This window comes from Haemaphysalis longicornis, unplaced genomic scaffold (genome assembly GCF_048455015.1).
Source record: "Haemaphysalis longicornis isolate Haplotype H1 unplaced genomic scaffold, Haemaphysalis longicornis Haplotype H1 scaffold_3, whole genome shotgun sequence".
NCBI lineage: Eukaryota > Metazoa > Arthropoda > Arachnida > Ixodida > Ixodidae > Haemaphysalis > Haemaphysalis longicornis.
The window spans coordinates 110,073,754-110,145,842 of record NW_027526335.1 but is presented as its reverse complement, the minus strand read 5'-3'; the positions used below and the strand labels follow the sequence as shown (position 1 = coordinate 110,145,842).

At 47.0% G+C, this 72,089-nt stretch overlaps 1 long non-coding RNA gene across 1 annotated transcript; it reads right to left on the bottom strand.

Moving 5' to 3' along the window:
• Positions 1-39,766: 39,766 nt before the first annotated feature.
• LOC144173384 (uncharacterized) lies at positions 39,767-61,212 on the bottom strand. The gene is made up of 3 exons (XR_013323245.1): positions 60,997-61,212; positions 50,926-51,034; positions 39,767-39,958 (listed from the first exon to the last, which is right to left on the bottom strand). It is a non-coding gene; the product is annotated as an uncharacterized LOC144173384 (long non-coding RNA).
• Positions 61,213-72,089: the final 10,877 nt, after the last annotated feature.

Below are 72,089 nucleotides of genomic sequence, written 5' to 3'. Positions count from 1 at the left end.
AACTCACGTCGTTGGTAGCCCAATGGGTCAGACGGCTGACACTACCTCTGTCTGGTCTACCAGACACAGCCACGAATCATGGCGGTGCCTGTGTGATTTTTTCCGATTGTAAATGCTATGCGCACGGACGCGGACGGACACGTTGCGGTCCTAACGTGCTCCGCACATAAAACATTCAGAGTTTAAGAAGGGGAACAAGTCAAAATTTCGAACCTAATTTCAGCAAGGCACATTCACGCATCGGGAAGGTAGAGTCATTGTGGAGTTTCACTTTGGGCAGTATAGGCGCTTCGTACCCACACACACTACAGTAGCCGACCGTTGTTTTGGACTCCAAAAATTTGGACTCGCTGGATATTCCGGACCTTCCCGAGGAACTGCCAGTTGTCCCTTAGGAGTAATGTATAGGAACGCCAGATATTTCCGAGAAAATAAAGCAAAAAGTTGGATATTCCGGAGAGAATATTTTGCGACAGAGCCATGATGCGACTTCAGGACGACGCCATTTGGAATCCTAAGCCACCTGGCGAGCTTCGGATTGGATAGGGATTGCCTTGATTCCGCGTCGGGTCAAAAAGGTTTGGTCTTGGAGACTATAATGTGGCGTGTAGTCTGCAACGGAAACAATCTCGAAAGCCGAAAAGGGGTCATGCGTGGCCAGGTCTTTTTTTTTAGGCACCACTTCTATTTAGCCACGAGGTAATGTTGATTTATAACATCTTCATCAGGTTTGTTCTGAACCATGCATTCGCTGCTTCTTCAGTCCTATTTAAATGAAATAAAGTTCATTTCTGCGAGCAGCGGAGTTTTCCGATTGCTCTTTTATTCGGACAATTTTTCGTTTCCCTCCAGGTCCGAAAAATCGGTCTGCTACTGTACTCTCGAAAGAACCCTCCTGTTGAGATGTGGCTACATTCTCATAAATTTTCTGCACCATTGCCTGCGAACTGTCGGTTGTGTAATCAACCTGAAACTGTGGACCACTGTCTTGTGCTTTGTAGAGACGCAGTCTTCTTCTGAGACATTCTACAACGGAAACTGAAGGACATAGATATACCTCCGCGTATTATTCGATTTCTTCCGGCGGACAGAAACAGTGAGTGCACTTATGGTTATCGGGCTGTTCAGCTTCTGGAAGTATCTCATGATGGATCGTCAAGCGGATCCTCCTAGTTCATCCAATTCCCTATCCCAGCACGTTACGAGCGGTACAACCAAAGTTGTGTTGTTGTGGTTCCTTTTTTCGCAGTACCTTCCCACATGGGAGATGGGCCCGCCAACAGGAGCTTTACCAGGCTAATGTACCCGCTTCAGAAAATTCCAAAAAGCTGAGGATTGGAAACAAAAAATTGGCCGCGTATCCGCTCCTTTCGATGCTAATGTCGACAGAAGACGATAGTGTTTGTCGACATTTGCCAATTACACGCCTCCCTTCGCTTTCCCGCTGCCTTCTCATGGTGTTACTCTTGCGTAGCGCTCCTCCCAAGGTAAACACGCTAAAGGCTTACTCAAGTCAATTTAAATTTACCGCGTTACACTGCTCCAGGCCGGGTGCCTCGATGCCAGCGCTAGCGTGCAGCGGAAACGCGCGTGAATCGAGGCGCCCTACTTCAACGTTTATAGAACCTCATTGACTTAGTTCACGTGCGTTCCAAGCAGAACGTAGAACCTATCTAGTGAAACATCTCGTAACTGTTGCCGCTTGATTTCTTAAAATACCGCCAGAAGCTGTGGTTTATTGATTCTAGGGTTTATCGCGTCGACGCAGCGCACGCGATAAGGTGCGCCGTAGTGGAGGGCTCCGGATTAATTTTGACCACCTGGGGATCTTTATCGTGCGCCGAAATCTCGCACACACGGGCGTTTTTGCTTTTCGCCTCCATCAGAAAAGCGGCCGCCGCGGCCGGGAATCTAACCCGCGTCCTCGTGCTCAGGAGCACAACGCCTTAGCCATTGCGCCATCGCAGCGGGTCGGAAGCTATAGTGGCGCGGGCGATAGCAGGCGACAGTGCGAATTTGTTTCCTGCAGTGGATGTAGCATTTCATTTCGCAAAAATCAAGCATGTATGACTTTGTTATCCCTTGTGTATTAATCTTCAGTCTTATATTTGCGTAATGTCTTGTTCTTGTTCAGCAATGTTGACACGTATGAACACGTAAACCGGAATTAGAGATTTGGATTTGTCAGTGAGTATATAAAACTATTGCGCAGTCTTCGTTTCTCTTCGGCCGGGTGGCTGAATCGAGTCACAAACAGACATACACACTGTCGGGCGCTTCGACGCTCCAACTGGCGCGGGCCGTGGGACGAGCAGCGCACAAATGAAACGCACGTGTCGCGCGGCGCCTTGAAACGCCGCGCATTCCGAGAAAGTCCGCGCCTGCTCGCACCAGATGTCTTAACCGCCACCACATGGGATGACCACCGACGAAGACGACTGGCTTTTCTTTTTTCCCCCGGCCGTCAGCGGCAGGAGGAAGTGAAGATGAGACAAGAGAGACGCGGTCCGGGCGCAGGAGGGCTCGGCGCGTCGTCTTCGAGCTCCGCCTGAGCACTGTTTTTTAGCCGCCCGCCGGGCTGTAAATGAATGCACAGTTTTTGTATCGGAAGCTGAGTCTGTCGGTTGAGGATACCCGGGGTCAGATCCTCAGCGCTACTGTGGCTTGGAGGAGAAGCCCCGGGTAAAAGAACATCACGAAGATAACTGGCGCAGTCGACAGGATCTTCAACAGCGACGACTCAGCCAGCCGGCGGGCGAGACGGGCCCCTCGACGGATAGAGCTCGCGGAGAAATCGCGGCCTGCTGACCGAGATCGGCGGGAGCAGCGAGCTCGCCAGCCAGGTGGAGAAGCGGCTTGACCGGCGCTCAACGGATTTCTCAACGGATACGGAGGCAATTTCTGCGGGCTGCTGAGTGGCGGAGAAACGAAGATTGACCAGCGGTCAGCGGATGCAGCAGCAGCCTGCTGAACGGGAACGGCTGGAGGAGTAAGCGAGCTGGCCACACCAGAAGGCGGTGCCTTCTAGTGCCACGTGTGGACGCCTCTGCGGAAGGAGCCGGATCACCCCTCCAGCCCCGAGAACGAGAACGCGGCCCGCGCCGTGTGGATACGGATAGCCACCTCGACGGATCCAGCCCATCACCACACGCACCGAACTATGCAGGTCAGTGCTTCACTTGATCCTGGGTGCGTGGCTCACCGTGACATGTAGGGGTGCTTCATTAGCAGCCCTGAGATAATGGGGGGCGGTTAGCTAGGCGTGGTGAGACGGAGCTGAGTGTGAGGGCTGACGAGGCAGCAAGCGTCAGGATTACGTCAGCCATGTCGTTCGCTGAGCAGAAGGCGCTATTGCAGGGGAAGTTGAGAATCGCTGAGGCAGAGTTAGCGGCGGAACGTTCCAAGAGTGAACGCTTTAAGAGAGCTAACAATGTTTCTGCCTCACCGATTGCTCAACGAGTAATGTTCAGCATTGAGGGAGACCATGGACTGGGGTGCGCCAGTACGCCGAAAGATGTGCTGGGTGGAACCCATTCACTGGGCGCGCGTAGTCCTCCTGTTTCGCGGGATCCGCCACGATCAGAGTCACTCAGGACAGACGAAGAGAGGATAGTGGCGCTCGTTCCTTCGTGGGCGCTCAGATTTCCTGCAACCGGAGAGCAGGATAGTGAAGCATCCCGCGTAGAACACTTTACCGAAATGGAGATGAAGGTGAACGAGGGTGTTACGCGCGAGGCTGCATTGGGAGATTACAGGCTGTCGAAGGTGAATAAGAGTGCGCGCATGCCCGTGACAAAGCTGGTAGCAAGAGAAACAGCCTCAGCTGCATCGCATGTTCCCGTTCATGTGACTGATGAGCCCCTCTCTAATCATTGCGCCACACAACGGTGTGTGGTAGAGAACGGCGCTTCGCGCGCACGCGGTGATTTAGTGGCGGCCGAACGTGAGGGTTCGCACAGAAAGGAGCGGAAGAACTTTGCAGTTCTCAGATCGGCCGTTATGAAGGGGCTGGGGCTGGCTTCAGGTGAGCGTGAGCCCGTCGATGCAGCGTGCGGAGACGCCGAACACTTCGGGAGCGTGGCCGAGCGGCCAGTAGCTTTGCAGGATGCAGCAGCACGGGAATCGCGCGAGGAATCGGATGCGATTAGTGTCGCGCAAAGTGCATCTTGTGCTTCTGGAGATACCCAAATGTCGAGTCGCGAAAATGCGATTGCCATGGGAAGCTCCAGCGACTTGAGAGAGGAAAGTGGATATCAGGGCATGGCCGCTCATGTAATGCAGCCCAAGGCAGTTGCAGATAGGTCTGTAGGAGTGGCTGAAGAGATAGCCTCTCTAGTATTTCATGTCAGCGTTGACGTAGCCGCTAAGCAGCCCTCTCCTGCTTACGCTGACCAGCGGTGCGTAGTGGAGCACGGCGCTCCGAGCGAAGAAGCGGCCGATCCCGAGAGTTTGCCCAGAAAGAGGCGAAAGCGACAGGCAGCTTCACCTGAGTGCAGCTTGGCTGCAACGCATGCTGACGAGCCAGCAGCGGTCCCTTCTCGAGCGAGAAAGCGAGGAGGAGAGGGGTTCCCGATACTGTTGCGTCAGTCAGCTTCACATGAGCGCAGCGTGGCTGCAACGCATGCTGACGAGCCGGCAGCGGTCCCTACTCGAGCGAGAAAGTGAGGAGGAGAGGGGCCCCTGATACTGTTGTGTGTCGGGGTGCGCCGCATGTCAAGGGTGTATTCGGACGACGACGGCCGGTGCGTACCGCCTTATAAAGGCCGCTCGCTCTGAATGAGCTAGATGAGGTTGTGGCTATTTTGTCATAATGACCTGCAGCCAGCGTCAAGGTGCACTGGCCGTGCTGATTGTTGTGTCGTCAACTGAAGGAACGATAGTGCACGTGCCAAAAGTGTGTGTGGTGTGTGTATCGTGTCTGAAACATTCCTGAAGTTATGTTTCACAGTGGCGGTGGAGGTGTCGGGCGCTTCGACGCACCAACTGGCGCGGGCCGTGGGACGAGCAGCGCACAAATGAAACGCACGTGTCACGCGGCGCCTTGAAACGCCGCGCATTCCGAGAAAGTCCGCGCCTGCTCGCACCAGATGTCTTAACCGCCACCACATGGGATGACCACAGACGAAGACGACTGGCTTTTCTTTCTTTCCCCGGCCGTCAGCGGGAGGAGGAAGGGAAGATGAGACAAGAGAGACGCCGTCCGGGCGCAGGAGAGCTCGGCCCGTCGTCTTCGAGCTCCGCCTGAGCACTGTTTTTTAGCCGCCCGCCAGGCTGTAAATGAATGCACAGTTTTTGTATCGGAAGCTGAGTCTATCGGTTGAGGATACCCGGTGTCACATCCTCAGCGCTACTGCGGCTTGGAGGAGAAGCCCCGGGGAAAAGAACACTAACGAAGATAACTCAGACCGACCAAAATTTCTGCGTTTAAGTATCCAAATAAAGACTGTCGTGTTTATAAAAGTTGTAAAATAGTGCGTGCCGCGGGATACCTGAAAGTGATGGCACGTAAGTACAACAGGTGCCCGCCAGCCACGCAGAACCTTGATTCTAAAGAGGCTGAGGCATGTAAGAGTCTGCTTGCTGGCGTACCTTGCGGCGCAATGCCAAGCAATGAAAGCGGAGAAACATACGCAAACGGCTTGTTGTAGCAGTTCGAAGATCCGGTCGAAGTAATACGTGCCAAAAGGCAAATAAACAAAAGTGAAGAAACAAATGCAAAGGCACCATCGTTTTCTGCGCATTTATTGTTACGCAAAAAGCGTCTTTTATGAAACTGCAACTAAGTTGTTTTCCTGATATGGATGGGCAGTGCTGTACTTTCATTTTTTCTTTTTTGTTGTTCCCCGTGTTGCCCTTCATACAGTGTGTGACCGGAACTGAGTGGAAAACACTTGAAACTCACTGATATTCCGTACCACTTTGTGCTGTGACTGGTAGCTGTGAGTTGTGAAATTTCAACAGCATGGCGCATAGTTTTTTTTTTCATTTCCTTTATTTCCCATCCTTGTGTCAACATGTGTGTTCTGTAAAGCCGTCACCTCCTCCGGAAATTTTTCTCTTTGTTATAAATGTAACCGGTTGGTGTATTTGTTTTGGTTATTCAACCCCACCTCCTCCAACACACACACACACACACTGCAATGCCCGAAGGCGCTCTGGCTACAACATTACGAAAGAAAGAAAATGAAGAGAAATAGAATGCAGCAATAAAGAAGTCGTTAATAAGCATCGCCATGCTTTCACCTTCAAAGTACATAAGCAAACTAAAGCTCAGCGAGGAATGTTCTTGAGCCGAAGCCCCATTCAATACAATACCCAGATACTCATGTCCGCAAAAGTTGTCTGACGTTACGAACAAAAAAAGCGAGAACTCTACCTGGGCTGCCCTGTCAACAGAGCATGACGTAAGGCGTCGGAGAGCCCTCAGTGTCATTCAGTGGCATAGTCAAAATTCACTTCCAAAGTGGGAGAGAGAGAACTCGTTAAATCCAGCAAGTTTAAAAATTTAATAAACTCCGCATATAAAAGAACCGATAAAGAGGACACAGGAGGCGAAAAGAAGGAATACAAGCCCGCCGAAGAGCTAACAACTGGATTATTTCGGGGAAAACGGCACATTTATATGCGTTTCTCGCGTACGCGCAAACTTTGGCCAACGTGAAAAATGAACTTACGAAGACAAGAACTGGTATTCTCTGTCCGTTAAGACCACCAAAAAATCGCTGACACATGTCTGCTTATTCTTTCTTATTCAAAATGCAGCGAGCAGCTTGCGCCCACGTCTTCATTTTCCCCGACCTACAGTACTACCGAGGTCAAACTTTAGTCGGGGAAAATGAAGGCGGTAGCGCGAGCCTCACGAGGCATGTGTAAGGGAGAAGTCGCGTGCCGCCCGCTTCGCTGGCAGACGGTTCTCGAGACGTGGCACAAGTCACGCCCTGCGTGGCAAGGACACGTGGGCTACAGTCGCTGCTTGATCGAAGTTGCGTTTGACCAAGTATCGGGTGTCTGACTTATTGCTTTACGTTTACGTACATCTGTGTGAACGCATAGGCTTTTGCCATGTCTATTTTTTCTCCCGGCCAGGGGTCTTCTCCTTGGTTGGCTAGTCTCTCGGCGCAGGACTTACCCCTGGACGCCTTCCTGGGGAATGGTATGACGGCCGTTCCTGTGGCTATGGTCCCTACGAATGGCGGAGTGATCCGGCTTAAAATTATCAAAACTCTTCAGAGGGACCTGCAAGGGGCGAGTGAGCACTTCATGAACGGGAAGGAGGTGAGACCATATGGGAAGGGCGGAATCGTCTGCAAATCTTCGGATAAGGCCTGCTTAATCGATCTTCTGAAGTGCTCGACCTTCGCATCGTTCCCGGTGAGTCCTTTTGTCCCCTCCCACCTTGCTTGCACAAAAGTAATAGTCCGAGGTGTAGACACGGAGATTTCGCCCAGCGAGCTCCTTGAGCAGTTTCGGGATGCCGGGGTAATCTCGGTGTACCGTTGCTCCCGTGTAGTGGAGAGTACCACTATTCCAACAGAATCGGCGATCGCAACCTTCGCTGGTACATCGTGCCCATCGGAAATCAAAGTCTGGTCTCTCATTTACAGGGTAGAACCGTTGTCCCCCCGACATCGTGAATGCCGGAACTGCTGGCGCTTTGGACACAGCGCAGGGTCATACAAGTCAGCATCCCGCTGCTGCAATTGTGGGGGCGAGCATTTGACTAGCCAATGTACCGCAGACGACTTCTCCTGTTGCCTTTGTGGAGCGTCTCACACCGCTGATTATTCCAACCTCCCAGTCCAACCTCCCAGAGTCGCGATCCAAGGAACCTAAAAAGGGCCAAGGGGACATTAAACTAAAAGAAAGCATCTTGGAGGCAGCCATGACTGCCATTCACTCTCCATAATGTCGATCCGAGTACTCCAGTGGAACTGCCGTTCTATAGTTGCGGCACTGACAGATCTTAAATGTCTCATAAATAATCACTGCCCAGATATTATTCTCCTTCAAAAATGGTGGCTGTCTAGAGGCAAACCATTTACTTTACCCAATTATCACGTGTTTTGCTTAGATAGGAACACGCGAGGAGGTGGTGTACTTATTCTAATAGCTACAAAGATTTGCCACAAAACCAAGCTGTCCTTCAAGTTTTTGTCACCGGTTAGTGAACTCATGGTGGTAGATACAAGTCTGCCAGGTTGCCTTTCCTTCTCTGTACAGAATGCCTATTTTCCAACGGAGTGTACACCACAGGACCGCTGGATCTCGCCCTTTCCTCCTGTAATCAAGACGTCAATTGTTGCCGGAGATTTTAATTCACATCATGTGAGCTGGGGCTTCAAGACCGACACTTCTGGTTGGCGTTTATTAGACTGGACAGAGGAAAATAATTTAGTATGTCTTAACTCGGGTAGTGCGACTTTTTTACGGAATCAAGCACGCTCAGTCTTAGACTTAACATTTGTAAAGGGTGCGTTCGTTTCTAGTTGGTGTACAGTAGATGGTCCTACAAGTAGCGACCACGTTCCGATAATTTTTGATATTGCGGTTTCCCAAAGCACACCTAACCGTGTGGTGCGGACCTTGGTCAACTATGAACTCATGAAAAAGAAGTTGAGTTCGTCCCTTGCATCTCTGCCCAGTGATTCTATGGAGCTTAGGGCCCTAAATGTCACAGCATTAATGAAAAGTACACTAAAAAATTCAGGGTTTGTTGTTTCGTCAACCAAGAGAGACGTTATAAGCCCGTGGTGGAATAATGATTGCACGAGAGATTATTGGCGCAGAAAAGCAGCGTGGCAAAATTTTATTCATAATCGAGCCCCAATAATTGGACCAATGTCAAGTATTATTCCGCAATCTTTCGCCGAACCATCTCAACGGCTAAGCAAGACTATTATTCGCAACGGTTCTCCGCCCTTTCCCAAACGAAACACCGGTGTATTCTTTTTGCTTTTTTGCGTAACAGCAAGAGCACTGACGACAGAAGCAACGGTGTATACATTGTGGAAACGCCGGAAGAAAGCTCAGAGTCACTCGAAAAAGTCGCCCAGGCCTTGCAAACAAGGTTTACGGCTACTCTCCCACACATGATAATTGAAAATACCCCAGTGTTAGACTTTACCTCTGTCACGATGGAGGAAATGGCGGATATAGTTATGCGCCTCCCGCCAGCTTCCCCGGGACCCGATGGCATCTCGACTACAGCGATAAAGCTTCTCTTTGAGGAATCTCCTCACGATCTATTAAACATTATCAACACGTCATTGGAGAAAGCATGGGTGCCCGAAGATTGGAAAATTGCAAAATTTGTACCACTACTAAAAAAAACCCAGTCTTGGCTTTCTCCCGGACAAAATTCGCCCATTTGCTTTGACCAGTAACTTAGTCAAATTGATCGAAAGAATTTTATACGGCCGTTTACTTTGATTCCTATCCAGGGAAAATTTACTGAGTGCACATCAGATTGGCTTCCGTCCAGGCTGCACCATTTGGTCCGCCCATGTGAACCTGGAGAGTCGTATCCAGTTTTCCCGTAGAAACAAACAAATCTGCACGCTTGTCACACTGGACATTGCGAAAGCATACGACAGTGTTGAATACAGGGTCCTTATAGCTAAACTTAAAGAATGCGGGATACCCAATTACATTATTTCATGGATTCAGCAGTTTCTATCTGGCCGCAAGTTCTTTTGTTAAAAAAAATGGTTTTAAGACTTCCACACTACATCAGACAAGGGGCGTTCCACAAGGGTCAGTGCTTTATCCGGTTTTGTTTAACATACTGATGAGATCCATTACTACCAGCAATGAAGTCTGCGGTTACGTTTACGCGGACAATATAGCATTTTTCGCAGCAGCACGGGACATACTTGAGCTTTATCAGGCGGCACAAAATTATTTGGACTCTCGAAAGGTGGCTGTCAAGTCTGAATTTGTCGATTAACCTTGCCAAGTGCGCGGTCCTGGTATTCCCCGTATCAGTGCCTGTTACCCTCTGCCTTAGATACCGGGAGGATTTTATTACGCAAGTGACAACTTTAAAATATTTGGGTATTATTTATGAGAGTAAGCTTGATTGGCGGCATCATATAAAGCACATTACGACGAAGGGAGAACGGGCACTTGGCCTGTTGCGAAGAATTAGCATCCGGAATTTTGGGATGAGAAGAGATACCTTAATATTCATTTAACGCGGGTACGTGCGCCCTACCTTAGAATGTGGCTGTGCTCTCTTTTCAGGATCTCCAATGTACAAACTCAATCCGCTTATACTGCTAGAGCAGCGTGCCCTGAGATTGTGTCTCGGCCTTCCGAAATACACAGCTAATAACATCCTGTACTTAGAGTCCCGGCTGCCTGCACTAGAGTCTCGGTTTAAGCTTTTAAAGGAGCCATGAAGACAAAATACAAGTTGGGTTTATTAGAAAGACGGCTTAGTCCCGATAACAATAATACCAATATCATCGCAATCTTCGAACAAATAACGGAGATATTAAAGAAAACGTGTGAAGCAGTCGCGACCCCCTAGCCAATTTCCCGCAACTTTTCTCTGACGTCACGGTACCTTGTTTGTGCGATTGGCGGCCGCCTAACTGACCTGTCGCGACGAGACATGACTGGACGTCTGTAATGTGGTCTCTAGTTCCATTTGACCGCATCACTTGAATGCTAACGTGCAGTTAACGCACTCAAAATTATGTTTTATTGTTGGCCCGTATGACGTCATTCTTGCTCATAACACGTCACTGTGGCGCGAAATTTGAAAGTTTTTAAATACTTTTTGCTTCTTTTTCGTTAAAAATCATATTTTGCGGCTGTAATGGAGCTGAGTGAGATACTGAATCCTAGTTCTTTCAAATTAAACAAAGTTGTATTTTCTCTTCATGGCTCCTTTAACTGCTCTGACGATGCTTAGGATTTTCGAATCGCCCTCAGCAGAGATTTGTCGGTGATGGTGGCTCGACCGGCTTTATTTTTTAACTCGTGGTGGCCCCACCAATACCGCCCTCAATGTGTGTATGCCCAGACATTACTTTCACCTCTTAATATTAACATTCCGTCCGTTATGCAGATGTCCTGGGAAGCTCTCCCTGTTCCCCTAACCTTTAATAACATTTTTCCTAACAATGCGAAAAGGCTGCCTACACGTCTACTAACGGGTTTGTTGAACGACTATCTGTCTAGCTTGGATATATACGTGGTTGTAGCGACTGATGCGTCTCAACTTGAGGAGAGAGCGGGTGTGGGGATTTTTCAGTCTACAACTCAACTGGTCGCTATCGATTCGGCTACCGGACTTCACCCCAATCTTCTATGCTGAGTTTATGGCAATCGTCATAGCATTAAAAAACTTACCTCCCCGGATATTAAATGTCGTAATTGTGTCTGATTCATTAACTGTTTGCTCCGCTTTGATATCCCCCAAAAATTCTGCTCTTCTTCGCACATTTGGTTTTTTAGTTCCTTCCCACTTAAGAGAAACCCGCTTGATATGGGTGCCTGGGCATAAGGGTTTATATCTGAATGAAGAAGCAGACTCTTTAGCGAGGTCATCACTAGACGGCCCTCCGATCGACATCTGTCCATTTCCCTCCATACTGGCCGGAGCACGGATCTGCCGGCATCAACATCTGGCGAGGAGGCAGGAGGATGCCATCACCTCCCTCGATGATTACGCCCATTTGGCATATGCGTGGGTTTCCCGATGTTGCGAATCTCGCCAATGCCAGGTTACTTTAACTAGCTTACGTTGTAGAGTTCCGCAGCTCAACTTCTATATGCACCGCACTGGGCTCACCTCCTCTCGTCATTGTGTTCTTTGTGATGAACCCGAAACCCTAGAGAATTTTTTCTTACATTGCCGCGGCTTCTCTTCAATGAGAAGAAAATACCTCGTGGAGCCAATTCACCGCCTTTCAATGCCGGTCTTACTGTCGTTTGGTGACATTTCGCTTGGGTTTCCCCACAGGAATTTGGTTACAGCCGTCCACACCTACGTCTCAGAGACTAGGCGCCTACCCTGTTAGCCGCTCTTCTTGTACACAGACGAAATAAGAGCTTATTGCAAATTCCCGCATAGCCTTTTCTTGCATAGTGCACACTTTTTTTCTATAAATTCGTGTATTTGCTGTGCAATTATTCTGATCAAATTTTTTTTTTCTCCAAAGTTTAGTCTCTTAAATCGGGCACATTAGCCCCAATATATCTCCCTATCCTGGCCAATCCCCCAAGCGGGTATGCGCCACAAAAAAAAAGGAACAACAACAACAACAACAATAACAAAAAATAAGGAGACATCTGTGAGCGATCCTTAGGTGGTCTTCATTAGTTTTTATCTGCGTAAGCTCATTTCTTCGCGTAGGTTAAAGTGTGCGTGTAAGCGAGAAACACGTATAAATGTGTTGTTTTTTTTTTCGAAATGGACCAGTTGTTATTCCTGCGTCATGTTTCTGTCCCTTGTTTTAGTGTCCAGCGACCTTTTTTTCTGGTTCTATTTATGCACACTATAAAGCAACTTTCCCAGCCTTTCGCTCTCTTGCATAAACTCCATTTAACTCCTACATATACCGATGCAAGGGGGGTGGCGGGTTAGGGGGGGAATCGTCTGGGTAGAAATCTCTTTTTCATTTCTTTTCTGCGAAGACATTCCCGAGCGCCTGGCAACCTACGGGGAGGCACATTTCAGAACCGCGTACGTTTGCCGCATTTTTACAGAAATAAAATAAATCGACGGTTATCTTCCTTTTTGGTAAATGGTAGAGTCAACGACCGCCCTCTTCCTTAGCTCTTGCCAGTTGTGTCATTTACACAACCACTCGACAACGGCTGAACGGCACGGTGCATTGCCATTGACCCGATTTAACGTCGTGACGGAGAAACGAAAGCATCAGAGACACCCAGCTTGTGATCAAACAAAAAGGACACAAAGATTCGTCTGCGAAGGCCGGCAAGTGTTCTTCTCGGCGTTATGCTGTCATGTGACATAAACTACGTTGCTATAATAAGTGAAGCAGGTTCGGGCGAAGAAGGGTTTTTGAAGTCAAAGGGTTGCAGGGGCCCTCAAGTGGCATGCACAATCTGGCGCATCGGGCGCGAATCCAATATCCACGCTAATCGCGTTAACACTGTGTTTGCCTCAGCGCGCTGGGTACCAAAGAGCGGCGTAGGTGCCCCCCACCTATCGGCTCCTTGGAGTGCGGTTTACCGGTAGGTTACCCGCGTTCACATTTCAAGAGCGCGCTTCGAATTCTCCACGCGGCAGCGATCGAGCATGCCTTGCGTCCCACCTTCCTCCCTGACCTCGGGTGCCCCGAGGAAAAAAAAAGAAAGAGTTGAGTCTCGAACGCGCGGGCTTTGCGGGCGGCGCACTGCTTTCAAAGTCAACCAGCGGTGGGCAAACGGGCCGAAAAGGAAAGTCGCGGTGCCAAAGCCTCGGCGGCACACACACACACAGCAGCGACCGCCCGTTGACCCAGACAGCCGAGTGTGCGCGTAGTTAAACGGTGCGTGGTTTCACCACTATACACGTGCCCCCCTGTGCCGTGCGTCTTCGTCTACGCGTTTGTCAGCCGTCGGCTAATGTTATGCGGGTTTTCCAAGTGCAAACCAACGTATGTCCCGCGAGGAAACGCCCAAGTGGATCGTATATTGCTCGATTCGTTTGGCTGCTATATCCCATTTGTTGCCTCAGCTTTGCGGGTACTTTTCTAGCCTATTATGGAAAAGCACAACGGTCTTCGCGGTATACCTGATTGTCCATGGTTTCGGTGCCACGGCGTCGTAACAACACCTTTGTCAATTGGTACTGCCAATCGTCCGCACCATACCAAATATCAGTTCGACTGGTTACTCTCGATACTTGTTGTTGTAATTGCGTTGGGTATCTACCAGTATGTCGAACCGGAAAAATACCGGTTCGCTTACGGTTCAGGTATGGGTAAATCTTTTTCGTTCAGGTTCAGTTCCGGTTCAACTGAATCACGCACCGAACCGGTTCGCGAACAGGTTCGTGAACCGGTTCGAAACCGTGAACAGGTTCACGAACCATTTCAAAGAGCTGAATTGTTCGCGAAGTGCAAAAAAAACGTTTTATAGTTTCAGGACGCATAAAAATCAAATACAATCTTCTTTGTTCAAAACACTGTTTTTTTTTTATAACCACGGTAAAATTTTAAAGTCAAGAAGTCAAGTTTAATCAACGGGACTTGATATTCAGGAAAACGTTCCAGCCATTTTTTTGCCCAGCCCTAATGTTGTCCTCGGGTCTACATAACGCTCGCGCCGAGAGGCATCACTGTGGGATTTATCGATGTTTCTTGTTCTCCTTGATTGAACCGTTAATTTCTAACAAGGAGCACCCACACCTCGAGCAGTTTTAATTATTTCCTTATTATGTCAGTGTTGACGTTGTGTAGCGGAAAACTTGAACGTTTTTCTATGTTTGTTATCGTTTCTGGTGAAAACAGTCTCCTTGAGACCATAATAGAGTTACCCAAGTTACTAAGGGTTAGCTCTCTCCTGTATGGCAGGGTGGGCTTTGCCTTCATCGTCCATTTTTTGTCCCAAGCCAAGCCTGTAAGGAAACGCAGCATAGAAATATTGACGACCACCGCCTTCGACAACTTTGATACCGGGCTTGCTACCACGTCAACAATGAGTGATGCCTGCGTTCCTTCACCAACACAATCTACAAAAAACTTCCACCTAAACCGCCCGCACGGGTACCAGGGAGTTCTATCCGCCTGTGAAGAGCAGCTTTCCTTGTGCAAGAGACTTAAGAAGAAAAACCTCTATTAGAAATAAGGGAATTCGAAAGTCTAGTGCCCAACAATGGGCACCCATCTCAATTCGAGTCATTAGAATCTCTGGAATTTCGAATTGACTCTCGAAATTTTGCATTGGTACGTGTCTTCAATTTCCGCCTCTTTCCGCACAATGAGCCACTCAAGTCCTTCCGTGTTAGAAAACAGCGTTGAGGATGGTCCTCACAGTACGGCACCCGAAAAACCTCGCGGAACTCACAGTGAGGAGAGAACACATGGTGAGAACATTGGGTGAGAACAGCTGCACTAGAGGTGTGCATCAGCTCATGCCTACCTGAAATCCCGGCCAGGCATGGCCCATGGGCCGGGTTCGGGTCGCCCTATTGAGTTTTCACCCGGGCCCTGGCTTGGGCCTAGACCGAAAGATTAAGGCTTTGGTCGTGTCGTCCTGACGGCCTGACTTCGGGAAAGTGAAGAAATCAGTCCTCTATAATACTACCGAACCTAAATGTTGTATACGCGGCGTAAAGTTTAGGCCGCATTGTATTCGTTCGTACTTCTTCTGCATGCGCGCTTCCGGCGCAAAAAAAAATATATATAATCATGTGGACAGTTCAATTTTATGGTATATTTCCAGCGCGAACTTGTAAAGAAGTTTTTAGGGACGTAAAACATACTTGTAATAGTACTATTTATTGTATTGGCAGCACCGGGCGGGGGCCATGTACTCGTATTGTACGTTTCGGAAACGTTTTTCCGCGTTAAATTCACCCTGTCTTTCTTTCGTTTTTGTTTCATGGGGTCCGCATCCCTTGTTTAAAACCGGTACTTCAAACCAACAAAACTATATGGTTGCTGTAGTCAGCGCAAGTCTGCGTTGCTTTCTTCCTGCGTCCCGTCTGTCGCGCTGTTGCTTACATTCTCACGATTATGTTCCAAGCAGCCAAAATTTTAGCACTTTTGAGGTGCTACGAGTAGGCATATTTAATTTTTGACCCTTGGCGGTGAGCAGGACAACAATCTCGTGGACTGATTTCCCATGCACAGTCCCTGCAAGAAATGGGCGATGTCAATGCTTTAACCGTCCTCCAGGCTGCGCTGGGTCGGTGAAATCTTTTTCCCAGCCTTGCACCCTGCCTGCGTGACCAGTAGCAACATACCATTTCAGTATGGGTGCATACTCTTCTCCCACTGTTGCGGCCACGAAGAGAGCATTTAATAGAATATAATATACTTTATTTCACATCAGTTGCATGATGTAGGAGACCTGCAGAAAAAGCTGAAAGAAGTCAGCTTGACAAGGCCGCAGGCCCCCTTCATTGGCATGACACATAAAATTCGTGATGACATGATATATAAAATTGGCATACATGGGCATGATACATAAAAAAGGCATGAAACACAAACAGAGCAATAAAACAGCCTTTTTTTTCGAAATAAAAGAAAAAAAAACACGAAAGATCACTGTATCATTAGTGTTAGGCACGCTGCTTAACACCAAATGATAACTACGACATTTCTTTTATTACATATCTGCGCCTGATAGCGCGCGCACACAAAATTAGCATATTGACACATATCAAACAAATTAACACAATGTACAAACTAACACCACTATAGCCAAAGGTGACGAATTAGCCAATAACAAATTGAGACAGGCAACAAAAGGCATGTACTACATTTTGAAATTGTCTCGCAATGCCATGAAACTGATGTTCTGAAGCTTGAAGTTCCTAGCATCCAAACTGTTTAATATTGGGGTAGTCTGTTTTTTAACATTTGTAGACCACATGTAGTTCTAGTAGTCGTGATTTTCCATATCTCAAAATGACGCGTCTTATATGTTTCTACATTTTTTTCCAGTTTAGCTATTTTCTGAATGAAACCATCACCGCGTTTACTTTCTTGTTTAAATACCTTGCAAAGTCGATAGTCGTAACATTTCGTGGCTGGGACAATATTGTATTTTGTGACTAAGTCGCTTGTATGATGGTGCATCGGTACATTTTCAACAGCTCGTAAAAACTTTTTTTGTAGAATGAGTAGTCTGTCTACATTATATTTAGTTCTTGACGCCCATACCAAGTGACAGTAGTTGAGTCTAGAAGAGAAAAGGCTATTGTAAATCAACATCAGAATATGGCGAGGGAATACATGGCGGTTGCGATAGACTATGCCTACTAATTGAGATAGCTTTTTTGAAATGAAATCGATGTGGGCATCCCACGACATGGTTTCTTGAAAAATTACGCCGAGAATCTTAAAGCTAGGTACAAATTCAACAGGAGTTGACCGCAGTAAAATTTGAGTTTGTGCAACTATGTTTTTGTTTTTAGTATGAAATATGACTGCTTCCGTTTTCTGAACGTTTATTTTGAAGTTATTTTTCTGGGTCCATTCGTCAAGTTTAATTAGTGCTACATTTGCTGCAGCTATTAACTCATCGCTTGATTGCCCGGAAAAGAAAATACTTGTATCATCGGCATAATTTATAAATAGAGCCGAAGGGGCATTACTGTAAACATCGTTCACGTACATACTAAAGAGAAAAGGGCCTAGGATGCTACCTGGTGGCACGCCATGTGAAACCTGAAGTGGATCGGAGAGACAGCCATCTAGGGCTACAATTTGAGTACGATGTTTTAGGTAGTATTCCATCAGAGCGCTGGCTTTTCCCCTGTAGTGACACCATCGTCATCGTAATCATCAGCGTCACAATCATCATCACGGTGACCGGCCAGCGTCATCAGTTCCACGCGCTAGAGATCGAACGTCGAGTCAGCAGCTGGGCGGCCGCACCGTCAGCACCGCTCCAACTCCTGGCCGGGCCAACGCGACCTGAATAAATGTAGGATCCCACCAACAGAGTCAGCCTCCTACACCCCGAATCCCATAATGTTCTAGCTTCCTAATCAGCAGCTCATGGTTGATAGTGTCGAAAGCCTTCGAGAAATCCAAAATAGGCCCAAGACTATCTTTTCATCTTCCAGTTGGCTTAAGATATGTTCTTTCTGTGTTGAAAGCGCAAGTTCAGTACTGAACCTTTTGCGAAAACCGGACTGGGAGTCAGACAGCAACTTATGTTTTCCTTCAAAGACGGACATTTTCTGTAAAATAGCTTTTTCCAGGGCTTTCGGGCGGTAATTTCCCATGTCATTTTTGTCACCTTTTTTATGCAGAATGCTTACTCGAGCGACCTGCATTTTAGTAGGAAATGCAGCCTGCTTCAAACATAAATTGAATATATGCACTAAACAAGGAGCAAGCAGGGGCGCAACATACTTGATTGATTTTATTTGAATACCATCGATATTTTTGGCGCTACTGTTCCTTAAATTTAAAATTATATTTATGATCTGTTTCACTTACTGGAGTCAGGAACATCGAGTTACTGTTTCGTTGAAAGTTTGCTAGGTCGTTAGTAGTGGTGGTGTAGCCAACTTTAGTGAAGTATTCATTGAAAGCATCCGCAAGGGGTTTTCCCGCTAGCTCTATATTGTTTATCTTTATTGTAGAGACTTTTTCAGGCGCTATTTTGTCGTTCAACATCGTGTTTAGCTTGCGCCAAACTACATCCGTCTGTCCTGCTGTAACACTAAAAACATTATCTAAATATTCACGTCGCGCTTTCTTTACATCTTTATCTAGACGATTACGATAGGCTTTGTATTGTAGTAGTATTTTCCTATCTTTTGTTTTGATGAACTTCTGGAACAAGTTATTTTTTTCTCGAATTCTCGCGGCAAGTTTTGCACTTACCCACGGTTTTCGAATTTTTTTACTCTGCTTAACTTCTACTAGCGGAAAACTCTCCTGATAAAGTGGTTTTAGACTTTTCATAAACCTGTCGTAAGCTCGTAGTCAAGGCTTGCATCTACGCTTAAAAGAACTTGATCCCACGATGAGTTAGCAATTTTATCATACAACCCGGAAAGGCTGCGTTGCGTCATGTGTTGAACAAAATATGTACGCCGCGACTTCCGTTTGCTTAACTGACCTTTGGTGCATAGAAATATAGGAAAATGGTCACTGAGATCTGAGATCAATACACCTGATTTAATTCTACTTGCATCAATATTGGTAAGGAAGACGTCAATCAATGAGGATGAACCTTCTGTCACTCTCGTCGGCGTGTCAATTGTGTTTCTGACACCATAAGTATTCATTAGAACACATAGGTTGTTTGGTTGCAAAGAAGAATTCATCATATCAATGTTAATGTCCCCACCTAGTATATTATTATAATGATTCATATTTACGAACGAGAAAAGCGTTTCTAGGTAGTCCAGAAAAGGTGCTATCTTTCCGTTTGGAGGCCGATAACACACAACCCACAAGTAGCTTTGCATGCGAACAGTTAAAATTTCGAAGTCTTGGTTTAGAATCGAAAAATCATCGAGTAATTCACAATCGTACATGTGTTTGACCAAAATACTTACTCCTTCACCCCCTACAACAGAACGATTTAAACAGTACTTTTTGTACCCAGCAAGCTGATACACATCTGTGCTGTCTCTTGACCATGTTTCGGTAAGGAGCGCAGAGTCTAGTGGCTCATCCATTTCCTCGAGGAGCAGATCCAGACCTAGTTTCTTGTTACCGACCGATCTTATGTTTAAGCGGAAACATTTAAAAGACTGAAACAACGATTGTCCTATATGATTCTGAAAGTTTTGTGGCAGGACGTAGGCCATCATTGCCTTAGGTTTTCCAGGTTTTTTTTCTGTTTTGTGTACTGTTTTACGCGAGCTTGTCCAAGTCGTCAGCACTTCTGACAACTTGCTTGTTCAGACCGTCAGCCTTTCGCTCCAGAACTCGGATATTGCTGTACCGGACGTATTTGTAGTTTTTGACCTTTTTCCAGGTTTTAGCTTCGAACAGCAGTGCTCGAGTTCTTTTTGTTAGTTTTTCAAGAATGAAGATTGTGCCGTCTGTCTCTTGAAGTTTTTTTCGGTTTAGCCACCATGCATCCCTATCAGCCTGCCGAGCGAACCGGCAAATGATGCCTGCCGTTTTATCTTTTTTGGCTGGCAAACGGTGAACTGTCACTACATCACTTTCCGTCAGCGCTGGAAGTTTGTTTTTGGCTGTCAGTGCATTTACCTTATCCAGTAGATTTCGTTCACAGTCTCTGGGAGGCTATGAAATTCAAGGTTGAGGCGACGGTTCCTCCATTCGAGGTTGTCAAGGTCATCTATTAATTGGGCTACTTCACTGTCTCGTGCCTCAACCCTTTCCACCCTCTTTTTAGTTCCTTTACCTTGCGTTCGTTCTGCTCTGTGCGTGAGGTCACGTTGTCATATAGGCCGCTTAACACCTGCAGTGCATCCTCAATACTGTCAACTGTTTCCTTGAGTGGCAGTAGCTGGTCGAGCTTATCGTTAATTGCCTTCATTCAGACTTTTATGTCCATACTCTCATCCCCCGCGGGATTTCCGCTTTGTGCTTGTTGCAAAGTCTGCGAGCGCGTCTTCGAGCGTCTGCAAGTGCTGCAGCACCAGGCCTTTCTATAATCATCTCCCTTTGCCCTAGGCGTGGCATCAGAAATTCCAGCGCATTTTCCGGTGTGATATTTGGAACCACACTCGCTACAGTCAATAGTACAACCTGGCTCACTACAATCTGTGCAACACGAAGAACATTTCAAAGTTGGAAGCATTGTCACAGTCGTTCACACACCGGCGGCGGCAGCAGCAGCAGTAGAAAATTTACACATACAGCACAGACATGTGGATCTGTCTTCACTAACCTGCAATATCAGTGAATGCGGCTTGAGATGCTGCTTCTTCGTCGCTGCCGCTGCCGCCAATGTGACCATCCAGTTCAGTTCCGCCGTATTTGTAGCCTTCGCTGTCGAAGTCAGCGTTCCGTGTCAGTCGTGGCGGCGCATGAAGGTACAGTCCAGGATGAGTCGCGCAGCTCCGTTGTGCCCGCAGTGCGCACGTACCCGGACAGTCAGTGTCGGGGCGTATCTGCAATATCAGTGAATGCGACTTGAGATGCTGCTGCTTCGTCGCTGCCGCTGCCACTAAAACAGTTTTATTAATTTGAAGAACAAAAGTAGGCGACGCATTTTGATGTTGATGGTGCGTCAAAGAGAAAAGCCTCGAATAACATTAAACACACAGTGTCTACAACGGACGGTCGAACCATTTTCTCGGGAAGCGGTAACCGTTATTTCTTTTAGCGGTGAAGCGTCTCATGTCGTCCTCTCATGTCTTATGTCGTCATGGCGTCTCAAGTTGTCGTCGCCTCACGTCGCCGTAGTATCATGTAGTCATGGTACTGAAACACGGGAACACTCGTTTTCCAACGCCTCGCACCAGAATGTTTCATCCTCGTGAGAAAACGCGTACTAAATAACACACCGGGAGACTCGTTTTCCAACGCCTCGCGCGAGAACTCTTCGTGCTTCAAAGCTACGACACTTACAGCAAAGCTGTATAACCCTAGCCCTCGACGGTTTCATTTCCGTGGGCAAAAACGCCAAGGCCCCAAGAATACACTTATACACTGCATGCTTCGCCCCTCCCGAGTTTCTCCATTGTGGTTTCATCACGGTGAGATAAAATGCCAAGGTACCAACAATGCACTTATACACTACATGCTTCGCCCCTCCCCAGGTTTCACGTTAGTGGAAATGGCCCCGGATTTTCCCGGTTCAGTTTCGGTTCGGGTTCGGCGGGCTCAAAAAGTAACAGTTGATTTCCGACAAAAATACCGGATCGGTTCCAGTTGTCGTTTCGACACCCTGGTATCTACTAAATGCGGCATGAAACTGTGAAGCTTGCGCTTATGTATGTACTCTCAACAACAGCAACAACTTTTCGCATTGCTTGCAATTGTTGGTTGTTACACATGGGGAGAAGGCCAAGTCACGGTGAATAATAGTTTTTTTCGCATCAGATTCACTCCTAGCCAGCGTGTTTTACCGATAGGTCGACGTACTGGCTCGTGAGAATACCCATTTGTACTCAAACTTACGACTGAGTAAGATGGTGAGTAAATAAAGGCCCATAAAAAAAGTCAAAATATGAATGAGATGACGATTGAGTACAGATGTGAGCACAGGAACTCGTGAGTACAATACTCATGAGTACCAGTTGCGAAGGCATGTACTCGTAAGTACTGTACTCATGAGTACAGTACTCATGAGTACTGCACTCGCGAGTACATTTACTCATGAGTACAAGCACTTGTGAGTGTTTCGCGTGAGTACTGTACTCTCGAGTACAAAGTAGTGAGTTTGATTATGCACTGGAGTCGTGACGTGTGGGCACGAGTCTCACGCATTTCGCGGCACCCTTTAAAGTAAAGTAAAACAAAGGGTTATGCGGGAAAACTGCGGCTCTCTCAAATCCATTTTCCGCGTTGTTGCCGCTGTCGACAACTGATCGACATGGGTTGCCATAGTGAAAGGCTGCCATTCCTGCCACCTTAGACCACGCCAGCATCGGTGGCCTGTTCGAAGAGAGGAGCACAGGAGGCTGCTTGCATGTACAATCACGCTAAAGCCACTCTTTCGTAGTCTTCAGAATCTTTATTTTTTTTTAATACCGCAAGGGCCTCCGCAGTGGAGGCATTACATGAGGGGTGGTACAAAAATACACTTGGTACGAGCATAGAAGGGTGACATTAGCTCCATGATAAAAATAAAATGCACAACGTTGGATCGAAAAAATGTACAGAAATGTAAAATTCAGCGGACACGGATATAGTATCAATACGCAATGCATTAGCGGTAAGGCTGAAGCACAAATATGATGAAAACAACGAATAAAAAAGAATAAGCTGGAAATAGCAATCATAAAGCGAAGGGCATCAAACAAAGAAACGGCACCAATATCTCACACAATCCCGGGCGCTGTAAGCGACGACTTGAACTGGTCAAGGTTTTTTAACTGAACCACGTGATCTGGAAGATTGTTCCATTCCTTTGTAGTGCGAATAAAAAATGACTGCGCAAATGTGTTAGTACGGGGGCGAGGGTATGTTACTTGTAGTTCATTATTGCTTCGGCTAGATGCATGGGGTTTCGGCACGATGTAATGGCTGGGTGATAAAGAATGATAAAACCGGTGAAATAATGCCAGCCTCGCAAGCTTCCGGCGGTGGCTGAGGGGAGGAAGAGCTACGCGTGATTTCAGGTCTGTGACACTAGTAAATGATGAGTAGTCCGAGAAAGTGAATCTAACGGCGCGGTTTTGAATTGCTTCTATGTTATCGGTTAGGTACTTCTGATGCGGATCCCATATGGCGGCTGCGTACTCTAATTTAGGGCGGATTAGGGTTTTATAGGCTAGCATTTTTAAGTGAAAAGGAGCAAGTTTCATTGTACGCTGCAGATACCCAAGAGATTTACTGGCGCTGGCGATTAACTTGTTTATGTGGATGGTCCAGGAGAGATCATTCTTGATGTGAACAGCTAAGTACTTATAAGACTTTGTGGATTGTAAGGAGGAGCCTGACAGTGTGTAATTAAAAGTTAACGGACTCGCGCGTCGTGAAAAAGACATTAATTTGCACTTGGAAACGTTTAGTGACATTTGCCAACTTTTACACCAGTTTGCAATAGTAATTAAGTCAGATTGTAAGGTAAGTTGGTCTTGGTTACAAGAAATTTTGGCATACAGCACACAATCATCTGCAAACAGACGAATGTTGTTAGTAATGTCGGAAGGCAGATCATTAATATAAATAAGAAACAGCAGCGGGCCAAGTACCGTACCTTGTGGCACGCCGGAAAGAACAGGGGTTGTGTTAGATTGCGCGGCATTTACTACTACGAATTGCTTTCTTGTTCTGAGGACGTTTTCTAGCCAGTTGAATACAAATGAATCTAGATTTAGCAGCGATAGTTTATACATTAGACGGCGATGAGGTACCTTGTCGAATGCTTTTTCAAAATCAAGAAAAATTACATCTGTTTGGATATTGCTGTCGAGATTAACGTGTAAATCATGGGTGAAGGCGGCAAGTTGTGTTTCGCACGATAGTCCCTTACGAAACCCATGCTGTGAGATAGAAAGGAAGTTATTGCGCTCGAGGTGATTTATGATATGCGTGAAAATTATGTTCCATAATTTTTAATGGAACGGATGTTATTGAGATGGGTCGATAGTTCAGAGGTGATGATCTGTTGCCACTCTTAAAGGTAGGAACAATCTTCCCTAGTTTCCATTTAATGGGAACACAGCTAGATGGCAAGGATTGAGTGAAGAGCAAAGCAAAAATGGCACTGACAGGAACCTTAACATTTTTCAGAATTTTTTAGTTTATTTCGTCTGGTCCGGTGGCGGACGACAGCTTCATATTTTTAATTATGTTAAGATTTCCGCTGGGCGTGATTGAAATCGGGGGCATCGGTCCTGAAATTACTGGTTGTGAGGAGCAGGAGGGGTTCATATCTGTTTCTGTCGTGAATGCTGACTGGCATTCAGACTGGCTTTTACCTGTTTCAGTTGGACAAAATGGCGAAAAGGGAGCCAGTAGGACCATGCTGGTACGATCTGGAAAGCGCTCTCTGGGTCTGGCTTAGTCGAGTCCATAGAAATTGCGCAGTGCGTGAATGCGAGTGGTTGATTGCGAGAACAAACTATTCCAAGCACTTTTGAACTTGAGTAAATGTGAGTACAGATTGGCTACAAGGGTGCACAGATGAGTACGAGTGCGTGCAGTTTGAGTACGAGCACAAGTGAGTACGGATCGAGTATGAATACAAATGAGTACAGAAGAGTTGAGTACGAGTGAGTACACAATGAGTGCGAGTACTCACGAGGACTATGGAGTCTCGAGTACAAGTGAGTACGATAACAAATGGGTGTGTGATGAGTGAGTACGAGTGATTTTAAGTACAGATGAGCTTTTTGAGCCTGAGTTTGTGCGAGTACGGGGTGAAGGAAAAAAATTATGATTGAGTGAGTTCTTCTGTTTTGCTGACCTATGGTTTTATTCCAATGGCGGAGCAAATGTTAGACCACTAGGGTGGTTTTGATCGTCGGCTGGAACATTGTACAAACCCGCCGCGGTGGCTCAGTGGCTAAGGCGTTGCGCTGCTGAGCACGAGGTCGCGGGTTCGATTCCCGGCCGCGGCGGCCGCTTTTCTGATGGAGGCGAAAAGCAAAAACGCCCGTGTGTACGAGATTTCGGCGCACGTGAAAGATCCCCATGTGGTCAAAAACAATTCTGAGCCCTCCACTACAGCACGCCTCATCGCCTGCGTTGCGTCGGCGCGTTAAAAAACCTACAATCAATCAATCAATCAACATTGTACAAACCGGACTTGCCGAGCTAAAAAACAGCCACCCCGAATGAACCCCTAATCCCCGACTTCGCGATCCGCAGACATACGTTTGGCGGTGAGACCTCACCGTAAAAACACAAAAACGCCACTCATAAATTCGAGAAAGCGTAGCTTAGTAACCTGTAAGACCAAGAAAAAAGGGGACAATTTCGAGACTTCATTAATGGTGGCGGTGGTAGTAGTATTGGAGGTGGTGAGGAAACTGTTTTGTGTGAAAGGAGGTTCGTGCTCGAAAGCGAATGAAACCCGCATTCCAGGGCTCCCGCGGGGCCTCCTCTCCTCCGTCCGCTGTTCACCAACTGTCGTTGGTCCTCCAAGCCAGAGCTAGACAGAGCGGCCTCTCGCAGCACGAGTATCGACGTGGGTATAATGGGGCCTGTTTGTGGGTTTTCGCATGCCCAGCTGTTGTGGTACAGTGTGGAATCGTCGTTCCAGTGTGGACCAGTTAGTGGATACATTGCGGGGTGTATGATGTTCAGGACGCTAATGGGGTTATATGTTTGTCTGTAGTTGCCGCCAAGAAACAGCCTCTTCTTGGGTGAGATCTTGGAATACAGTGTGTAGCAGAAGTTCACCGTACTGCCACTGGAACGGCTCTGAGTCACGGGGTGACTGGTGCAGCGGTGCGGTGTCCGGAGGGCGCATTCTCGGGCTGTAGCGTGTGCTGGCTCTTTCGGTCAAGTCCTGCGTGACCTGGCGTCCATACTATTCTTGAGTGTTGGGGGAGGGAGTGCTATGTGGGGGGGAGTGTTTAGATGCAGCTGATGCCATAGTTTTTGCTTGGTGGTTGGCAGTCTGTGATTACGTGAAAAGGTTTTTGATAGTTACAAACGTCATCGCCCGTGCGATGGACAGTTTCTTCGGCTTCGGCGGTTTTTCTCGTTTTTAAGGTCGCGGTGCTTACTATATGGCCTGAACTGTCTATGACCCTTACCGCTGCGGCCGGGTTGGATGCGTAGTGGGCCGCGTCCGTGAACATGACCTAAGTGCGCGATGCTTCGAGTGCATCTAGCGGAGGAGCGGAGCAACCATGATGAGCCCACGGATGTCTTGTGGCCCAGTTTCCGGTCGATGGTGGTTGGTGTCCGCGATATGGTAGCCTAGCTGCCTCAGCATCATGTGGCCGGTCGGAGTTTGCTGGAGCCGCTCTAGCTGCATAACGAGATGGGCGTCAATGATCACCCGCACCTTGTTCTGCACTCCTAGCACTTCCAGCTTGCTCGTGGCCATCTGAGGAGATAAGCCTAGGCTTGCTTGTACGCCTTCCTCAGGACTACGTTGATTTATCCCACCGCTTTGGTTATCAAATGATCTGCGGGTATGTAAAGAACCCAGGCTTGAATCATATTCCCATCCCTACGTACGAGCAGTGGGAGAGTGAACTGGTCAGCTCTGACCCGAATAGGCAGCTATGGCTGACCGAAATAGCGAAGATGGCGGTTAGAACCACTGGAGTCCTGAACTAAGAACCCCGCCAACCGACCTACTCTTCAGTCGAATAGCCTTTTCCTCCTGCTGCTCTTTGGTTTTAGCGGGAGGTAAAGGGTAGAGTACACCACGCGGCTGATAATCACGACTTGCACCAGCCTGATGACGCCGCCCTTCTTTATACCGGGATGACGGTTTGTGACTCGGCTCACATTAAGCGTGACTTGCAAGGCGGTGTCGTTGTGGCACCAGGTGGTCAGGGGTCCTCCTCCATTTTGCTGGATCTAAAGTCCCAGTGTACGGATGGCCGGGACTATGGGGATGCTGCTGCCCTGAAAAATTAAATGTATTGTGAAATCTAGTGGTCTGCCATGCAGCCTGTGCATCAGAATAATGAGCAGTCTCCTGGGAGCATTGAAGGCCGCGCTCACTGACATACTGTTGGTCTTGTTCCTTGGCTTGCTGGAGCACATCCTGCATGTCTCCCTCTCACCTGCCAGTAGTCCAAATCGCGATTTCATCGACGCAGAGCCCATGTTGTATACAGGGGATGGTGTTAAAGGGACAGACAACCGATTTTTGTCGAGTATATATTCTCTATCCCAAATGAAAGGGCATCACTTAAAGTACCTTGACGAGAAACGGTTTTGCTGATAACGCCCTAGAACTTTTTAAATCGAAATTTTTAGATCGACGAACCGTATGTGTCCCTCCAAAAAATAATGCTGGCAGCCATGACATAAACTAGCTCGGCAACATACTTGTCTGTATGCGAAATGAAAAACGATATTTAAAAAGTTGTCCCCAGCTAAAAAAGTTTATATCGCGGGCTTTCCTGTTCCTTTATGTGTTTTTTAATGCAACCGTCTATTTTGCACGAATGCGCCATCTGGTGGGATAGACGACAGGTAGAATCTGGCTTCACGTTGTGGAGGCGGGAAATTCGATTCTACCCGGGCGCGACGTTTTTCTTTCTTTTTTTTTTCAAGCTGCCGTTGGCTTATTTGGAAACTGAAATCAAATATTTTGGACGAAAAAAACGCCCCTGACTCAGGCAGAAGCATCAAAGCTCCTTCACTGGGTCTGTTTACTGAGCGCTACCGTTGATTCTGGGCATGGAGGCTCAGTTAGCCACACTGAGAGCAACCAGCGACGAGGGGCGGCGTGTCTTTTTAAAATATTCAAAATAATGTTTAGAAATACATATACAATTTAACCTTGTACAAATACTTGTGTTAAAAGGTTTTCAATACGTAAATAAACGTTTCAGCAGTTACAGTAGCTGCTAGGTTTGCAGGTCACGTGACAGGGACACATATTGTAGTGTCAAGTTTCGACACTACGAACCGCCACCCTTCCGATTTCGGGAAGTTTGCTGCCAAATTAAAATAATTTCTGTCAATTTGTTTAGAAATTGCTTGTGGTTACCGGGCTATATAAAACGCTGGCTTTCATTTGGGATAGAGAACATATACGCTACAAAAATCGGTTGTCTGTCCCTTTAAGTTGCTGCGGGAGTTTCATCATAGCTATATTAAGTAATGTTGCGGAAGAACGGCTTCTTGAGGGGTGCATGGGTTGGGCATGGTTTCAAAGGCATTTTGTAATATACAAGTGGATGAAACACTCATTGTCACAAAAGAAAACGACTCTATCCTGTGGGCCTGCTCTCTACGGCATGCCAAGGATTGAGGCACACTGCGGTTGCGTGAAAGAACTCTTCACTCACATGGAGCTCATTCTCAGTCCGCGTCCGGACACATACCGACACCAGCACCAAAACCCTCTGCATCCCGACCCCTAGTGCCCGCGCGCGGTTCTTCTTCAACCGCCCGTTCCTCCCCATCGCTGCTTCTGCCCCGTGTCCGCCAGCGCCATCCCTCGGGCGCCGACGTCTCCAAGTCTTGCGGCCCGGTGGCCGCACGGAAGGCGAGGAGGGGGAGGGAAGGGAGCCCATGTCGAGGGGCTCCAGCAACACCCTCCAGGCCAGAAGGTGTCGTGCCAAGGCGCTCCCCACAATCCTTAAGAATATTCTGGATATCACATGTTCTTATCAGGCGTAAAAACGCACAAGTTTGTAACAAGGTACTGAATATGGCCTTCAAATTCGTTAAAAAAATTTGCACAGAAATTTTATGTAAGCGTACTCCGCATATTTCACTGCACACTACCAGCAAGACTACCTTCACTGCCGTTGCCCATGCTGAGGATGGTATGAAGAGGCTAAATCAAGCAGACGAAACAACTCCATAAAATAGTCGTCTACTGACCGGATGCTGGGGGGAACTTATAAACAAAATTTTATTGTGGAAAAAGATCTCATTGGGTAATAGCAGCCGTGTCTTAGTAGCGGTATTGTTTCGAAGGTCAATTCCTGTTTCAAAGGCAAACTAAACCTGCCTTTACCTGGTTCAAAGAAAGGTAAATTAGCTTTGTGCACAACTAACCGATGGCTGTAATAATAATATCGTATCGTTTAGAGCTGCTGTTGCCCATATTGTTAACTACAAAAGTAAAACTCAAATAAAATTTCTAGTGTTTACCCGCAATTCGCTGCGCCGAAATTTTAATTTCAGTGACTGTGGTAAAGTAAATTTCTGTCGTCGAAAACACGTCATCAGGCGTGCCGCCCACGAAGGGATGCAAACGAATGATACTACAGCAGAGAAGGAGTAGGACACAAGATTTTAGCACGTAGGGCGCAGGCCCAGTGGGGGAGTACTGCGGTGCTCTAGGCCCTACCACAGTGTCCTGGGTCATCCCCACCACCGAGGCGGCACCCTCTAGCCGAGCTTCGCACTCTGCGACTGCCGCACCCCGCCGGCGCAGCAGTCACAAGCGAGCGAGGGTAACGAGCGGGGCGCACTGCTGCGCTCGGCCGAGGAAGATGGCGGCACACATAATACTGCAACATAAACGTTAATGCGCGTACAAACCGTACTCAAAAACATCGCATTCTCGGGCAATAATGCTTTGGCATTCTTGCGCGACACCAGCCTCTGCTGAATTCTTTAGTTCTTTAAAACACTGTTTTTCTTAGAACAAAGAAGCAATGCTGTATGAGAGAAATGCCTTTAAATTATCTAATACGTAACTTAATGCAGTATTTGTTATTGATGGATTTGGTACCCGTGGAATTCTTTGAGCTTACTCCAACACTTTACTTTGTTCTGTACGGTCGCCAATATAACTTTGCCATAGCAAAATACCGGCACGTAATCCTTAGCACTACGAAGAACTTGAAAACTATCTTCAAATTCGCCATAGATTCGTTGAGGACTTATTTATTTAATTGACACTACCTTCGTCAAAAAGCAGAAGATTTGACCATCCTGCTGTTACGGTAATGCCAACGTAGGCAGGAGTAGCCAGATGTATGTATGACTGTGCACAATATATTACAATGAGCAAGCGTCGACCCACAGCGATAGCTCAGGGGCAAGGCGTTGTGCAGCTGAGTCCAATGACATGGATTCCATCGCGGCCAAGGTTGCCGCTTTTCTGATACAGGCAGCAAGCGAAAACGTCCATATGTTGAGATTTCGGTGCACGTTAAAGATCCCCTGGTTGACAAAATTCATCCAGAGCCATCAACTACGGCGCCCCTCATAGCTCAACTGTTGCTTAGGCGCGTCAAACCCGATATTTAAAATTTAGAAAGCAACGTCGAACCTGTGTGAATTTCGATGCGTTAACTTTGGCACATAAACAGCAACCCCTCACACGGAAAGCAAGAAACAAATAAATCAGAAAACGACGGACATGCATTAACGCTGTCTTGTGACTTTTCGTGTGTGGCTAGCCGTAGCGGTTTACTGACTTTGGAAAAAATGTTTCATTTCCATATTTTTGTGAAGAACACTTGAATTTTGCGTAATTTTAAATTCAGCCACGCGTTTACGGCGACGGCTAAATATTTCACGACATCGGCGTATGACCTTACCCTGAGGATGCGTAAACGCTATTTACTGACCAACAGTCACAAGATTAAAACACCCATACACGTGTTATTGTTGGTGACTCATGTAAACACTTGCTCCCTCTAACTTCGATATACGTGAAAGATTATTATTTAACTACGTCTAGAAACTAGTCGCATTAGACATCAAAGCCGCACAGCAGGGCGATAGGAAAAGGGTAGCACGTAGAATGAACGATAAATCTATTTTCATCCCAGTTCTACCGACACCACTAGCATTTAGCGGTGGCCATTTTCACAAAACAACACACTTTACTATGTGGGAGGGACGGGCGACAGACATTGCTACCTGCCAGCCTCCTCACTCCGCTCTCGGTCCTCCGCAGCCACACAGTTTTGAGTAGCCGCGCTCAGGCGGGGATATGCCCGCGACGCCCTACTTGTGGAAACAGGAACTAGGGCAGAATGCGTTGCGGCTGGCTTTCGGAAGGGGGAGCCACCAGTCCTTTCAAGGTGGCGCTTTATGCAATCTCCATGTTTTGTACGTGCCTAGGGGCGCCCGGGAGAACCCGCCGATACAGCCCTTCCCGTCGCTTTGATAATTTTGCTGCAACATTATTGTTTCCTAAAAACCGCTTCTACCGGCGAATTTGTCCCACTACCCTGCGTACGCTTTCAGCTGCATTACCAGCTGTTTTCCACCCTTGTTTTAAAAGCCTCGATTTGCTAGCCTGCACCGGCAAGCGGTGTGCTCGCACGTGCAGGGGCAACCACTGTAGAACGAATAATGTTGGCGATTTCTCTTATCTTATTTAGACACTCGCCAGGAGATCGGCTGTTAAGTGTCGCACAACTAGTGTGAATGCTCCGCTAGAGTGACGTGTGAATGCTCGCTGGGGCGTGTGTCGTTGGTGTTTTGCCGGTTATGTGAGCATTACAGGCCTAGGCAAAAGTCTTTCGCGAAAGCATTTTCAGTCCCTTAATGTTCAGTCGCTCAATACAAGCCGCCATAAGCTTTCAGCACTGCGCAGATTATCGGCAAACCGCAGGGAATCACACGATGGTCAAAATACTGACGAAGAACCTTTCGATATCTTCAATTTCTCTAGGTGTTAGGACCACAAATGAATACCCAGAGTACGACTCTCTCTCGCTCTCTCTCTCTCTCTCTCTGGCTGAACAAATGATTTTTGGCGCGTAGGCTCACCTTGGGGATAAACTTATGCCGAAAGGTGCCGCCGTACATCTAAGTGATTGATTGATTGTAGGGTTTAACGTGCACATGCAGCGCAGGCGATGAGGCGCACAGCAGTGGAGGGCTCCGGGTTGATTTTTACTTTTATTTATTTATTTATTTATTTATTTATTTATTTATTTATTTATTTATTTATTTATTTATTTATTTATTTATTTATTTATTGTAGACTTTAAAGCGCCGACGTAACGATGGCGATGAGGCGCGCTGTAGTGGAGGGCTCAGAATTTTTTTTGACCATCTGGGTATCTTTAACGTACGTCGAAATCTTGTACACACGGGCGTTCTTGCTTTTCGCCTCCATCAGAAAAGCGGTCGCCGAGGCGGTGAATCGCACCGGCGTCCTCGTGCTCAGCACCACAATGCCTCAGCTACTGAGCCAGTGCTACGGGATTTACATCTTTCATTGATTGATTGATTGATTGATTGATTGATTGATTGATTGATTGATTGATTGATTGATTGATTGATTGATTGATTGATTGATTGATTGATTGATTGATTGATTGATTGTGGCGTTTAACGCGACGAGGCTTCAAAGGCGATGAGGCGCGCCGTAGTGGAAGGCTCCGGATTAATTTTGACCACCTGGGGATCATTAACGTTAGCCGAAATCTCTAACGCACGGGTTGTACATCTGAGTTGAACCTGTCTAGATAGGAGGCCCTTGTTGGTTGGCGAACTTATGGGCAGTTTTTATTTCGTGTTTGATTTAATTAATATGCGCGTCCACCATGTTGTGTGTAATGTACTGCAGCAGTTTGTTTTTTAATGCGTAGCATTCTTTGCCGAGTACCCCCACAACAAAGAAAGAGTAACGCCCTGCATTTTCACAAAAAGGCAGATTTGGCCGAAGTAACACTGGTAATCGTTATTATAGCGTACATGGGGACTTTTGGTCTGGCAGAATTTTGGCAAAATCAAGTTGAAAAATCGAAAAAACAAAATTTTCGCAAAAATATTCTGACAAAATAAAAAAATGCATCTTATACGTCTCGGCCCAGAAATGAAGAATAAACAAAATTTTCGACAAGAAAATGCTCAAAATAAATATAAAAAATAGCTAAAATAGCGAACCGTGTAACGTTCTGCATTTCCACAAAAATGCTAATTGGGCGAAAGTAACACGTGTAACCGTTGTATAGTGTAAGTCGAAATAATTTGTCGGTCAGACTTTTGAAAAGGCAAAGCTAGGAAAAATAAGAAAACAAAAGAAATATTGAGAGACGTCGACCAGGGGTCGTGGGGAAGCGTTTATTGCAGGCCAACTGCGCGACCGGCTTTCGTGCGAGACCAGCGAAGATGGAGGCCGAAGCGAACGCGCCTGTCGACGAGATGATGGCGGTGAGCGATGCGTGAATGAAGACGAAACAAGTAATGGGAGTGTTCCTGGCTGATGCAGGTTGTGGTGAGATTGACCAGTACAGGACATGATATCCGATAAGACTAAGAGACTGTGCTCACAATATAGAAAAATAAACTTATATACCTCCACCAAAACATGAGAATAAACCAAACAGACCACGCGGAAACGTGGTCAATGCGTATAAAAATAGCTTGAACGGATCAACTATGCAGTACGCCTTGCATCTTCGAGAAAAAAAAATTCCGCCATCGCCACGAAGTGAATGATGATGAGAGGGGCAAAGCAAAAATGCTTATCGGTAAAACCGTGAAACATTCGCCCACACATCATATAGACTCGACACGTCAAGCTTTCCACCGCTCCGTTGACAAGACCGTCGATGACGTCGATGTTTGTGGTGCTTATGTAGGGGTTGTTTTGGACGATGAGTATCTCCATGGGTAAGTTGGCGAATTCGGTGTGTGACATTTTAGCCACCTTGGCCGTCGCCTTCTGCAGGGCGTCTTGGGAGCTCAAGACACATACCCCCGTTACGTGTCTTGAGCTCGCAGGCGACGAACGACAACTTCTTCTTCTCCTCTTCTCCTTGTTGGGTAGCAACGAACGCGTTAAACGTTTTGACCTCTTCGGCCAATCTTTGGTAGGCCAATCCCTGGGGGAATCCTGCCACAATCATCATAAATGTGCCGTGCCGTAAACAGCAGCAACGAGGGAAGGGACAGGGCCCGAACAAGAGGAGTTTTGCCCCTAAAAACAATTTTCGAAGTAAAGGCACTTCACAGCTATAATATATCCATATAAAGAGAAGCGCCCCAGTGTCTTGACTGTTTCATTAGCGCCCAGCCAACACGGCTACACCTAGAGACTTGAAATTTCTGGAGTATATTTGTGTCATGACGTGAGGAAGGCGGGAGTTTCCGAAACTATTCTCGCAAGCAAAAGTAAAGGAAAACTTTTGTTTTCGTAAATTCGTCATTAATTCGCTCAACCGTTCCCCTACTTATATCAAAAAGTTGCTTTTGTGGTTTTCGCCTGTTTTTGCGGTTTTCTCCTATTGGGCGGATTCTGCATTTCGGAACAAAATGTAAGTTCTGAAAGGTTCTTTAATACATGTTTACACATTGATTTAACCAATCGGTTTTTGCTAACAAGTGTTTGCTAATACAAATACACAAAACCAATTTTAAGGATTTCGCCCTGCGACGCTGGTAAAAGGGGAAGCCTACGAACTGAAAAGTCCTAACATGTGATATCAACGCCTAACCAAACTGCTCATTGAGACGGTTTCAAATTTAATGAGCATATTCTGATTATAGTGTAGGCGCTGAATAGTGGTGAATTAAAAAAAAACACCAGGGAAAGAGTGAAGAGCGCTTGAATAGTTTATCATATACTTGTTTTCTTGTCGCTGGCGAGTTCAGATATCGAACTGATTTTTTTGATGTAGGTAACTTATACAAGTATCTAAACCCTGTTTTAAAAGATTTTTTCATAACACCCACCTAAAAGAAACAATCATGATTATGAGAAAATTACGTGTTTTGACAAATCACTCAATAACTAAACGAGCACGTTGGTATATCTAATTCATTTTTGCTTGCAAATGCTGCCCTTACACTTGTGCAAATACAAATTTCAGGATTTTACCGTAACAGGCGTATAAAGACGCGCGCAGGATTTTTATGTTACACCTCTCTAGATGGGGCTAGCTCGCACAACTGTCTCTAGATGGGGCTAGCTCGCACAACCCGCGTTCGCACAACTGTCGCCATTTGTTAAAGGGTTTGTGCAAGCACGCGCCTCCCCGTACCAGCCCATGTTATTTATCATAAAACTGTGACTGTTGAGTATCGTTAATACCTATTGAGATAACACTTTTAATGCGTTAGTAGTCGTTTGGCCCCAACATCTTGGTACAATTTATTTCGGGAGAGTTCCAATAAAACACGAGTTGCAGACTTTCCCACAACCACACACCTCCGGCAGGAGCCGATGAATTGACAGCACGGGGAGGTTCCTATCTGCGTGCAATTTCCCGGTGGACTACCTAATTATGAAAAAGAAATAACTGAGAAGTGTTATGCACATTACTGTCTTTACTATAGTTGAACACCCGGGCATCGCCAGGTGCTCTCGCTATTTATACATATTTACATTGCTGATAATAACAAACACAGAAAACCTAAAAATAATAAAATAATCCAGAATGTTTCAATACACCAAACCAGATTTGGTTGTAAACAACTCACACCCTCGACAAGCCCCATAACAACGCTACGCACCAGTAGACAACTTTATAAATTTTGGGTAGATTTCTTTTGTACCGCGTTGCATTTTAGACACATTGCTACGTTGAGTCAGACGTTAAGTAAAGATGTGTTTGCGCAGGTTATTTACACGGCTGAGAGCACAGCGCACGCCATGAGCGCAAAATCGTTTAAAGCGAAGATTTCTATGCTTGACTCATGCCGTCGTTCGTTCAAGTAAAACGTACTGTTAATCCAGCGAAGTAAAACTAGCCTTACACAAAGCGATGGTGACGGTAAGCGAAGGCTCATTAAGTGCCTCTAGAAGAACAAAACAGCGCTTCGTGTGCCATTGCGCCACCCTTTTTTTAGATGCGGCGCATCTCTTGCTCTCGGGTATGTCATTCCGGCGTCGCGGCGTTGTCCGCACGCTCACTGCACATGCGCAACTCTCCTCCGTTCTTCTCTCCGACAGTTGTGCGCAACACTTTCACTCCGTCTCATTATCATAAAAACAGTTGCGCGTGTGCGCTTCGCTGCTCTGGGTGCGCGCATGTGTGCGCACTCTCAATCCGTCTCATTATCATAACAACAGCTGCGCGTGTGCGCTTCGCTGCTCTAGGTGCACGCATGTGTGCGCATGCGCGTGACTCTCCCCCCCACCCCCGGCTCCTTTCCTTTCAAAAGCGGGAAGATAAGCAGGGGAGCGCACGGCGCCGGATTAGTCCAGCACTCGACTTGACTTGACTTTGCTCGACGATACCTCCGTGCAAGATCTTCCGATGAAGACGTGATGGAAGCGACAGTCCCTTCAGCGAGTGGACTGACGCAATCCACTACCAGCGCCAGTCCAAACGCTCCCCCTTGATGCGTCGCATCACATCAGGGTTCCCTCGCGGAAAGATGGGCGTAATTTTTCTTTAATGCATGGAAATTTTAGAAAAACTCCGACAAGACAATTAGCACACAATATAAACATTACAGATAGCAAAGGGTAAGCACGTCAGGTAAACAAATTTCGGCACCATTTCAAAACCCAGGCAAGCAAACACACGCATCCAAAAGAGGCAGCCACTCCTTTGGATCATTCTGCGCCTCATAAACGCTCCGTACCAACGCCGCCTGCTCCCTAACAATGCACTTGGTCGGCCTAGGGGGTTCCGCATGCCCATCGGTCATGCGGCACTTTCACAAGCTAAACAATCCTAGGAGAACCAAAACGTCAAATGGCACGAAGAAATGGTGTACGGGGTGATGCCAATGTCCTTTTTTAGTGTCCGTTTCAAAACGTCCCACTCCGACACGTTTGAAACAGTTTGAATTTCGGACTTTGACTCGGGTTGCCAGGGAGAAAGCTTCGTATTCTAACTACTTTTCCCTTAAATGGGGACTGAGAGAAAAATGTTGCATCCTATAGTTTTTTTGTTGCGATAAGCTAATGGCCTACTTATCATGTGTGGAAACCTCATTTGCTTCAGCGTGCGACGGTTATTTAATTAGAGACATGTTAATGCGGCCAGTCGCAGTTTTGTTTTCTGTGGGTGCCGTGAAACATGGGATTTTGTATAAACAAAGCTGTACACGGGACTGTCGGACGGATATCACAGAGCAGAGCTGCCGCAGCACTGTCGAATCCGCGTCGCCGGCAGTTTGTGCGAATGCCCTACCGTCAAACGCTTAATTCAAAAGCGACCGTGGACGTGACGCAGGCGCTGCGGGTGCGAATTGCTACAGCGGCTACAGAACGACGCGCGATGCTCGAGAGAGTGGGTGGGGAGACGCGCGCTGCAAGCAGCCGGACGGTCTGCCTGCAGGTCCGCTTACAGATGTGTTCTGCTTAACACTATACGGCGGATATTCGATTGCAGCTATCCTAAGCGGAGCATATGACGATTTTGAATGCAATTCGCCTTCGCATCTTTAGCACCTTTCTCGTATGTGCTGCCTTGTTCGAAACTTGAGTCTCATTTTGTGCAGCGGTAAAAAGCTATCGCTCGAGCTACCCGCCGGCCTGCGGCACTTCGCGGCCGTGGCCGCCGCCTGCGCAGCGACCTTGCGGCTCGCTCAGTATACGCTTTTCTTGTCCTCAACGCGTTTTTGCATCCGGAGTAATAAAAAGCAATAAAAATAGAGTCCTCGAATCACTGTGTCACGGCCAGCTGCCCAATGAGCCAACGAAATTGTGGCGCCTCCGCCGCTAACCATGGGATGGTTCGCTGCTCGAGAGCAGAAGTCCCGACCTCCGATCGGAGAGGCGAGCCGGCGAGAAACGCCGGCAGTGTGTAAGCGGCCAACACAAACTCGCGACGTGTTTGGATTATTCACACTAAAAAACAGCGAAGGGACGAGGGCGTAAGAAGTGACAAACTAGAGCGCTGACGAAGAACGGAAGTACGATTTATTACACGACATTAAATACACGGAAAAACCAGTGTCTGCAAGCATGCGCCCGTTCAAGGATAAAATATCACTCCAACTATGCAATGGAAGCTTACATCAAGGATAAAACCATCAGACTTGGTGTCAATCTTGCTATCTGGTACAAGTGAGGTTCAACTGGCTAGATATGCTACCTCTATTTCCAAAAGGGCAATTGATGGCGTGCTCACGCATTGTTCCCCCCGAACGCCAATTATTGAAGCTTCCAATATTTCCCAACATTGCAAGAAATGTGAGAAAAGTGATTGCCACCCAAAGTTGAAAGAAATGCGCGTTTTGAAGCGCAATCTAGACGCTCGCTCCCGGGCTGCACGTAAGCTATGTGTTAGGTCTTATTATTCTCCCCCTTCGGCTGAGACACTGTAGCATAGCCCCCGCGGCTGAAGGCGCTGTCTAGATGCTAGTTATCGCGGCACCGGGTGGGAACCGTGGTACGATTTCAAACGGGCAACGTAAGCAGTGTCCGGTTTTGAACGTTGGGAAGTTGTCAATCCAACGGCGGGCGATATTTCTTACGTATCTGACACTTGACGGATCACACGGTAAGGTCAAGAATAGAGGGAAAGGAGCTTTTCCTATAGCGCCACACGGCGGCAATCGGCGCGTGGGGTTCTGGACAATGGCGGCAACCCTTGGTTTGTAAAATCTCCCTCCCCCCCAAAAAAAATTCATTCAAATGGACCACTAAGACAAAACTTCAAGATTCATTTGCGTTGTTAATTAGTTGTTTCACTGTGAAGTTGTGAACATTAATAAATGATTACCTATGCAAGAAGTATAGTTACAGGAAACAGCCGTAACCCTTGTTTCACCTAAACTTCCCAGAACAATTACCTAACAACTAACCGCTAAGAGAACTATAATATTAGGGCGAGCTTCACTCAGTTGTCATAAGCACTTAGTTCATGGTGAAGATGTAAACGTTAAAGAATTCCAGTCTGTTGTCAGTGAATGGCCGTCTACAGAAGCAGTATGGTTACAGAAAACGGCTGGAACTCTTGTTTTAAAGAAGCTATCCGTAAATAACTAACATTAGAATTAGCGAATAAGACGACTATAAGATTACAGATAACCATACATACCTAACACAATATAGTTATCCATCAATACAGCCTCGCTGGTTTTCCATCTTCACAGTAGTGGACGGGTTATCATTTTTCTTTCTTTTCCCCCTCGTACCCTCCCCACAGGTGAAACTAGCAAGTTAAATAGGCGTGTCTCCGAAAAACTCCTTTCCTTTTCAGTAGCCGTTTCTCGCTTTCTCTCTCTCTCTCTCTCTCTCTTAATTATATGTTGCTCAACAGGGACGATAAGCGATATTTTCTGACACAAGAAGTAAATAACGCTTTTGAGTGGGCGCGCATCAAAAGTTTTTTTTTTGCACTTCTGCGTGACGTGCTACTAATTTGTCGATCGATTGCGTCTTCTTTTTGTACCACGTATTTTCTATTGCTCAGTAGTTTGTTTTGATTGGTAGGGTCACTACACTGTACCTCGCTTCAAACAGTTACGTCGCAGAGGTGAGATCTCATTTTATTCCTTTTCACCTACCCATAACACTTTGGCAGCCAAACAAATGTAGTTGTAAAGGGCATTTTTGACTAATTCTACCTAATTTTTTTAAAGCTGGAGAAGTAAGTTTATATACAGACCTTACCAGACCTTACATACCTTACCTCGGGCCGTAGTAGCTCAAGCACGGTGTTCCTGCGTGCAAGGTGGCGGGCTCTAACGTGAGCAAATTACACAAATGGTAAGTTCTTATAAAAACCGACCATCAAAAGAGTGAAACTGCAAGTGTACACGTCCAGTATTGGGAACATTATCAGGCAGGGCAGAGGGGAGGCACTCATTAAAAATGAGCCAGTCCCTCCTGAGGCCCGCCCAAAAGTTCACATCCCACATCGCTCCATCATATACGACAGAATTTCAAGTGGGCCCATGACTGAGTTCTTTGCGCCGAAAAGCCAAAAACCGGGGAAGCAGCGGCTTTTCTTCGCTTACTTTATTGACTTGCTAGCGCCTTTACCCCTGCACGTCGCCGCTCTGAAGCAACTATCCCCTTAAGCAACTGGCATAGTTGCCACACACTCCGTCCGCCCTCCTGTAGAATTTTGGCTTGCAAACGCACACCATTTTGCCCTTCTCGCAATTGGGGCTGTCGGCGTCTGAGCACGTGGCCTCGGGATACGCTCCGGTTCTCGGGCACTTTACTCTCCGCTGAGTCGGCAAGCATCCTGCGAGAAGCGAAGACAGTACGGTACGCGATTTTTCTCGACTAACACAATTTTACACCGCGTTAGGCCTTATCTGGAAGAAACAGGCGGTTAGCAACGTCCAAGCAAATGTGATCATGATCACGACCGGACGTAAACGTCAGCTGGCCGGCATGCAAACGCATGCTACGCTCAAGGACGCAAAATATGCTTAAAGGCAAGGTGTCCCTGAAGAGAATCTAAAGCTTTGGCTGATAATTATGATTGTTGATGATAGTTATGATTAAAATTAACCATATTTAATGCTCGGGGAGCCTGAAGCTATCAGACAATCTGGCTCTCGTAATCGCATTATTCGGCTAACCATGAAGTCTCATTTACGTGATAGAGTTCCTCACGATTTGAGTCTAAATACTTACATCTCTGCTTTATGGAATGTGTGAGGTAGAGAAAATTGTTGTGAGGAACAGAAAATCGCACAGAAAATTCCAGCGCGAGGTGAGATGCAGGTGGGAAACTGCAGTCGCCGGCGGAAGGCCCTGAGAAAGGGCGGCAAACTATGTGACGTTTTCGACGAGCCTTGCACTCGTCCTCATTGTGGCCTCAGAAGTTTGTTGCACATTGCTATAAGTGACAACAATCCAGGCCCTCGTCGTGGGCCGCAATGACCGTGAAAGTAAGCCACGGTGGAGGCGTCTTGAAGTAAGGCGACGACTGCAGCTGCGTCAGGGGACTGGCCAGCGCAACGTGAAAGTTCAAGTGAACAGAAGGTCCAACTGGGCTTTCCCGTTGAGATTCCTGCAAAGTTCTAAGCATCCCACCTAATGTAAAGTTCCACACATTCCCCTTAATTTTATATGAATTGTGAACTGCCATAGGTAGGTACATTGAGGGAACGATGATGTTCATGTTGGGTAGGTCGCTTGTGAATGTAGATATCAGAGCATGTTGCCGGAGACTTTTCTTTTTAGCACTAAATCGCTCTAGAGCGTGGATACATCTTCGTAAGACATATCAGGAGAACTTACGGGGAGTTTCCCGTTTCCCAGGGTGGAATCGGGTTCGTTTGAATATTTTACGTATTTCTGTCATCAATGCGCCATCTTTCAAGTCTGGTTTCTTGTCCTACAATGATTATTTATTTGTACAGTCACGGGTGATGGCTTGTAAGATACAGGAACTAGTGTCGGCCCGCTGGTTTTCTATAAAATGTTGTTTTAAGCTTACCGTTGTCTAGAACAACGGTTGTATTGAAGAACTTCACTGGTTTATTAGCGCATGGTAGTATGATGTGTGATGCGAAGAATTAATACTCAATACAAAATCTTCTAGAGTAGTATGTCCATGCTCCCCAAATAATGAAGATAACGTATATGTAACCAAGGTAAACCTGTTGCTTATGCGGTAAAGAATGCGGATAATTGCTTCACGTCGACTCATAAAATACTAACTTGTCGGTGGAACAGAGGTGCCCATGTTGGTTCGAAAAAAAAATAATTAGTAATGTGAGGTAAACTTTACTCCAATATGAATTGACGCAACAAAAATCCAATATATTCGAAAAGTGTTATTGTGTCTCAGCTCTGCGAAATAATTTAAAAAATGAAGATAGAGGATTTGTGTAGTAGGTAGATTTGGTAATCCAAGGTGACGAAATACACAGAGCTAGGAGGAATGTGCAAGCGAAAAATCCCTGACGTCATGTTGACTTGAATTTCCCATAACTACACAGAAATTACGGAAGCAGCAGGCTACAGGAAGAAGGTAATAGGATGTAAGTGTTATAATTCTAGGCTCGTCTAGTAAACTGAACAAGTACTGCAAACCTTGTGTAAAGAGTAGTGTGTTCACATGCTTTAGAGCCATTAATAATTTGGTAAAAGGGCCTATATTGGTCTTGTGGCTACACAATCAGTCTTTCATACTTAAAGTTGTCAACATTGTAAAAAAACGTGCTCTGCAGATATAGCGCAAGGCAACGCATTCCATCGGTGCCTTGAGACTTGCTTATCTTTAATTGGTGCTTTAGCCACCTTCGCACCACACAAGTACAAATATTACGAGAAGTGCCTCTCTCATCAAAGCATGTGCAAGGCCTCCGTGACAGAAGGAACCAGAGCGCAGTATGACAATACGCAGTCAACTAAACATGGCAACTAACAAAAGATACATCATCTGGCAGTGGAACTGCAGGGGATTCCTTCGCAAAAGCGGAAACCTTGCCCAGTATATACTAACCAAAGAAGACGCAAGCAAGCCAGATGTCATATTCTTACAAAAAACAGGAGGCATTGCCAAATTACCCAATTACAAATCATGTGGACCCGTAAGCAAAACCAATAGCGAAGACAACAAGAAATGTGTAGTGACCACCTTAATTCAAAAGGAACACCACTGTCATACAGCATGACATAGGCCTTGATACAACTGATCATATATTGACAGAAATATTTCTATCAAGAAGAGTAGAGATGGCAGTCTATTTATACTAAACATATATAGCAGTCCAAGAAGCAAGCATAAAGTCTCTATGGTATTCCGAAAAGTATTGGATAGCACAAAGAAACAAGCTCTAATTATCATTGCGGATTTAAATGCTCATCACCCGAACTGGGGATACAGAAAGGAAACAGCCAAAGGCAGAAATCTTTGGCAGAACGCGCAGGAAGCAGGACTCACACTAGCCACTTACCCGAGCTACCCTACCAGACTTGGCCACAGCGTCTGTAAAGACACGACCCCGGATTTGACCCTTACCAAAAACATCAGTGGCCACATGGGATAGACTAACCTGCAAGAAAATTTAGGCAGCGACCATTATATCGTGAAAAACACAGGGGGCGCAGCGCCAGCCCTCACAAACGAGGGAAAGAGATTAAGATTGTAAAATAGGATAGAATCAGAGAAATCAGAATGGCCGAAAAGGATGTTGATGGGTCAAGTAACAAGAGAGTAAACATAGATGAGTGGGTGTAGCAGCTGCAGAAAGACGCCAGTGATGTGACTAAGACAATTCCTGAAGAGGCAGATCTCCAAGAAGTACATGCCACACTACTACATATGTGGCAGGCTAAACAAAGTCTACAGAACAGGCTGAAAAAGTAGAAATTCAACCGAAGTCTACGCAGACGAATAGCACTTCTCAACACAGAGATAGAAGACTACGCCAATCAGCTCACTAGACAAGACTGGTACAGCACATGCAACAGAATGGATCTGCAACTGGGATTAAACAAACTTGGAACATCTTCCGTCATCTCGTTGATCCCCACCAATGTAATACTGCCCAGAGACAAAGCCTTAATAGGCTCATCCACGGATACCCAAACACGGACGACGACCTAATAAATGAAGTTAAGCGCACGTACATCGGTGGGCACCCAGAAGAGAAACAAGAACAATACGAGGGGCTGCCTGACCCAACATTAGATCAACGATCACAACCGCAGAACTTAGGGATGCCATACGAGATCTCAAGACAAGATCTGCACCTGGACCTGACGGCATAACTAACAAAATGTTAAGGAACCTGGATAACGACTCTGTTGAAGGATTAACCCATTTTATAAATCAAGTATGGGAGACAGGGTGCATACCCAAATCATGGAAAAGTGCCAATATTGCCATGATACCCAAGCCATAAAAAAACTATCACTCAAGAATTTGAGACCAATATCACTGACCTTATGCCTGGGAAAACTGTTGGAACATGTTATCCTGAAAAGGCTGAATAGATATATGGAGGACAAGGACTTGTATCCCCATACTATAATATTATTTAGATTCAACCTGTGAACCGAGAATGTTCACAGCTACAACTTAAACATGACGTTATGGATGGAGAGGCCAGCTCACCCAAAGACACCAGAGCCATCCTAGGACTGGACCTAACCAAAGCTTTTGATCAAGTTCGACACAAGGCCATTCTACAAAATATTGAAAAGCTGGGATTTGCCAACAGAACTTACGACTATGTAGCAAACTTCCTAACAGACAGAACAGCGAAACACGAGTCGGAAGCCTAGAATCAAGAGAATTTGAATTGGGGGGAAGAGGTAAACCGCAAGTCTCCGTAGTTTCTCCCTTGCTATTCAACATGGCTATGATAGGACTACCGGAAGAATTTAATAAGATCGAAAGCCTATACCATAGCATCTATGCGGACGACCTGACACTCTGGGTAACCGGGGCAGTGACGGTAATATGAAAGAAACCTTACAGACAGCCATGGATTTGGTAGAATCATATGTAGGACCTAGAGGACTACGATGTTCGCTAGAGAAATCGGAGCTCTTACTGTACATTTCAGGCAGAAGTAGTCTAAAAGCTCACAAGACTCCACAGATAGAGCTCAGAAAACACGGCAAGCCTAAACCAGCAGTGTCCATGATCAAGGTGCTGGGACTCAAGAATCAAGATAATGGCTACAATACGGAAGCCATCAAGACACTCGGAAACAGTGTGCTGCAGGCAACAAGACTGATACCGCGGGTTACAGACACACACCAGGGACTCCAAGAATCAAAATTTATCAGACTGATATGAACCTTCATCCTCTCCAGAGTGGTATATGCCACGCCTTTCTTATCATGAAAGACGGATGAGAAGACCAAGATCAATAACATGATTCGTAAAGTTTACAAGCAAGCCTTGAGTATCCCCATAACGACACCCAATAATAAATATGACGCACTCGGTCTACATAACACACTAAGCGAGTTAATAGAGGCCCAGCAGACATCGCAGCTCGAACGACTTACCAAGAGCAACACAAGGAGACACTAAGAAAACTCAACATCGTATGCGACGCCGAACACGTAGCCAAAAAAGAAATACAACCTGGATTCCGGACACAAATATATGTACCTCCGTTACCCAGTAACATTCACCCAACTCACAACCAAGAAAAAAATAATGAAAAGAGCCAATTCCGTCCATAAACGCTTCATACCCTTCACGAGGTCGTCTATGTAGACGCTGCAGATTATGCTAAGCAGGCAGCCATGACAGTAGTGGTTGTGAATCAAAAGAGACACCTCCTGACCGCAGGAACCGTACATGCCACCATGACAGAGATCGGAGAAGAAGCAGCCACATCCTTGGCCATCGCCTCGACCCAGGCTCAGTTCATAGTTAGCCACTGCAAGACGGCGATACGTAATTTCGTGAGAAGGCGCATTTCTAACATCGCTCTAAAAATACTCAACAGCAACGGCACTGCCAACATCACAAACATTCAACTAGTTCGGGCCCCAGCGCACTGTGGTCTACCCGGAAATGAGGACGCTCACCAGCTAGCCCGAGGACTCGCAGACCAGGCTAGCACCAATGAAACCACCGAACCACTCAATCTCCGCAGAGCAGACAGGGATCGCATGGTAGCCTATGGAGAAATACTTGATCATTACAGAAAATGCAGACTGTATTATGCGGAAGCGCATAAAACCCTCAACAAGCAGCAGGTCACAGCTTGCAGACGGATTCAAACTGGGATGTACGCAAACCCAGTCTTACATAGGTTATGCTACCTAGACATACAAGACGACAAGTGCAAATACTGCAAGCAAAGAGCGGATTTAGAACACATCTGGTCCTGCTCTAAAATGCATAGAACCGATAAGAGAACATTCATCGTAAGCACACACGAGTAGTGGGAGGCAGCCTTGCTCAGCTCGGAAGCTGACATCCAGCTACAGATAGTCCGGATGGCTGAAGCCGCCCCCAGGGACCAAGGACTCGTGGCTGATGGCTGATGGCTAAGGGGGAATGGGTAGGGACTCCCACCTTTTCCACTCCCAACCCCTTACCGGGCAACAATAAAAGTTTTTTTTATCTCTCTCTCTCACACATCTTTATATTGTTGGGATGCCGCACATATCAGATTCGGGACTAATTTCATCAAGAGAAGTGCAGGGGAAGAGCAGAATTATTTGTTTTTATCTAGTGCCTTGAGTATTGTCAAATGCTCTGGTACGCCGTGCCATGACCCACCACACAAGATGACATGGTGCCCTCCGCACTAACACCCACAGTCTGCATGTGGCGCGTACTATTTCCATGTTTTTGACAAAAATTCATTCTCCCTGCGGGTTCTACGGAACACACAGGTAGGACTCATTGTTTTTTACAACGGCTGTGGCCAGTGAACCAGCGTTCGTCGACATATCGACGACAGCTGGCCCACTAGCCAAAGTCGCTCTTAAGTTTCTTGCCTAAAAGTGTGTGATTTCGCAGCAACGGTGTACATACACCTAGGCGGAGAAATTGGAAGCTCTTCACGTCTCTGAAGATGGAAGCGAGGGGATCTACAGCTTTGGTCAGTTTTGCTGTGGTGGCGTTTTGCAATAGTAAGGTTTATGTGATTGTTGTTGGCTATTTGGGGGGAATTAAGAAACATACATTCAAAGATTCCAATTGTGGTAATCTTTATTTTAAGACAATGGCAACCATTCACTTGTCATCACTATAGAATACAGTGAGTGGCTGCACTTGTAGTGTGGTACGTTACTTCAGGCATCAAGGGCGATGGCTGCACGTTCTGCCGCGGAGGTTTGTTGTTGTTTTCGCGCCCGTTCGTCTGTCTGTGCGCGCCAATGCTCCTTAAATTCCCACTGTTCTTCCTTCGATCGAAACACCCGCGTTTGTCCCAAAGGTAGTAAAATAAGTAACTGCTCATAACGGTGCCAGCGCCGTTTTCAGTCGATTGCGCGACTTGTGAAAAAGGCGTCGGTGGTGGCGAGGAGCACAACAATTAGCCATACACCATACGCCTTGACACATTTGCTAAGGCACTTATACATAAACTCATTTATATCCACCACTTAAACTGTTTGGTCTTCGTAGGCACAGACGATCTAGTGGATCCCAGCCATGTACAATTTCGTTATAAAACCCCCTTTCATGAAGCGAGAAAGTTTAGCTCATTCGGCCGGTAAGTATGGCCCGCACAGTAGCTTCTAAAATTCAGCTGGCTTGGTCCCGCTTTACCTTTGTGGACCAAGAGTAGGTAGCTGTGTAGGCATGGTCTAGACGTAACCGGGTGTTAACTTGGCAAACGACCATGTGCTCCGCCTAGTCGGTGCATGTAAATGAGGCTCTTAAACCTGAATTTTGTGTACACACTTTTTGCCAGAAGAACCTAAGCTTTGGTATAAAAGTGCTTCCGAATTTCTATCTAATATTGGCTTCTTCAGTCTGTTGTATTTCAACCATGATTGCTTTGGGGTATTTTTGGTATTTGAGTGATCATTTGTCATGATACGCTTCAGACTTCACTAGGGGACCGGTACACCCACGAGTCACCTTTAATTGCGTCACATCTATCTATCACCGTTTTCATCTGGAGTTACAACCTTCCCTTTTTATTTGTGGTCCTTAAACATCCACAAATCTGTTTTTTAAATGTGTCATATATAACCCACCATTTTTAGCTGCATAAACTTCAATTAGTTCGGACTACCATGATCTAAATGGCGCTCTTTAGCCTTTGCTGCCCTTACTCCACAAAAAACGAACACCAAGTACCCATATATGCTTTACGGCTGATGGCTCTTGCATGCTCTAGCTCCCCTGACCTCGATGAATGTCAAAAGTTAACCTGACTCACGCAGGAAAATACCCGCATTACAAACACGAGCGGACCAGCCGCGGTGGCTCAGTGGTTAAGCTGAGTGGTTCGGCTGAGCCCAAGGACGCGGGTTCGGTCCCGGCCATTGTGGCTTCTTTGGAGATGGAGGCGAAAAGCAAAAAAAGCCCGTGAGCCCGTGTGTTTAAATTAATCCGGAGCCCTCCACTACGGTGCCCCTCATAGCCTAGGTGTAGCTCCGGTGCGTTAAACCCCATAACCCTAATTTAAAGCACGAGCCCATGTAGCAGAGCCCTTGGGCTTTATAACCAGTTAGAGTAGTAATTTTCTTCCCATCACTTTAATTATTGACTTCACTAACGTTTAGCGTTGGGACAGTTGAATACGGGGGGAAACAACACACAGCGCTACCTGCCTACCTGCTACTCTGCAACGCTCCCCACTTCGCGGCCTCGTAGGTTGAAATAGCGCGCGCTTGCGCGCGGGTTCCACGCCGGATCCCTAGTTTCTGAAACATGAACTACTTGAGAAAGTGGTGTCACCATCGTTCGCATAGTGGCGCCACCAGTCCCTTCGAGGTTACTGTTTCGGATGTCACGCGCTTTGAATGTCGCCGCGTAAAGCTGAAATAAAAGCACCTTTGAGCGATATGATTATTTTGTACGACATCTTTGCTTCGTAAGAGCCACTATTTTCTACAGTGTTTTCATCCGCTACCCTGCGTATATATTTGGTGCCCCTTCAGCTGGTTCCTGTCTTGCTCTAGGAAGAAGCCGTTGGTGGTACGTACACTGAGTACGCTGTATCCAATCACACACATGGCTTGAAAATGCACACATTTAATTGCATCATAAGTGGTTTAATGGCAGTGACCATGACTGGGATTACTTAACGAAACATGGATAGACCTGAGTTTTATGCTAAGAGACTAACACGGGGATAACCATTTCCGTCCCAGACATTGACAACAGACGGAAATTTCGCCAGCTTTGCAACTTTGGTGGGAACTTCCTGATTACGACTAGTAAATGAAACTCAACGAAATGGTAAAGTTCATTTAGCAGCCAATTTTCATCTAACTGCGATTTTATAAATCGCTGTTCATTCAGAGTAATAAAAATATCCTGCAATAGAGTTTACTTTTTGGCCTTGATTCGCGTCCATGATCTTCCTCTGTGGCCACTCTATCGCTGTTCACATGTGTCCTGCAGTAATCTATGTCCGTTTATTTCGTGCTTTCTAAAATCCGGAATTTCTTGCAGCTGTTTTTCCAAGAAAGGGCCCTTCCAGGTGCATGGTTCAGTTTTCCTATCATTTACGCATATAACTAATTGGATGGATACGATGTTATTACTTTTCCCTGCATTATAGTAAGTCTACCGATACGCTCGTTATCACTTTTTCATTATTGCAAGCTACCTCATTCTTATTTGCAGTGATGCCACCGCGATCTCCGAAGTCCCCCGAATATTTATCGCTTCTTCACTAAATTCACCTAATTTATATTTTCACAGCTCTCTGCACGCGCGGTATGACGTACTCGGCGTACATATCAGGTCCTTTTGCGAGTCAGCCGCCTCAGAACATGCACTTCATGCTCTGCTACAAAAAAAAAATATTTTTAACGTTCTTTGTACGTGACCCCGAAAAACCTGCTCATGCGGCGTAAGCACTCAACTATTTCGTAACTCCAATATACGACATCCGTGGCTGCCTGCTGAGCAAATGGTTTGCTTGAGCTTATAAATAGTGTTTTCAAGAATAGGTCGGCACGCGCTTTGCTGTTAATAGAGAATTTAGGGGCACACGAGGCAGTTTCTTTGATCAGCCACCACCCCGAAAACATTCTTCAGCACAGCACTCGTGACTGTCCCACTCAGGACGGTGTGGCTCTGGCTTGTCGGTACTGCGCAAACTACCACAGTAAAAAGATTTATATAAGCTGGCGCTCAAGCGCAAGGCTTGAATTGCGGAGCTGTTGTGCCTGAACGTTGCCGGGCACATAGTTAACTTTCAGTACCATTGTTTCTTTGCATAGTTGCGGTGCTAATAGGTTGGTTGGTTGGAGCCATAACATCAAAGGCGCGACGTACCCACTATGGGGGACTGACAAAGTCGGAGTGTGATCCCATTGTTGAAGAAGCTTTCGAATTAAAACTAGTAATCGTGGTCATATGCATCGAAGAGGTCGTCATCTTCTTCGCTGCGAGTTCTGGATGCCAAGTTATCCTCAGCATTGTAGACTTCCACTAACTCTTCGTCATCGACTCGAGGCAGGTGTGGCGGGATCTGCAAGTCGTCTCGGGAAGGAATGGCACACTCGTTACGATGTCTCCAATTATCCATAACGGCTCCTAGAGAATGCGGCAGCCGCGGTGACCTCCCCCAAGCACGTTGTCTTTTTATCTTTACCACTAGCGCTGGAGGTTTTTTTTTTATTTACATGCGTGGTGGCGCTTGATGACGTCGCCAGAGGTTTTTTTTGTTTTTGTTAAAGAAACTGGACGAGCCAGGGACTCGACGGTAGCCGCGAGGCACGCATTCACAAGCGCTCGCCATTTTTTCGCTGCTAGTGGTTTTTGCCGTTTCTTTTCTCTTTTTTTTTGGGGGGGGGGTTAGGGGGTGGGGGGAGGGAGGGCTAAAGCCACTCCGCGTGCTGGAGTAGCTCAGCGGTCACCGCGACGCACGTGCTCATGAACACTCGGCATTTTCTTGGTATTTTTCCTGCAACACCGAATTTAAGGCTTGTACAGCAGCTCTTCTGTTAAAATCAAGCTTACGGATACGCAAAGCGAAAGATTACAGCATCAATTGCTGTGCTTCCAAAAAGCATATTAACAAACGGTGCTTTTATAAAGGTAAAAAGTATATGAAAAGAAAAAGTTAAAAGCAACAGTATAAAGACCAAAAGGAAAGTGGTTAGCTTGATCGGTACTTTAGAAGCTATTTTAAGGAATACCTCCTCGTCCCACGTACGCACACCATTTCCTCGCGCTGCCTCTCTGGTACCCACTACAAACCTGAGTTCAGCCATTATGGCGCTGTGCAGCTGAGCACGAGACCAAAGGTCCTCCCTCGCCCGCGGGATTCGTTTTATGGTGAAGGCGGGCAACAAAAAGACACCCGCGTGTCAGTATATTGGTGCGCGTGAAATATCAACCCGTTGAATAATTTATTCCGTAATTCTCCACTACGGGGCGCCCCATGATCGTTTAAACATTGTGCTAAGCAACAAAAGCCTGCGAATGAATATTCATGAAACAACGAACTGGTATCAGTACATTGGTGCTGATAGTTCACTCCTTCACGCGTGCACCGCTCGTGTGATATTCGCAAGCATATATTTCGCACACACCGGCACGACATTCGTAATCACACTGTAGGGAAGTGAAAGTAATCTTACCTTGCACGGCAGGGCAAAGCACACATAGACATGTGGTGAGAAGGATCAGGCGTGCGATGTTCATTTTGATTGAAACGTACACTCTTGAACGCTGGTTCGACTTCGCTTCCTGTTAGAGAAAATAAATAATGTAATCCTTTCTTTCAGCGCATGTTTTGCACTTTCATGGTAGCTATTGTTGAATAAGTAACCTTTTCAGTGGGTAAATTGATGGCCCTAGGGCGCAAGATTCGGAAAGAGAACAAAACGAACGGGGCAGTTTAGGAGTTTATGCATGGCAGCCACATACGGTTCACTCAAACCTGAATCCGGCGAATTGGGTTGTGACAAGCGCCAGAGCATTAGCTACCTGTCAACACATCGACGTCTGGCCGGCTTAAGGTGCATGAGATCTTTCGACATTTTCTTTATTATTTTCGGTACTAATGTACGTATTAAAGCAACCAATCAAGATAGCGTTGCTTAAAAGCAGTCAAACCTTCCCAAGCTTCTTAGATGAAAATGAGGATGCCAGGTTTGCAAGATACATAAATAAAATAACGCGCTTACATAGTGAGGCAATGCGAACCAAACAGCGCTGAGCTTACTCCTACAAATGCGTGTTTCTTTAGCAAGCGTATCCACACTTGACTACGCTTGCGCATATCAGTGATGACAATAAGGTTAGCACGAAACCAACTCACCTTCACAACTTATTGCATCGTGCTGTTCGGAAACCCTCAAACACACACGCACGTACGTTTACGCACACGCACACGCAAACACATGCTCGGACACACACACGGACACGCAAACACACGAAGAACACACATGCAAACACACACACGCACACGCAAACACACGCACAGCAAACACATGCACATGCAAGCCCACACACAATCACATGCACACGCACACACTCACACAAACACATGCACACGAAAACGCGCGCACACACACGCACGCACACACACACGCACACGCAAACACACGCATGCACCCTCACGCACACACGAACCCACGCACACACTCACCCACGCACGCACACCCACACGCATGCACACGCAGACACGCACATGTACCCACACACGTACACACATACACACACACAGGCGCACGCAAATACACACACGCACGCACACGCACACACAAACACACACGCATACACACGCACGCACACGCACATGCGCACACACCCGCGCACGCACACATACACACGTACATTCGCACTCAAACACACGTACACACACGCACACAAACACATGCACACACGCACACACACGAACACGCAAATACGCACACACACATGCACGCAAACACACACGCACACGCAAAAACACTTACGCACACGCACGCACACACACGCACGCTCACACACGCACGCAGAGAGAAACACACGCACACGCAAACACGCATGCGCACGCACGCAGGCATACGCCTACGCACATATTCCCTCCCTTTAACAGCACCGCAGTGACTGTTTCTCAATGTGGCATTAAACACTATATACGTGTTTGTTTTGTGAGTGTATCCACACATGATTATGCTAGCGTATACGAGTGATGACAATAAGGCCATCATGAAACCAACTCCCCTTCACAATTAATTGTTTCGCGCTGTCTGGAACAAACCACCACCACATCAGTACTGAAAGTAGTTAGGAGAGTTTTGTGGCAACCGGCTTTTATCCATAGTCTAATGAAACCGCATATAACAGTTAAAAGGATCCTCCAGAAACATTTCATCAGCACAAACAAACGTCCTCGTCGTTTGGATTACACTGCCAGCAATAACCTTAGCCAACTACGCGCGCATTTCTCTGTTAAAGGTGCGGGAAGACCAACGGCGCTCTCTTCAATTTCCGTCACAAGAACCGATTTAATTACGTCATTGCAGCAGTGGCAGTCCTATTGCATGTTGCTGGTCAATGTCGTCATTTGTTTATCGAATTTCCGCTGACGATCCGCCGTCATCGGAGCTGTGCAGAAACCTTTTATAGGCGTGAACCTGTGTGTACAGTTTTGGCGTTTTTTGAGTGCGCGCGGAGTTGGAGTAACCAACTGAACACTTGACTTTCAACCAGACCACTGAACAACAAGAGTTTATTGCTTCGAAAGCACCCTACCAGCCTAAGCACTTGCTTGCAAGCAGGCACCAATGCCTACTTTGATTCGGACCACACAGGAAATGGATCACTCCACATTGCCGAGAAAAATATAAAACTCCCCGGACAATTAAGTTCATTGTCTGTCTACAATAAAGTTCATTGCCTGTCTGTCTGCTCCGACATGTGCTATAACGAAGGCCACCGAAGAGAATGTCACGAGCCGCCCATACCTCCGGCAGAAAGCGCGCAACGTTCATCGCGTATTTCAAGGTCGAGGTGAGGAGCGATTAGGCTGCAATTGTTTATCTCTCGTAGATACGGTGATATTGGATAAATTTCTAACAGTAAAGCTGTTGTTGCTGGTCTTAATACGGCCGGTGGCCGGCGTCATCAGAAAACCGGGTCGTAGTTCCTCCCTTCGTGTATTGCTCACCTGAGCACACCGCCTCACAAGGAGCGCCCGGCGTCGTCAGGGTTGCACGTGGCGCTTGCAAAAAAAAAAAAAAAAAATCCCGCCATCTCCACGAAGTGAATGATGATTAGACGGGCGAAGCTAAAATGCTTATCTCTAAAACCGTGAAACATTCGCCCACACATCATATGAAGTCTCGACACGTCAAGCTTTCCACCGCTCCGTTGACAAGGCCGTCGACGACGTGGATGTTTGTGGTGATTATGTAGGGCTTGTTTGGGGCGATGAGAATCTTCATGAGTAAGTTGGCGAATTCGGTGTGTGACATTTCAGCCACCTTGGCCGTCGCCTTCTGCAGAGCGTCTTGTGTCGCGTACCCCCGGTACGTGTCTTGAGCTCGCAGGCGACGAACGACAACCTCTTCTTCTTCCTCTCCTCCTTGTTGGGTAGCAACGAACGCGTTGAACGTTTTGACCTCTTCGGCCAATCTTTGGTTGGCCAATCCCTAGGGGGATCCTGCCACAATCATCATCAGTCTGCCGTGTACTTCCGGGACAGAGCCGAGCAAGAGGAGCTTCGCCCCTAAAATCTGCAGAAATTCAAAGAATTGTCTACGAATGCGTAGTATTCTTACGCCGCTTGTGTAGAGTGTGAGTTTTGTTACAGCCATTTTTTTCTGGTTTTCCAAATTTTTTCTGATCAATTGTCTCCATTTACGCTATTATAACGATTACAGGTGTTACGTCCGCCAAATCTGCATGTCTGTGTCACTGTAAGGCGTTACACGGTTTGCATTTGTCGCTATTTTTGTTATTTTATGATTTTTTATTTTCCAAAATTCTGTTCCACCAATTATCTCCACTTACGCTATTATAACGTATAAAGGTGCCACTTTTACGAATTTTGCATCATTGTGGAAATGCAGGGCGTTAAACAGTTTTCCACTTTATTAATTGTTTTTACTTCTCTTATTTCTTGGTTTTTAAAACTCTATTCGAACAATTATCTCCGTTTACGCTACTATCACAATTAGAAGTGGAACTTCCACTTAATTTGTTTTTTTGAGGTAACCCAGGGCGTCACTTTTTGTACGTTTCGTATTTTTTGCTTTGGTTAATTTGTGTTCGGCCAATTATCTCCACTTCCGCTATTATAACGATTAAAGGCGGAACTTCCGCCAAATCTGCCTTTTTGTGGAAATTCGGGGCGTTACACCGTTCACCATTTTCAGTATTTTTTATAGTTGTCTTGATTTTTGTAGCCTGAGCTACACTGACCGAGGTTGAGGAGTTTCGCGTGGCTCCTGGAGAGCCGTGGTACGCATGCGCGAGGAGCAGTGACGACTCACGAGGCACAGCTTGCGCGCCGGAGCCGCCTCCGCCTCCGCCGCAACTGGATTGGACTGGATTGGAATAAATTGGATTGAATTGAAATAAATTGGATTGGATTAGATTGTATTGGAAATCGTTTTAGCAGCAGTAAGCATGATAATCAGCTAATCCTAGACAACCAGGAAACCTAAGAATAACCAGCTGAACCTTAGCTCACGCTACGCATATCCTGGCATAGCCGACCTAAGGCACTGCTATTTTTTTTTTTCAAAACTCTATACAACCTATTACCTCTATCTACGCTATTATAACGATTAAAGGTGTAACTTCCTCGAAATCTGCAATTTTGTGGAAATACAGCGCGTTACACAGTTCGCCATCTTCAGTATTTTTTTTATATTTCTCTTAAATTGTTGTTTTTAAAAATTATATTCCAACAATTATTTCTGTCTATGCTATTATAACGATTCAAGGTGGAACTTCCGCGAAATTTGCAATATGATGGTAATTCAGAGTGCTACGCATTGCGATCCCGGCTATCTCCACTGACGTGAAACCTGGCAACGGGCGAAGCATGCAGTCTATGAGTGCATTCTTGGCGCCTGGGCGTTTTTGCCATGGAGATGAAACCTTTGGCGGGTAGAGGTATACAGCGTCGCTGTAAGCCTCGTGTCTTTGAAGCACGAAATGTTCTAGCGCGAGCAGTTTGAAAACGCGTTTCCCGGTGTGTTATTTTAGTACGCGTTCTGCCCACAGAGATGAAACGTTCTAGCGCAAGGCGTGGGAAAACGAGAGTCCAGGTGTGTTGTTTTAGTACGCGTTACGTTCTAGAGCTAGGCGTTGGTTAACAGGTGTTCCGGTGTTCTAGTACCGTGACTACACAATACTTCGAAGACATGAGACGCCAACAGCCCAAGCCCCTAAGGGGCTTCGACCCTAAAAATACCAAGAAAGCAGTTCACGTGCGTCCGTCCCAGCTCGCACAGCCGGTTACCGCTGGTTCTAGGACGTGCCGACGCGTTGCACTTTGGGGGAAACGTGAAAGCCTGCGGACAAAACGATCCGGTCCTGCCAGTCATCCACGAAGAAGACGACGATATAGATGGATATGACAATGACTACTACCATCACTGCGCAAAGTGATGACGGAACATGTAAATGAACAATTTCAAATCTAATGCAGTGCGTGGTGGTGCGTCCCCCCCATCGTCCAGCTTCGCTATGGTTCAAGCCTTGCGCGACTTAGGGCAAGCTTTGCCAATTTTTTATAACTATTTTAGTGGTACGTCCTGTGGGGTACCTTTAAGATGGCTGTCTCACTCCCTCGGGGCACGCAGCCAGTTTCGGGCAATATGTGTGTGGCGGACTCAGATCATGCCACATACATGGCCAATGATCAGTTTAAATGCCGACTTGCTTATATTCTGAGTGATACTCATCGTTTATTACACCGGTAAGATTTCAAATTTTAAAGCATAAACAGTCACATTTTTCCGAAGTTGCGCCTGCATTTGTGAAGACTTATAGGTGGTATTCATTGAAAAGTTTAGCTGACAATTTATTCGCTTGGCAACACTGGAAACGGCCAGGGACATGGCCGCTGCGCCACGGATATGGCGCGGTTTCTACCACTGCAAAGAAGCAAAAACACCAGCGTGCGTCATCTGCTCCGTTTCAACCCGATTCTCAACAGAGGTGCTAATAGAGAGGTTATTATCGCACTAACATTCGACTTGAGACCTTACTTTGCGTTCGGTGGGGTATAGTTTGAAACGACCAACACATATCATGTGCTTAGCACGGACAAGTACCGCCATCCGGCGGAGCCCGACGTAACCAGTGACGGCGCACTCACGTGGTTTCCTGCATGCGTGCCTCGCCAGTGAATACAAGCTATAGAAAGCTATTCTACGTAAATATAAGAAGAGAGATGCGGGCTTAGAAAATGGCAATTGGCTGCAGTACGGTAGTAAATTGGTTGCAGCCAAACATTTTTCTTTGTCTCTTTCCGAAAGAAAAGCTGGAAAAAGAATTAGCGCAGCTTACACCAGTTGTGTAAGGCTGGAAACAACAGACCTGGCAGCCCCTCTCCCTTCGGAGACTCGGCGGGTATTTAGAGCGGCTTACAGCGGCTCAGTTGCGGCTGTGAGGCCTGTGCGAGCGAGCGAGCGAACGAACGAACGAACGAACGAACGAACGAACGAACGAACGAACGAATGAACGAACGAACGAGTGAATGAACGAACGAACGAACGAAGGAACAAGCCAAAGAGCGAGCGAATGAACGAGGGAACGACCGCTCACGTGAAGTCTAAAGACAACGCTACGAAAAACTGGCTGCGTATCTGCTTCTTTCGTTGCAAATGTCGACGAAAGACGATAGTCTTTGCCGACATTTGCCAAGTAAATGCCTGCCTTCGCTATCCCGCATACCTTTCATGCTGTTCCTCTTACGTCGCGCTCCTCCAAAGGTTAACACGCTAAAGCATTGCTCCAGTCAATGTAAATTTACCGCGCTCTACTCCTCTATGCCGGGTGCCTCAATACCAGCGCTGCCGTACGGCGGAGACTCCCGTGAATCGAGCCGCCCTTCTTCCACGTTTTTAGAACCACGTTGACCTACTCCACTTGCGTTCCAAGCAGAATGTAGAACCTATCTAGTGGAACAGTTGGTAACTGTTGCCGCTTGATTTCCTCAAATGCCGCCACAAACTATAGTAACGCAGGCAACAGCAGGCGATGGAGTGATTTTTTTTTCTGCATTGATGTAGTATTTCATTTCGCAACAATGAAGCATCTATAAATTTTTTTGTAAAGGAATACTGCAAATATCACTAAGTTATTAATTTTCTGTCTTATATTTGCGGAATGTCTCGTTGTTGGACAACAATGTTGAAATGTATGAACATTGACACCGGACTCTTACATTTACGGCTTACATTAAATGTAAACCGAAGTTTACATTTGTCTGTTAGTATATAGGACTATTACTAAGATTTTGTTTCACTTTGGCCGCGTGGCTGAATCAAGTAACAGACAGACATACAGACAGACAGACAGACAGACAGACCAAACTTTCTCGGTTTAAGTAGCCCAAGAAAGACCATCGTCTTTAAAGGAGCCATGAGGACAAAACACAAGTTCGGTTCATTTGAAAGATTGCCTCGATAGAATCATACTGACACCACTGTTAACGCACACTTCGCTCAAATAAGCTACATAACCAGGAAAAACCGGAATGGCCATGTGACCCACTAGCTCATTTCCCGCAACAGAACCTATGATGTCAAATGAGCTTAGCTGTGCGATTGGCTTAGGACGGAAAAAGCAAACACAAATTAGGCACGGCTGATAAGCTTTCGGAACGAACTATTTGCGCTTAAGTGTAATGCATATTCATTTTACAGCAGTAAGAAAGGTGCGGTAAACAATTAAAGTTACGAAAACACACGTAAGCATAGAAGTACCGGTGCGCACTGCTGTTGGTACTGGGCGCACTATGCTTACGACGCCCAAGCTCACGTGCGCTCGGTCTTTTTTTTTTTTGTGGGGGGGGGTAACGCAATACGGTGGAACTAAATGCCTAAACAGCTCCGCCGTTAAATGTTCTCAATAAAATGCAGGACCTCCATTTGCAGACGAATAACTGTACGGGCAATGCGTGTGCAATATGTTGCTCCTCTGTACTGAGACCTGTAAACGTTATCAGTTCGCGAATTTTTGCATCCTCCGTTTTTTATCATGTCACCCATCCCTCAGTACACAGGCGGCTCGCAGTTGGCGTCGACTACAGACCAACACATACTACAACACCTCGATACTCCACTACATCTCTCCCTCCACTTACCCCTACAACTGCCCCTCTTACTCCGTCCCGACCACCACCTACCACCTGGTCTGGGAATGCCCCTACGCGCCAACCCCCTCCCTTCCCATTCCCTGAGCAGTGCTCGCGCCGAGGCTATTGCGCTGGCTAGCGGCTTTCTGGACTAAGAAAGTCACCCAATATTGCGCTCAATGAACTCTTTCCGTCCATATTTTAACTGACACACAGATAAGGCTATTTGGTTGAATTAAATTTACTACAGTATTGCGGTTGAGGGACATGTTTTCTATACACTTAGGAATCCACTACATTTACGCCGCTTAGTTGTTAAATTTAGTCACATTCAGACGCGAGTTGAGAAAATATGTTATTTCCCGGACTTGTAATTGTGTATTTTTTAATATGCAACAGGAGGCAAAATGTTGCTTCGTACAACTCTCAACTAACAAATCGGCCTTCTAATGAATAATTAGCCATAGGTGGGCCTAATAGTGACGGTCAACAGGGACCAATTAAACGTCGCCCAAAACTGGCCGCGCACCGTTGAGGGCGTCAAGTTTAAAGCGCAATAGGTAATGCCAAAATTGGAAATCTTGCGAAGGGTAATATTTGAAATATAATAAGTGTCCAGCAGGATACTAAAACAAGGCCTTACATGCCTATTTTCATTGGAAATATATAAAGTTTTATTAATCGAACGCTGCTGCATCCATACGCAGTTCACTGAAGCACTGCCGTGAAGCCACCATCTTGGAATACGTTTACCATACCCTTAGAATCTCCAGTGGTGAAAACTTTATTATAGCGTGGCATTCGTTGCCGGGTACCCCACAGCCAACACCGTGCAACGCTCTGCATTTCCACAATAATTCATATTTCGCGGTAGTTCAAACTTTAATGGTTATAATGGCGTAAATGGAGATAATTGGGGGAATAGATCGTTGAAAACCCAAAAAATAATAAAAATAGAAAGAAATGGCTGAAATGGCGAAGCGTGTAACCCCCTACATTTCCACAATAATACAGATTTGTGTATTTATTTTTATTTAATACAGATTTCGCGGAAGTTCTACCTCTAATCGTTATAATAGCGTAAATGGAGCTAATGTATCGAATAGATGTTTGAAAACCCAAAAAAATTTGGCCGTAAGGCACTCACTCTCTAGGCAAGCGGCATAAAAATGCTACGCGTTAGTAGACAAGTCTCTCAATTTCTGCACGTTTTTTTTGAAGGAAGCTCTGCATGCCTCGCTGATGGCGCCGTTCATTGCGCAAAACGCGCCACAGGAAAGCTAACTTTACGTAATGTGTTTCACAAAATGATTAGGACGATAAGTGGAGGCACATCTGGCGTTTCAAGAGCAAAAAAAGCTCTTCCCGTGGTTGTAATCGCACCTCGGTCGCTCGCGTTATGAAGCCGGCGTTATCAAATTTCCCCCTTCTGCAACGGCGGAAGAAATTTGGATTTCGAACTTTGACTTTCTCCCAGTTTCCACGGGAGAAGCTTCGCGTTTTAGCCATTTTTCTCTTAATTAAGAAAGGGGCTTTGATTTTTGTATACTCCGTGCAAGCTCTGTGCTTCGTCCTGCGCAATCTTTTGTTCAAAGCCGTCAATCGGTTTCCTTCGCCACACGCGATTGGACTCAAGTGAGAGCCGAGAATTGTGCTCGGATTTTACGTGGAAGTGGTATAAACTGCTCATATAAACAGCAGCTTACGAAAAGTTAGGCAGCTAAAATAAATCTTATGGACTCTTTTTTGTTTAGGAAAATGATTGCGTCGTTTGTGCTTACGTGGTAATTAGTTCTCAGACTCGACGTTTGCGTAGCGCTCGAACGATCCAGCTCAGCTAAGCGCACATTACGTGTCATCTCTCATGACGTCCATGCCGGACGGAACCTCCCCATTTCCGTTCCTCCACTAACATCACTCTGGATTCCCTGAATCGAACGTATACCGCAGCAAACCTAACACCCCAGTGTATATACAAAGCGGATCTTTATATACCTAGATAAAATATGTCCTATGTACGCCGAAAGCTCCTGCGAAAGCGATAAGCATGTGTGAAAAAACTACGTTGGAGATGAGTTAAAAGTTAGGGTAAAGAGTGTGACAGAGCGCGTAGAGCGGGCACAGAGCGAGACACTGCAAGAAGCTGAGGTCAACTTCCTGCCGGGCTGGGCGGAGCTAACTCCTCCAGCGCCTCCTGTCGTGTGAACAGAAGATCCGGATCTTCTGAGCCGTTCTTCGGCTCTTCGGCTCACTAACTTAGCGGAAGAGCCGAAGAGCCGGGTCACAAAAGAGCCGTCTCTTTGAGGCGAGTTTCGCGCCATCTATTGATAACGGTGGCAAGGCATCCTGAAGCATCCTGAGAAAACTCTCATTTAAGGCGAACGTAAGCGTAAACGCATAGTACCTTACTCTTGATATTCCACTCCTGATGATAGATCACCTTTGCACAGGAAAATGAGCACTAATCAAAAGAGCCTGTCTGCACCACTGCGGTTTTTTTTTTTGTTGTATTCTGATGCAGTTCAAAACAGCTGGGATATATTACTAGAAACAAAGGTTTTCCTTACGGCACATGTGTATCGTTCATCAAGCAACGTGGCTGGAAGAATTAATGGCGAGTTGTTATGTCTCGACGCTCTAGAGGCCAACTGTTCTCGCACAACGCTTGAATGGACCTGTTTATATTGCCGGAAAATCCTGGCGAGCTATTTGCTTATTTTATTTTTTCAAACTGTACGATCGCGTTTCGCTAAAACTACTAAACGGAAATTTTCCGCGACAGAATCAATTCCGAGGTGCTTTGTGTAGTAAAGTTCTCAGGGCCGATTACCAAATTTTAAGTTCATCTGAGATTCAAACTAAGTCATATCTAAACTATTTTCGCGTGATTGCAGGCTTATTCGGAAACTGGAAACGTCAAAAAAAAACTCTAGGGCGCCCAGCTTCCGATATTGGGGGCTTCTTTCAACATCTGCTCTCAAAATGGCATTTTTTTACCATTCAAATCTATTTTTAATACTTTGATAAATAAGAACGTTATACCGTGCCTAACCCAAAAAATATTATGAATTCTCATTTTTGAAGACACATGTTTTAACACTAGCAGTTGAGGTCGGTGCATTGAAACACCATATTCGCGAAAGCCCCTGAGGACATTTAAATATATGTAATATGAAACATTTATTCCGCGAGCATATAGTGCGGACTCCTCTCTGCTTGCTGTCTAATTTTTAGGTCATGCTTTTCTTGTGCCAACAATACGTAATCTTTATAAAAACAATTTCTACCCCAACAGTACCTGTTAACTTAAGCTGCTGCTATCATTCATGACATGGTTGGCGCATCTGGAATCTGCAGATCAAATGTAACATTCTGAACATTTGAGACGACATAAGCTAGACATTTTATTGTCTGGCTAACCAAAAATTAAAAATCATCTACCACAAAATTATGGGAACGCATTCAAATCAAATGGATGTAGGACTGCTCGTTTTAAATTCCTGATTTGAATATTGGCTCGCCAGTGATATTTATTGGTTCCTATTGGTGACGTAATATAGGTTTCATAGGCTGGAAGAGCTTCGGGTTCATTCGAGTGCCCCATTCGGATTGATGTAGTTTTAACAGGGAAAAAGTGTTATACAAACCACGGTCCTGTGAATTTCCCAAACTGTGTCTCCCGGCCAGGGAATTATCGAGAGCAGGCCATGCAGCATCTTGTCCTCTTCTCGCGTTCTCGATGGTCGGGGCTATGCCACTGCGGCCTCTTCTAACACCTAAGATAAACGAAAATAAAATCGGTGAACATGGCATGACGGCTGAAACAGAGAGAAGTCATCCGTCCACCTAATGTTGTAATCTAACATGAAATACTTTTTTGTAATGTGAGTCATATAATTCATTGTGGTTGAAACGTTTTATTGCAGTCTAGTGCACAACTAACCGGGTGGGCTGAATGGAACGGCAGCACAAAATAAAGAAGGTGTTTGCTTGGCCGCCACGCTTGGACGTAGGGTCCCCGCCGAGGCTCTGGAGTGGACTCAGGGCCATGCAGATACTGCAGTCCCAAAGAAATGATTCAGTGGCTTCGAAATTAACACCACCTCAATATAAGAAGTTTTGTATTTGCAGCCGCTTCGAATATAAACAACGCCAGCCCTTGTTTTCCAAATGCTGCCTAACTCGAATTACCCGCTCTGAGCACGAGGTCGCGGGTTCGATTCCCGGCCGCGGCGGCCGCTTTTCTGATGGAGGCGAAAAGCAAAAACGCCCGTGTGTACGAGATTTCGGCGCACGTTAAAGACCCCCAGGTGGTCAAAATTAATCCGGAGCCCTCCACTACGGCGCGCCTCATCGCCTGCGTTGCGTCGGCGCGTTAAACCCCACAATCAATCAATCAATCGAATTACCCGCTGATGCATTGACCCTTTCCAGCGTCCTCTGTGGCGAACTAGTGAAACTTGCCACGAAGCAGTTATGTAATAGCTTCTAAGAGGGCGCCAGTCTACACGTTACTCCAGGAAGTTGCTATTTGTCAAAACATACAACAGGTGGCGGCACACACTAAGAGATCTCGTGGGATGGTGCTGGCAAATGGGCGCATTTTATTGCGCGCGTGATTCGAATGTGCCGTACAGCATGGCATGGAATCGGGATGGCCCGCCGGCCGGGCCGGGCTGCCCGAAGCAGTGTGTTGGCGGGCCCGGGACAGGACTGGGTTTTATTACGCGGGCCTGCGCCGGGCTCGTGATTGAATTCTTGGGCCTTGCTGTTAATATTTCCGACGTGAAGTGTAGGAAAGAGCATTAAAAGGAATGTCGTGACTTCATTTCCACGCGCCTTACGACTTTAGTTCTGTGCATTGTTTTAAAAACGTGTTTTGCTTGGTCTTCTTAGTCACTGTGCTGTAATTCTAATCGAATTTCATGTACGGCATCAACATAATACATTTTGGAATATAACATACAAAAGTCACAATTTCAAGAAATCCCGTAGTGTAGGAGGGATTCATTCGGACAGCCTGGAACTCTGCACCTATGTCCATGAACAAGTGTGTATTACATGTCGCACCCATGTAAATGCGGCTTCCATGCCCGGAAAACACGCGTGCTAGTGAAGCAGAACCGCTAAGCAGCCACTGCTGATACAACATTTCAATGGAAGTACAGTCTTCTCCAAAATTTTGTGAGCCAAGCCGGAAACGCGGCGTCTGCAAAAAATTCAGTGTACCGAGAGAGGCTAAAACTTTTGGCGCGGGAAAGCTAGAGAAAACAGCTTCCTTTCTTACTGCCTTAAAATATTTTTCTCACATTTAAAGGTAAAAGCCAATTCTTAGAATTCTTTGTGGTCAAGAGGGCATAGGATTCGCCCACAAGATTTTAGCAAAGGATGTACATGCTCGTGGATTGAAACGCCGCACCAAAAATTTCGGCACACCAAATGGGACCGAGACAAACACGTTAGGTTGCCGAGAGTCTCGTCATCAAAGGTGATGGTGTTCCTGATTTAAGGGGGACTCGCCTGTTAACGTTTCTAAGGGACTTTACACTTTATGGTCCAAGGGATTGAAAACCTCTGTGCACCAATACGAAAAGTTTTACAAATACATAAACATGTGCACAATGGCCCAGTTCGCTTATTTATAAAATATGTCACTTGTGTACTGAAAAAAAAAGCTCTGACGTGGTAGACCACTAGCGCCAGTTAATGAACACTAAATAAACTAAAATGCATTGGTTGTTTATTTTCTATTCCAGTAAGGATCTGCGATATTTCTAAAATAAGCAAACTGGGTCGTTAGGAACATTTTTATGGATTTCAAATACTTTTCGTATAAGTACACGATTCTCTTAAAGCCCGCGTGTTACGAATTAGTAAGTCTCATAAAAATGGGATCGGGTGTCGCCCCATTAAGAATACAAGCTATTATTTCGCCGCTGTGACGGGAGCTGAAGACGGTGGAAGCAAAATTACCTGGACTACTTAACCCTACATTTTGACATTTCAATCCATTATGACCTGTACAGAGTAGAAGCTACGTCTGATTGCCTGCAACGAAGACACTCAAGCAAATATAATAAATGCCCTTCAGCGTCTAAGCACTGGCCTGGTCAAGCCCACGCGGGCCTTCCTTACTCTGCAAACTAAACGACCGCGCCCAGGTCGGGCCGGGGCTGGAGAATACGTGCTTGGACCCGGCCCGGCCCAGGCCCTCATATGGACGCCCTGGCCCGGGCCTGGCCCGGCTCGGAGGTACGGGCCCGGATCGGGCTCGGGCTTGATATATCGGGCTTGGACCGGGCCCGGGAAATAAAATCATACTCATGCAAGGCTCTAATGTGCAGCGTGCCCCAGGAGAAAACAACAACGCGAGAAGCGGTAAACAAGGTATCGAGGGAGAAATTGTAGGATTTACTTCTAAGATCGTGAAATCAGAGCCGGCTAAAGTCGTATGTAGGTAGCTTTCTCACACGTTAAACAATTTTAAATTTGGGAAAGGAGACTTATTTTTAATATCGGTACTGTTTGGAAGCGCCTAACCTGGGCGCAGTTTGACTTTTGTAGCCACTTTTCAACAATTTTCGCTTTTATTTTTACCTACAAAAAGTAGGGCGTAGAATCATTGTTTCTTCAAAGGTTCCGAATATATTGACAAGGATAACGTCAACCGCTTTCATCATCATCATCATTTATCTGTCACAATTCACGCACCTACTCTACGCGTCTACCACGTCAGCTCGCACCACAACGACCAGCCATTTTAGCATGCAGGTCCTTTAAAACAAAATGAATAAACATTCGCATGTCATGTGAAGTACACCACGTCACATCAATTTTTTAAGCGTAGCTTTTATTGGCTGACTTGCACCGTGGGTGGCGGCGTACGCTGAAACGCCTTGCGAACGCCTTGCGAATTTTATATCCACGTTATAAAATGATGACGGTGATGAGGATGATGCCTAAGTTGTCGGCACGTGTTCACTCGGGGGGGATTGGCCAGGGATAAAGTATTGATTGCGCTCCTGATGGAGCTTATAGATTTTGTTTACGTGCTCTATGGAAGCAGCTCTCGCTCGCCGTTCGCAGCTGGCGCGGGCGCCCGCGCACAGGTGTCGCTCTATATCACGCCGCAATGGGAGGCAATCAACGTCGTCGGTCGCATCACACCCCCCCCCCCCCCCTTGTAGGTGCGGTCGCTCGCTCTAATTAGGTAGTTCCCCTTCTAGCGCGGCCTGGAGAGGCCGCACGTGATTGGCTTCGCGGAAGAGCGGGCAGTCATTGATAAACGTAAACGTCCCCGATATTCGAAGAAAAAGGATCTACAATAACGTATACTAACATTGGCGTTCGGGTAAAGCTTAGCGAAATGAAGGGGCTTCATTTTGGTTGGTTTATGGTTTTGTGCTTTCATTTCGGTTATTGCGGCTTTATTATGGCACAAATGGGTTGATTTCGCGGTTCTCGCATTTATATTTAATCGGTTTTGCTTTCACTGAGGTAAATTGACCTCGGTGAAAGCTTAAGCTTTGCGTGCACCCCTGTTTCCATAGGGAAGGGGTTCGTTATTATTTTTTTGTTTTGTTTTTTCAGTTTAAAGCGAAATTATCAAATGGCTGATTGGAGGTAAAGGCACCTTCGGCGTTGCCCGGCGTCTGTGGCGTATGCTACGTTCCCACTGGCAGCTGCGTGACCTATAGACCAGTCTCTGCCGCAGAAATAAAACAAATGTAGGCGCCTCTGCTACAGTGCGTGGCCTCTGCAGTGCCTGGCCATGCACAGCCTACGGCGGCCGCAGCGGCCGCCTTTTGGCATCCGGTGGTAGGGTTGCCGCGGCCGACGCTCTCATTGGCCGTCCACGCTGGTACACCGCAGATAAACCATGAAACCGGAAGAATCCAGCCAAACGCGCGAATAGCGAACATTTATCGCATCGCAAAGCTAGAAGCAGCACCAATCCGCGTTCAATTTCACATTAGAGCTTTAGTGTCCGAAACTCATAAGTGCTTAGGCACCCTGTGATTTTTTATATTGAATTGATTCTTTGCTGAAGCATTCTATGTTTCGTTTTCCCGTTTTGTTCCTTTCATGCTCCCCCTCTCCCTATTTTCGACGCAGTAATTACCTGCTATGCGTAGTAGATTTGTGGAGAATGGGCTGGAATTTCGGAACTTCTTGGTAGACAGAAATGTACAGCTTCTATTCACGGGCGTGGCACGCATGCGGGCAACCATGTGCGCGCGCGATCACTGGTTACTTTAGGCTCCGCGAGATGGCGGTGTACTTGTGCGTGTAAGCACACGACATGTGTTTTATGTTCCAAACTGTCCCTCACCGTGAGAACACAAAGTGATGCCTCGACTCCAATGTGAGTGCGATTAATAACATATCTGTTGGCACCATCGCCGAGAATCGAGGTTGAACGGGCAGACGACGCACGCTGATGTTTTTTTTTTTTCTGCGAGGTGCGGACGCAGTGGCACAAGTCAGGCCATGTTTGTGCCGAAGCGGCTGATATATGCATGCTAGTATTGCATCCAGCCGGGATGGACTATGCTGTTATCCTTTCTTTTGCAACAGAGTTTAGCGTTGTTCCTTTTACCGTGCTGTGTACCATGCATTGGGGTGCCGGCCCTGTCAAGCCTTTATAGATTATTGCCTGCGCTCAAAACACCGTTATATGTTCAACAAATTGAATTGAATTGAACTGAAATAAATTTGTGCAGACAAAATTGGTTAGGTTGTTGGCCTGATGCACCCTGCGCGTGGTCTTATGGTTCATGCCGGATATGGCTTCTTGAAATTTTAGTACTACGAAAGGAGTAGTGAGCATGTACAAAGACTTTCCTATTTTACATCGATTCGGGAACGATATGGGAATAAGATCGGCCGCCATATCTATGTATCTATTATACACACCGGCGTTATCGGTTGTTGGTGGACATGCTGAAGGTCGAACTAACGGCCGTAAGAATGCCCGAGCGAGTATATTGCCACAGACACTATGAACGGTAACTATCCCCGCAAGGGTATGCGCCGACTACTCTGAAACCGCCATGACCACTAGGCGGAGCCAGTGACTTGGCTAGAGGAAGAAGACGCTTTGCCTGCTTGCTCGCTACCTTCTGTGGGCTCGATTCTAATTAAAACTAGTCTCCTGTTTGGCAACCATCTGGCCCTCTCGTGACAGTTTTGGTGGAGGTGCGGGGTATCCAACCCATGTACTTCGGTGCCGAAGACCCGGCTACTTCAAGCCCCAGCGCAGTGGACACAACACCAGTTCACAAGGCGAGCCGACGCCTGCAAGGCTTGGAACCAAAGTTTGGGCGTCTCGCCACACCTGTCAGGTCAGCCATGAGGTCAGCCATGACTTCTACCGCGAGCCAAACTAGCCAGACGGCAGGAATGGCTCAACCGCTTGTCCTGCATACGCCTCGCACACCGAAAGCATTTCACGGGGATAGCTTTGAAGACGTCGACGATTGGCTTGAGAGCTTTGAACGGGTGGCCTCATTCAATGAATGGGATAACCGTCGAAACCTCAGGATGGTTTATTCCTCTTTGGAGAATTCAGCTCAGACTTGGTTTGAAAACCATGAAGCCACCATGGACACTTGGCAAGAATTTCGGCGACAGCTCTTGGCCACATACCGCAGTGGCGAACGAAAGGAGCTGGCTGAGATCGCCCTTCAGTCACGTTTCCAGGGTCCAAACGAGACTGTGGCCATGTTTGTAGAAGACATGTGCCGACTGTTTAGACGGGCCGACCCCGACATGCCCGAGGAGAAAAAGGTGCGGCATTTAATGAGAGGTGTAAAGGAGCAGCTGTTCACAGGCCTTGTTCGGAATCCACCGGGTAGCGTTGCTGACTTCCTTAAAGAAGCAGCAGCAATGGAGCGCGCGCTGCAGCAACGTGGGATGCAGTACGGCCGTCAGTCTCATCCCCAGACATCAAGCTGCCATGCTCTAGCGCCGGGGAACACGGATGACTTTTCTCTGCGTCAGCTTATAAGAGCCATTGTTCGCGAGGAACTTGAGCTCCAAAAAGCCAACCTCGTTGGTCGTCAGCCAAGCGTGGCCTCCCTTTCCGCCGTAGTCCGCGAGGAGATACGTCAGGCATTGCAACCCACACCGCCACCGCAGAGCACCTACGCTACAACTTACGACGTGCCTGCACCCCATGCAACAACTTACGACGTGCCTGCACCCCATGTCATGGCGTACGCAGACGCTCTGCGCAGACCTCCCTATGGGCCTCAACGTTATCAGCCTCCAACTGCACCCAGGCAGCAGCGGTTCACCAGCAGCGCTGCGGCGATGGATCCAGACCAGCCTGCTAGAAAAGCGGTGATATGGCGCACTCCGGACAACAGACCCCTCTGTTATCATTGCGGGGAAGCGGGCCACGTTCCGCGCTACTGCCCCTACCGCAGGATGGGCATGCGAGGGTTTTCGCCTGATGCCCCTCGACCCCGCTACGGCGAACGACCTCGTGAAATTCAGGAGTACCTAGCCTCCCATCTGCTCCCTCCGCCGCAGCAGCAACGCCAGTCCAGATCACCTTCGCCGCAACGCTTCATGTCCCCTCGACGCCCACTCTCGACTACGACGACCGCCGAGGCTGGTGGAAGGTCCCGTAGCCCCCGCCGGGGAAACTGAGGACGGCGTCCTCCGGGGGTAGGGCTGCCGCCGCTCACATTTCGCAACATCCTCCACCGGCTCTACGACGCGAAGCGAGACCCGACGCCCCTGCCTCACCACCGCGACGACCCGACCCCGAACCCGCTTTTGCAGCGACTCGAACAGACGACTTGACGCCTAGCCCAGAAACGCACCATGAAAACGCTGGCGTAGTATCCGCCGAAATTCTGATTTCAGCCGACGACTACCCTTTGACGGCTCTAGTGGACACAGGAGCGGACTTTTCTGTAATGAGCAGCCAGCTTGCTGGCCGGTTAAGAAAGGTGGTAACACCATTGAGCGGCCCCGCGATTCGCTCGGCTGGCGGCCACCTCCTTACACCGCTTGGAGTTTGCACGGCCAGAATTAAGATACGAGACGCGTATTTCCCGGCCTGTTTCCTTGTCCTGCGAGAGTGTTCAAAGCCACTCATCCTCGGACTAGACTTTCTTTATGAGTATGGGGCCATCATCGACCTGCGGGAGCTCCTGGTCACGTTCTCCACCAACCGAACTGTCATAACCGAATCCGAGCCGCGTTGTATGGCATTACGCCTTTGCGATGGTCACGTGACGCTGCCCCCCCGAGCAAGTGTGTTTGTTTCCGTCAAGTGCGACAGTGACCTTACGTGCGGAATAGCCGAAGCTAACGTGCCCCTTCTGTTGGAACGACAGATCAGCGTGGCCCGGGGAGTGGTTGAAATCCGGAACTATCGCACGGACATTCTCCTAACGAATTTCAGTGCCGCACCCCAGCATCTTAACCAGGACACAGCTGTAGCCTATCTCGCAGAAATAGCGGGCATCGATGAAATAGCTACTGTACAGAATACATTGGATCAAGATCGACAAGACGTCTTGAACATTTCTACAGTCACAGCGACTGCTGAGCCTACCAGTCTTGTTGAAATTAGCCCCAGTCTAACCCAAGAGCAAAAGCACCTACTCCAGGCTCTCATCAGCTCGTTCAGTGATTGCTTTGCCTCCTCGACCAAGGTAAAGCGCACTGGCCTAGTTAAACACCGCATTATAACCGGAGATGGAGAGAGACCTGTTCGGCAACAACCGTACAGGGTTTCGTCAAAAGAACGAGAGGCAATTCAACGCCAGGTCAAGGAGATGCTGCGGGATGACGTGATACAGCCGTCTAAAAGTCCGTGGGCGTCACCTGTCGTTCTCGTTGCTAAGAAAGACGGTACCCTCCGCTTCTGCGTCGACTACCGAAGACTTAACAAAATTACGAAAAAGGATGTATATCCCTTGCCACGTATCGATGACTCCCTCGATCGACTCCGCCATGCCAGATATTTTTCTTCCATTGACCTGCGTAGCGGATACTGGCAGATTGAAGTTGAGGAACGAGTCCGTGAAAAGACTGCCTTCATTACCCCTGACGGATTGTTCGAGTTTAAAGTGCTGCCATTCGGACTTTGCTCTGCACCTGCCACATTCCAGCGAATGATGGACAGCGTTCTCTCGGATCTCAAATGGCACTCTTGTCTCGTTTACTTGGATGATGTAGTCATCTTTTCGGCGACGTTTGATGAACATCTCGAACGCCTCCGCGCAGTATTTCATGCGATCCGTGCAGCCGGTCTCTCCCTCAAGCCAGAAAAGTGCCACTTCGCCTTCGAAACACTTAAGTTTCTTGGACATGTGGTGAGCTCTCAGGGCGTGAGCCCAGACCCCGAGAAGACGTCTGCGGTAAGATCGTTCCCAACGCCAACTGACAAACGTGCCATTCGCCGATTCCTGGGTCTTTGTGCGTATTATCGACGATTTGTGGCCGACTTTTCAAAAATGGCAGAGCCCCTAACCCGCTTGACAAGGGACGACGTACCTTTCGTGTGGGGAGAAGAACAGTGCATAGCTTTCGAGGAGCTCAAGAGGCGCTTGCAAACGACCCCTATACTTGGTCATTTTGACGAAGACGCCAAGACTGAGCTGCACACAGATGCAAGCAACGTTGGTCTCGGCGCCGTTTTAGTACAGTGGCAAGAGGGAGTTGAGCGAGTGATTGCCTACGCAAGTCGCACTTTGTCACGGGCGGAGAAAAACTACTCGACGACAGAAAAGGAGTGCTTGGCGGTAATATGGGCGATTACAAAATTCAGACCCTACTTGTATGGCCGGCCATTTCGCGTCGTTAGTGACCATCACTGCTTGTGCTGGCTGGCAAGTCTCAAGGACCCGTCGGGACGCCTTGCGCGGTGGAGCCTCAAGCTTCAGGAGTTCGATGTCACCATCGTGTATAAATCCGGGAAGCGGCACACAGACGCTGACTGCTTGTCGCGAGCTCCCCTTGAGCGTAATCCTGGCCACTCGGAAGAGGACAATACGTTCCTCGGAGCCTTGGAAGCTACAGATCTTGCCCAGCAACAGAGAGACGACTCGGAGCTCCAGCCACTCATTGAGTACATCGAGGGACGTAGCGCGGTTATCTCACGACTTTTTAGGCGCTCACTTTCATCTTTCGTTCTCCGGGACGGCGTGCTCTTTAAAAAGGGTTTCAGCCTACAGGATCCGAATACCTTTTGGTTGTACCGACAAGCCTGCGCGGCGACGTTCTACACGCTTGTCACGACGAGCCCTCGTCGGGGCACTTAGGCTTCGCTCGCACAATGGCGCGCATCCGCCAGAGGTACTACTGGCCAAAGTTAGCCGCGACAATCAAACGCTACGTCACAACGTGCCGGGATTGCCAGCGCCGCAAATCACCATCCACTCGGCCAGCCGGCTTCTTACAGTCTATCGATCCCCCGAACCTGCCATTTCAACAGATTGGCATGGATTTACTAGGCCCATTTCCTTTGTCGTCAGC